This window comes from Cydia splendana, chromosome 15, assembly GCF_910591565.1.
Source record: "Cydia splendana chromosome 15, ilCydSple1.2, whole genome shotgun sequence".
NCBI classification, from domain to species: Eukaryota; Metazoa; Arthropoda; class Insecta; order Lepidoptera; family Tortricidae; genus Cydia; species Cydia splendana.
The window spans coordinates 17,815,202-17,873,868 of NC_085974.1; the positions used below are offsets into that span (position 1 = coordinate 17,815,202).

General features: G+C 36.9%; 4 protein-coding genes across 4 annotated transcripts in view; all 4 read right to left on the reverse strand.

The window, feature by feature from the left end:
• The window catches only part of LOC134797769 (uncharacterized), a 2,153-nt gene extending 884 nt beyond the window's left edge, over positions 1–1,269 (reverse strand). The window contains exons 1-2 of the mRNA XM_063770132.1: positions 1,046–1,269; positions 402–583 (exon numbers count right to left, since the gene is read on the reverse strand). Of these exons, the coding sequence (XP_063626202.1) occupies positions 402–583 (182 nt within the window). The 5' untranslated portion in view covers positions 1,046–1,269. The remainder of the gene's footprint in view (positions 1–401; positions 584–1,045) is intronic.
• A 25,939-nt stretch (positions 1,270–27,208) lies between these two features.
• On the reverse strand, positions 27,209–39,717 carry LOC134797734 (uncharacterized). The gene is made up of 6 exons (XM_063770089.1): positions 39,324–39,717; positions 38,039–38,151; positions 33,440–33,545; positions 30,229–32,854; positions 29,800–29,943; positions 27,209–29,324 (listed from the first exon to the last, which is right to left on the reverse strand). The coding sequence occupies exons 2-6, from the start codon at positions 38,133–38,135 to the stop codon at positions 29,097–29,099; spliced, it is 3,201 nt and encodes a 1,066-aa protein (XP_063626159.1). The 5' UTR covers positions 38,136–38,151; positions 39,324–39,717; the 3' UTR covers positions 27,209–29,096.
• A 2,471-nt stretch (positions 39,718–42,188) lies between these two features.
• On the reverse strand, positions 42,189–44,353 carry LOC134797304 (uncharacterized). The gene is made up of 3 exons (XM_063769530.1): positions 44,179–44,353; positions 42,713–42,933; positions 42,189–42,410 (listed from the first exon to the last, which is right to left on the reverse strand). Exons 1-3 carry the CDS (start codon positions 44,228–44,230, stop codon positions 42,258–42,260), a joined length of 426 nt encoding a protein of 141 aa, XP_063625600.1. The 5' UTR covers positions 44,231–44,353; the 3' UTR covers positions 42,189–42,257.
• Positions 44,354–46,128: 1,775 nt separating this feature from the next.
• LOC134797780 (uncharacterized) lies at positions 46,129–58,314 on the reverse strand. The gene is made up of 3 exons (XM_063770149.1): positions 58,157–58,314; positions 49,744–49,949; positions 46,129–46,375 (listed from the first exon to the last, which is right to left on the reverse strand). Exons 1-3 carry the CDS (start codon positions 58,209–58,211, stop codon positions 46,238–46,240), a joined length of 399 nt encoding a protein of 132 aa, XP_063626219.1. The 5' UTR covers positions 58,212–58,314; the 3' UTR covers positions 46,129–46,237.
• Between the last annotated feature and the right edge of the window lie 353 nt (positions 58,315–58,667).

Genomic DNA, 58,667 nt, shown 5'->3' on the forward strand with positions numbered 1-58,667 from the left:
TTTTCCTAGTAGGTAGTTACCAGTGGTAAAAGGTGGGAATAAAAAAACAAGTGGTTACCACTGGTAACAACTTGGTGGTAAGCAGTGGAAATAACCCGATAAATTCAAATAAACCTAGTAGATTTTAGGGCGGAAACAAATGGTAATATTGGGAATAACTCGTTGATACAGACAGTTTGGTTAGGTAAGATTCGTAGGTATATTTTTAATTCGTAACATACATACCTATTATACCTAAACTTGTTAAAATTCTTAAAAAACCAACAGTCCAGACATTAAAGTGAAGCGTTATACAACTAACATCAGAAGACTCTTTAGAGGTTTTGTCTTTAAATAGAGAACTATCTTTTTCTACAGTAAAACATTGGCCTATAAGTAGTTGCCTATAGTATGGTACTTACTTGCCGCCATTACTCGACCACTGCGTCGAAAAGCCGCCACAGTTCAAGCCATCATCATCATAGTTGGCCGGCGTTGGGAACCCTAGTCGCCAGGCTGACGCTCTCGAAGGAGGCTGCGTCACTCTCCCGTGACCCAGCACGAGGGATGCAGATGCGAGCAGGAGGATGTAGTGGCTGATCATCTGTTAAATGGAAACTTCATGCATAACATCGTCCACACGGTTACTGACAATTTGTATTATTTTTAATAGCCTATATTGTGTCCCACTGCTGGGCAAAGGCCTCCCCTGTCTTCCGCCACTCGTCACGGCTTTGCGCATTCGTAAATTATATAAATTATATTTATTGCAAAATAAGGTCACCAATTATGTGAGCTAAGTAAAGCAATAGGTACATTTATAGTCTTCGTTTTAAATATATATTCTTAATTTTTTTAATATGTATTTAAAAAACAATAAACAAACACTAATGAGGATTTGAGCTAAACTGATGAAGTTTGACTAGTTCCTTAAGTAGCTAGGTTTTTTTTGTTAATTTATTCAACTCAAAAATAACAATACGACATAGGTATAAATATTATGCATATTTAGTTGGTCTTTATTATTTTCTAACGAGTGACTTAAAATAAATAAACATTAACCTACCTTATTTTATCTTGCAGTGTCTAAACGAACAGAAGATGGACCAAAAAACAATTTAAAAAGTTAATTAGGCAATAGAGCCAAACAGCTTTTTTCACGGCACCGTTCAAAATCGGAAGAAGCGTTCAGAAATGAAAGTGATGACTGATGCGATTTCCCGCCAATTTATATAGAAGCGTATCTTTTGATCGTTATCTGACAAACATAAATACTTGGTGTTGTAAAGATATGAAACGAATCACAACAATTAACAGCGTTTCTGTGTTTGACTTCCTAATCAGATAAGTGACCTAGTTTTAATTCGCGATATATGGATTCTGGGCCTTGGGCTTAGTGTGCCAGAAAAAAAATTAACTGTTGTTACTTTATTTTTTTTAATACGCCGCTTTTTTACTCAAATAAAGGGTTGGTCTAAATTAAGTGTTTTTATACTCATCATCATCATCTCAGCCATAAGACGTCCACTGCTGAACATAGGCCTCTCCCTTGGACCTCCATTCGTATATACCGGTTGAAAGCGACCCGCATAAAGCATCCCATTTTTATACTACTGGTTTATAAATTTGAACTTGCTTAACTATTTATTGACCGAGCGAAGCGAATGTCTCATTTCCTCTTGGGCAAAAATGCTTTTGTATGTCCGGACTCCGGATTACGGTAAAGTAGGTGCCAAGCTACAGTGCGACATGAAAGAGAAGAAGTTAAATATAATGGACCTAAACAATTTCCATACACAATTGTTGCAATGTTTAAGCATTTTACGTCAAAAATGTGACAGTTACGAAGAAAATGGCGCACTCATTTATTTTCTACTATTTTATATCGCACTGTACTGCGTTATAGCTATAGAATGATTATTGCATTGCATTGTTTTGATATCATCACTTTCATATTTTCAAGTATTTACTTAAAGGAATGTCTGCGAGGGAAATCCTCGCAAAACACATGTTTACCTATAAATACTTGTCTTTAAGTGGCTTAGGCATTTCGTTTTACGAATGTGGCAATAACCGGAAAATAGAGCATTTATTTTTAACAAATGGGTTTTTGACCTTATGACGTTAATGTTGGACTTACATGAATACATGATGCGTCAGATTAGGTTAGGACAAAGCTGTGTTTTAGGTAGGTATGTAGTGTAGGTACATAGCCTTCCTTTTTTAAACGTTTATACCTACCTACCTAAGGTTTATAGGCATTAATATTGATGAAGAATGGTATTTCTGCATTTGTATTTTTTCGTGGCCCAGCACACGTGATGGTAAGCTGCATAATTGCTTTATGGCGGCATCTCGTAAAATCAGGCACATCATGAAATTCCTTGACATATCGTGAATCGTGAAAATCTATGTCACGTTCAAAACTAAATCGTTCGTGAGTCGACGTCGTTTTCTGAACAGCTGCCCTTCAGGCATCTGAAGCAACTTAATGAACCTATTCTACTTATCTATTGGTTTAATATGACTATTGTCGAAACATTACACAGAACTTTACGATCTGCCTGATTTTACGATTGGTCGACGACATAAATATGTATCATCGATACGAATTCAGCCTACAGACGTTCACCAATCTATAAACACTTTCCCCGAGGATCTCCAAATGGATGATTTACCTTACTTGTTTGACATTATTTTATTTCTTGTCTTAAGTAAATAAAACAAGCCCTTGAAATAAGACATTTTAAATTTTAACTGTAATAAGATAATTTCTTCCACTTGCGAAAATAGGAAGCGCCTTGAATTTTATTTCCCATTTGACAATATTATGCTTGAAAGATAAACATCCGAGAGTTTTTTCGTATGTTGCGGACGTGTTTTTCATGTGCATTATGTATAAGTATACTTTTTGTGATATACTATATTTTTGTTACTTATATATTTTGTGTGGCTTTATACTTTCTCATATCAAATACATATATTTTACTACAAAATTTGAAATTTTCACATAATTGAATTAAAAGTAAATCATTTCCACTATTTCTACTTCCGATTATGTACATACATAAGACATATTTTATAAATAAAATTTATGATGACTACTGTAACCCAATCCTGAGCATACTCTTTTAAAGATTCATTTGGGAAACTAAACTACTGCGACAAGTTTTTGGAAAGTGAAATTTGGAATTGTATACCGGTCGCTAGCCGAGCAAATAGAAAAAAAAAACCTAGATATACTCGTAATACCGCATCACAGCGTTTTAAGGCCGAGCAGTACGACAACTCCTTTGCGTGTAGTGCTTGATGCTAGTGCAAACCTGCAAACGTCTCACTCAATGACATACAGCTAACGGGTAAGTTTTATTTATTTTATTAGTTTTAATTTATTTAGTTTATATATATATATATATATATATATATATATATATATATATATATGTATATATATATATATGTATATATATATATATATATATATATATATATATATATATATATATATATATATATATATATATATATACTTAATTTTAATAATAGTTTATAAGTTTTGTTATTGAATAAATCAGTAGTCACAATTACTGAAGTCGGTTAAATAAACAAATATAAACTGAGCAAAAGATTTATTAATACATATAAAGTGCTACATGCCGTGAGTTCCATTCCGAGGTACAGTCACCTGCAATAATATGTTACACAACGAAGGCCGCAAAAATATCTGACACGATCCTATTTGTAGAGCGATAAGAGCGTGTCACATATTTTTGCTGCCTTCGAATAGTAACATATTATTGCAGGTGACTGTACCTATTACTTGTTTATTACTTTCAATTGCGGTTAAATAATTTTTAAAGTCTTTTTCGTATTTAGTAGTATTTTTTTTGTTGTATGTTGTAGGCTTTTTGCGAGTTTTAGAATAACCATTATGAAGGTGTACTGCTATCGTTATGCCAAGTTACGTTTATTATAATACAATTTCCTAAATATAAAAAGAATGTATGTATGTATTCGGAAACCGAGGTTCGATTGGTTTATTTTCTGAAATGTTTTCCGACCTCTGGCCTAAAATATTGTCAGCCCTGATTACATTGCTCTATTGGTCACAGATTAGTAGACCTAATAACCTACGCCTGTTTATAATTTGTGGTCACAAATTGAATTTGACACAGTTGCATCAGCAGTATCTTGTAAAAAATATTGGTATATTTCTAGACCATCGGTGCTGAAAATAAATGTTTAACTGACTTTTTCACAGGTGGGTCAGGGATGTTTTATTCATTTTTCATTAATAGACACACACTAAAATATAGGAATGTTATATGGTTATAGCGCATAATCCCTTGGTATGTAAGTCTATGACTTTGCATAGCATGTGAAAACATCACATCGTCAAAGTTGCAAAGAAATTAAATGTTCTAGAGACTCAAGTTTCTAAAGAGTTATTAAATATAAGAAATTTTACATCGAAAAGTGACTATAATAACGGAGCCGATTTCATAATATGAGGATTCTAGTATTAACTAATACATTGAATCTTTAAAGAAGGTATATGGACTGCAATAGAATTATTTTATTACGAAATCAAATCTTGGAACACATATTGTAACATGCATAATAAGAATGATTGGAAATAATACAAGACAATGGGTTATAAAGACATAATAAAGATAAATAAAGAGATTTCGAGTGCATGGTTTATTCCGGTTATCTTTAGGGCTATGACATATATGGCTAGATTACCAGGTCAATAAATGTGTGACGGTGAAAATAAATTGCCGTTTCCCAAGGTCCTTAAGGAATCCCGCGCTCCTCTACCGGCTCTACCCCACGGCCTGAGTGTCTCTACGCCAAAAGCTACGAGCTCGTATTTGGCGCCGAGACAGCTGTACCTATTTGTACTATTTGTAGGCTTTAAACCGCTCTCGGGGATCCGTCGCTGTCCCGGCATTTCTGCTGGTCGCTTGGCTTGAATGTAGGACGCTGCCAACGTGTCGGCGCGGGTAGTGTCCCACACCAGCTAATTTAAGAACGGTATTGGAGTATTGTAAAATTAATACCGCTTTACGCGTTAATAGTTGAATGTCCTATATGTCCTTTTTGTTTTCGACGTGTTTAATGATAGATACCTACTTACTGCAATTGGTTTTAACATAATTAACAAATTAGTGGCTCCGTGAGCTAGACCTCATAAACCTCTATTAAAGCGGCATTTTGAAACCTGAATCGACAAAAATCGGTTAAGAAATGTGACCTGTAGGAGAACATCCGGACCTACGATAGAATTTTAGCCAAAACTAAACGCATAACTCCGTTAAGCTGTTAATAGGTAATTAGGACTAGGGAATGCGGTACCGGTACTGTTCCCAGAACCGGGACTGACATATCCAGTACTGGGAAAGAACCGGGATTTCCCGGTACTTCGATACTTTTCGGTACTGAGTATTTACTGTTGTATTTTTTGTTAAAAGATGAATTACTTAAGTAAAACAGAAAATTAAGAATCAATTTTATGTAGTTCAGTTTGAATAAGTGTTTAAACACTGCCTAGAAAATAACGAAATGGCACTAGCAAAAAGTGTGAAGTTTTCTTACTTTCTCCAATAATTTTCGTACACTTTGTAATGCACAAGATCTATAAGAAAACAATATTAGGACCTATTTATTGAAAGATAGACCCTACTTATTGTATGTAAATGTTGTATTAGTTGAAAGATACATCTAATACAACATTTACATTAACATTTTCAACACAGGCTTTAACATTTTCATGTCGTAAGTTCAAAAAGGGTCAAGCCTGACTGTACACAACACAATAGGTATGAACTCATGTTCAAACCCCGTTATCAATGTTGAAATTCATTGAAAGTGAGGGAAGGTATCGAGCGTAGGAAAACCCGTTACCATTTTTCCTTTAATATTAAAATGTGTCATTTGGAATTTTAGTTCACTAGACCGATCTTATCAGCAATATCATTCGATTACCTACATATTAGCATTATTACACAATTTTAATTGATTGTAGGTATAATTCTTATCACTGAGTGCAATCAAGTGAAATCATGAAAGATACTACCTATATAATCATTTAACTTAAAGCGATATAGTCCTAATGAATTATAGTACTAATAATAAAGTGACACATATTCTTATTCATCGCTTATCGAAAAAATCGCGGTTTTTCATTGAAATGGAGAAGGAATAATCCAATGATTATCAATACAAGGAAAATAATAGAGTTGTTTGTAAACAAATCAATGACCACGCGATGATATATTATTAGATATTTGGTAGATCGTTTTCCCAAATGCATATATTTTCCTTGCAGCAAATTTTCCTTTTGACATTATACATATTACCATAGGTACCTGGTATAATTTATTACATACAATAGTATTATGGGTACCTAATAACAGTAGCTTATTTCCGAAAATTTACTCGAAGTCTTCATAGGTATTCATGCTAGAGTTAGACCAAGATAAGTGTGCAACGATTTTGATAGCACACGAAATCCAAGTGTTATTTACACGTCATAATTTCATAGAACTTTGACGTTTAAAATAACACTTGCACTGCGTGTGCTATCAATATCCTTGCAGACTTATTTTGGCCTAACCCTAGCCGGTCTGATCAAATGCTTCGTTGTAGCGTGAAAGTAATATACGCCGTGTATTGTCTTGATGTTATCTAATAATTGTAGGTAGCTTGGTTTTAAAATTGACTACTCTGGCCAAAGAGTAAAGTAAGTATGACTCTGGCCATCGGTAACGTAGTACTGTACATATATATGAATACCATAATTCCAGTTAAACGCCATAATTACTTTAGTTAGGCTTTATCATCAAACGTTGAAATAAAAAGTAGAAACAACAACAACAAACAAATTGTATGATTTAAAAAACAGGTATAATTTAAAAATAAGTATTTGTGTACAAACTGTAGAAAATTGATAAGACCACCGATTTGTTTATTTGCAATACCCATACTTTATCCAATAAGGTCACCCTGTAGTGGCTGTAGTAGATATCAGGGGGGGGACACTTCAAATGTAGTTAACGTCAGTAAAGATGCAGGCGACTTCTATATCTTGCTTCTGACAAAATTAGTTGACTTCCGATTACACAAACTACTTCACCAGATGTCACTATAAAATGTATATAATTTTAGTGGCATTAATATTTAAATTAAAATAAGTACGAATTCATATTTGTAATTATTATAATTTTCTATAAATTTTGAAAAAAAATAAGAATTTTGTTATAAATTGATTTAATTATGCTGTTTTTTTATGCTGGCAACACTTGCATATCCGCCAAGACATGCATTTTTTTTGCTGTCACTGGAAGAGGGTAAATTTGAAATATTTTAGTGATGGTTCAGCCATTTCCTTCATTACGGTTCTGAAAGAAATTAGATTATAGCCCGAATTAAAACACATGCCCTGTTATGAAAACCTCGAAAGTGCGTTGAGTTGTACCTCTGTGTTGGTCCGCCTCGTCGTTGAGCATTCGATGTGTGCTGTGTTATTTTGTGCGATATGGACGCTATTTTACAGTAAATTTATTTTGTGGTAGGTACCTAAGTACTAGTAACTTTTGATAAGGCAGGCCACTATCGATAAATCTGCTACAATGCTTAGACTATGTGCTGCTGTAAAAACACTGGTAAGTTCATTTTCACGAATTATGGTACCTAATACATACAAGTTCAAGTTCTTTATTTGCATTCATGTTGTACATATAGGTATTAAATAACAAATGAGTTGTTTCAAACATGAGCCCTACAAGGGCATAGCAATTACTGAATCTAACCTATACCTAATACAAATAAAAATGAACAATTACTTATTAGAATACATCTTAAAACTTATCATTTAAATATTATTAATTAACTATAAAATAAACTATAAGAATCTTCTCATATCTATGCATATGTATAGTTTAAAATCCCATATCTAGATACTCCAGATTTGGTATAAAAATATGTGTCATACCTACTTATTTTAACATTATCTTACATGTATCAGGCAAACATAATACAAGGAGAGTGAATTTATTTTTTCAGGAACAATAACCCATCGCTTTCCAAATCCTGACAAGTATCCAGAAGAATTCAAATCTTGGGTCACACTTGTTGGTGGCAAGTTGGAATAGTCTTCGGATTATGAGTACCATAAGAAGAGGATCATTTGTGATAAACATTTCAAGAATGCAGACAAAAACCGTAACCACCCGTTAAATAGATTAGCAATGCCTTCACTCACCCCATAAGGTAAGTACCCCTATTAACGACCCCATTAAAATTGGCATTCATTACCGCGGTATGTATAAAATAGCGTTTAATAAAAAAGCTTATTAACTTTCTTTGAATCTAAGAACACAGAAATAAAGCTTTATCTTTTGACTGTTGAATAAGTATAACACTAGTACGAAAACATCACGCAAAAAAGTCGAAAATCGTAAACTAGCGCATCAGGAGCGCAAGATTTGGTTGCTCCATACTAACACGCAACACCTCAAGTAAGCAAACGCGTATTATATTTAGTGATTAGCGTAATAATGGTAAATATTCTGAAAAGACTAAGACTTGAGATTGATTCTTAGTTATTATCTTTATGATTCCCAAATACTTTATTTGCGATATTTGCTCGCCAATAGGAAAAAAATAGGAAATTAAAAACATCGGTGTTAGGTTCCATTTTCTTTGTGTGACACCTAATTTCGAGGTATATCTCGGTAATAACGGAAACGGTATTTTAGATTCGAGCGATGTTATATTTATATATAAATGCACATTTCCTTGACTTTAAATGTTATTGAAATATTTAGCCACCTACGAGGTATGAAATCTATGCAAGAACTCTTAATATTTATTACAATTTTAGACACCTTCTCAGACGTTTTCTTAGAAACCCTTATATGAGAAACTTGTTTAAGTATTGATATAAAAACAAAAGTATGGTTATAAAGTTTATTTTAACCATTGTTTTGTAATATTTGGATTCACCCATATTGATCGTATTAAAAAAATACAAGATAACTATTTATTTTTACTAGTCGTAAATGAGTTTTAAAATTATTTGAATTGAACCGTTTAACGATGGTTAGAAAAGACATCACTCGGTAATAAGCTGTATGAGAACCTAATACAGACCCACCCAAAACTTTCATGGCTTTGATATTAATAGATTCTTAAAATACCTAATACTTTTCATAGTCTTTTGTATACCAGGTACATAATAAGGATTCTTAAAATTCAAGGGCCGAAGACAGGCCCGAGAATTTTCAGACCTAATTATGTACCGTTGCACACAATATTTTTTCTAAGGCAGCAAACATAAAATGATATATAAAGACAAAGTAAATATTGGGTTTTAGATCTTTGCCTAGAAGATAGCATTTTTTTTAAATACAACACATGGCTATTGTGATATTTGTTTTCATAAATACCCTATAAAATAGACACACAAACATACAACATTAACATTAACATTAACTTACACAGATCTTGTATATGTATTGTGTAGAATATAATTCTGATAGCTTGAACGTTTTGGCGCAATTTGCCCTCCACGTCCGGTTGAAATAATTAAGTATCTATTTATTTAACGTAGGTAGGTAATAAATTAAACAAGAATTTCGACAGCATTACACTTGCTCATAAAGGGTAACCCACGATGTTTTTAGCGTTAAAGGAACCAACTATTTTCACTTTATATTCATTAATTAAGTCTTATAATATGAAAAGCGTAGGTATTAAATATACATTTTTTTATCCATTATTGTCAAATAAATAATATTTATCATAATTATGGAACTAAAAATGCGACGGGTTATCCACCCTCGTAAAAAGGAACCCATATCCGCGGTATTTGGGTAACAGTGTTCCAATACCACGGTAATAGGCGATTTCCACATTTTGGTTTTAATAATTATTTTTTCCTTTATAATTTTCTAAAACAAGGCCAGAAACTAAAATAATATAAACTTTAATTAACAAACTAACATAAAAAAATATGTCTTGGTCCATACACCGCCGGTTTATGCTTAATTTTTGGCTTTTTTTGAAAAACTTGCTTAACCCCCTCGTTAATAGGGGTACTTACCTTACAACCATTTCCAGTCGCCGTTACGACGCGGTGTAGACACATCTTGTGTCGACACCGTCTGTTTCGGTCACAATTCCAGTCGCAGAGTCGTCGCCGTGTCGACACAGTTACCAGAAATGGGGAAGGGTCGACACATGACACAAAGTGACATAAAGTGTGGTCGCCGTGTGCACACATTGTTACGAGTTTGCGACTACTTTATGCCAAAATCATTCATTCATTCGTTCATTTTGTTCCTGTCAAATGGAAACTGTCAGATGGAAAAATAGTTAAATAAAAATAAGTGACATTAATACGCCATCTCTAAAACGGATTACAAGACGTAATCACGTAATTATATATTGTTTGCATTTATATTACAATAGGACTTAAATTATTATGGGGAATTAAACTGCTCGAGTGATTTGATAAACTAAGTGTAATATAATCAACGCGCCACCACATTGTTTTAGTTTAGCCGGAAATGAAATTGTTTACTTCTCAGTGCCTGTGTTCACAACTATATTATTTGAAGCATTTTTAGTACTTCGATGCGTATACTATACTTAAATAACAGAAATAACGCTTTACATACTACGAAACTTGTTAATTATGATGTATAAATATGGTTTAAGGCTGAGAAATATTGCAGTCACAAAGTAGTCGCAATGTTTCGACTTTGTGTCGACTCTGTGTTGACACATGACACGCGCTGTCAAAAGTAATAACAAAGTTACAGATGGTATGTTACTGGATTTGCAAAATGGCTCCTTGTGTTGATTTGTTTTCAGATATTCTCAAAGTGTAAAAATCCCGTGGTCAGAGATGGGCATTAATCGATTAACTGTTTATTCGACTAATTAATGGAATAAAAAAAGTTAATTCTCAAATTTTAATCGTGATTAGTTTAGTCGACACTTACTGACTAACATAGATTGAAATTGAATTAATCTGAATATTAATCGAATAAATTATCGATTAAATCTCGATTGAAAGTTGACAGGGGGCCATTTTTGTACGTAAAAATAATAGAAATGTCTTGCATGCAGATGGTAGCAAAACACTTTGTCATAAAAGTCGAGATGGGTGTCGATTTATAGGTTTTAGGGAGTGCCGATTTCGAAAATAATGACCATTTTGGAATCCGAAATGGCGGCCATGCACTGTGTCATAAAAGTCGTCATGGATGTCGTTTTATACGTTATATGGGGCCCCAATTTTGAAAATGATGACCATTTTGGAATCCAAAATGGCGGCCATGCACTATGCCATAAAAGTGGTCATGGGTGTCGTTTTATAGGTTTTAGGGGGCCCTGATTTCGAAAATGATGACCATTTTGGAATCCAAAATGGCGGCCATGCAGTATGTCATAAAAGTCGTCATGGCTGCCGTTTTATAGGTTTTAGGGAGCGCAGATTTCGAAAATAATAACTATTTTGGAATCCAAGGTGGCCGCCATGCACTATGTTAAAAGGCGTCATGGATGTCGTTTTATTGGTCACGGTCATCAATTTCGAAATCTGCACACCTGTTTCAAATAAGGTATCGGTAGATGCATCCTAGTAAGTCAACAACATCTATATCTACTATTGAAATGTACTTTTGATAGTACTTATGTAGTAGTACGAAATGTAATCTGAAAGGAATCAAGTAATATATATTCCTGTACCTAATGAAGAATCGACATTGATTTCTATTACTAGTAATTGTAGTATTCGAAAAATTGATTCCTGATTCCTCAAATGGAATTGTACTTAGTAATTCGGTATTGTTAGATTACAAAGTAATCTAGGAATCGGTAATCAGATTACAAAGTAATTTCAAGTAATCGTAGAATCAGGAATCAATTACGAAATGCCCATCTCAGACTAAGTAGCACTGCATTCAATTGATCTGTTTGGCGAACCGCGAGTTCACAGTTCGGGGCGAACTACTATATGTATAGGTTTTAGGGTGTGCAGAATTCGAAAATGATGACCATTTTGGAAACCAAGATGTCTACCGTACACTTTGTCATAAAAGTCGTCATGGATCTCGATTTATAGGTATTAGGGAGTGGAGAATTCGAAAATTATGACCGTTTTAGAATCTAAGGTGTCTGCCGTGTACGTTGGTCATGGTCATCATTTTCGAATTCTACTCTTCCTAACACCTATAAATCAACATCCATGACGGCTTATATGACAAAGTGCACGGCAGACATCTTGGAATCCAAAATGGTCATCATTTTCGAATTTTGCACTCCCTAAAACCTATAAAACGATATCCATGACGACTTTTATGACAAAGTGCACGGCAGTTATCTTGGATTCCAAACTGGTCATCATTTTCGAATCGGCACTTCCTAAAACTATAAAACGATATTCATGACGTCTTTTATGACAAAATATGTAGCCGCCATCTTGGATTATAAAATGATCATCGTTTTCGAATTCTGCAGTCCCTAAAACCTATAAATCGACATCCGTGACGACGCAAGTTATCTTTATTTTCAGATCTAACAAATTGCTACAGAATACAAAGGACAAAAAAGAAGTAATAAAACAAGCAAAAATACAGATGATTCCTCGACGCAATTGGGTGATTCTTAAATTGTGTCCAGATTTTTTTGTCATAAAAGTTTTTATTTTTCACATATTACTCTCACAAGTTCCGTGACATTTCGACCTTGTAATTTTTTATGTAAATGTTTTTATTTATCTATGAGGATCTCACTAGAATAATATAATCAAGGTATGTTTATATTTGATGATTGAAATAGTAACGCAAAAAAAATATATATTTGTGTCTTATATTCCTGCCGAAGACTTTTATTTTACCTTTTCCTTCTACACAAGTTTAGCCAAGTAATAAGTATTAAGGGCTCTCAATTTTATTTTGACTTCTACAACAGTAAAGCTACGAGGTCATGTTTGGTATCGTTTTCGTATAAATTCGCAGTACCAAATTTAGTTAAGGTACGACATTGACACCATTCCGAAGTATATTAAAATACTTTCTTTTAAACTCCTCTTCACGCTTAAACTGCTGAACAGTTTTAATTTAAATTTGGTACACATATATTTTGAGTCCCGAGACAGGACATTATAAGATATCTCAAAAATCATCCTTTAAAGGTGTGAAATGAGGTGTAGGGGGGAATTCAGAATTGACTTCTTGAAGTTAATACTGTTTAAGTTTAGGTTTGAAGTCATGTTTTTTTATCATTTTTAACTAAATCAAAGATGTAGACCATCCCAAATTTCATATAAATCGGTTCAGCGGTTATTGATTTCTCGTACAAATTTCCACGCCACTTTTCACACCTTCAAAAGATGATTTTGGTTATAACTTATAAGATCTATCCCAGGGGTCACCAATTAGTTTCTTCATGGGTCCGATTTTTTTAAATAATGTGACCATCGCGGTCCGTTTCTACTTGAGTTTATTAAATATGTATTAAAATTATATAGGTCGGCGGTCCGCATCCGGACCGCGGTCCGCCATTTGGTAACCCCTGATCTATCCTATGTCCTGTTCCGGGACGCAAACTATTTCTATACCAAAATTCAACGAAATCGGTTCAGCGGTTAAGCGTCAAGAGGAGTTTCAAAAAAACCGGCCAAGTGCGAGTCAGACTCGCGTATTAAGGGTTCCGTACATTAAGTCCGAATCGCGCTTGACTGCACATTTCTAATAGGTTTTCCTGTCATCTATAGGTAAACAACTATTTTTTGTATTCAGACGGACATACATACAGACGCACGAGTGATCCTATACGGGTTCCGTTTTTTCCTTTTGTGGTACGGAACCCTAAAAAGATTTTTTTTATTTTGTGGAATGGTGTCAATGTGATACCTTAAATGGATTCAGCACCCCAGATTTATACGAAAACGATACCAAACACGGCCTAGCACCTTCACTGATATAGATATATCAAGATAAAATTGAGAGCCCTAAATAAACTTTCAAGAGCGGATATCTCAAAAACTATTCAACATATCGAAAAAATTGACTGAATAAACTTGTAACAAATTAAATTAACTTTCATTTTGTATAAGTGGCCATGTCGCTGAGATGCATAGTTTCCGAGATATAATCGAAAAACCGGAAAATGGGACCTTCAAAGCCCCCTCTCTCCCCCCCGCTCAAGGGCTACGGCCGGGGACTTTTGATATGTTCACCTCCTAACTTGTCAAACCGAGTTACGGAGTCAAAAATTGTGTTCCGAGCATTTCCCTCTACAACTTTTGGAGCATTCGTTGCCTGACCTAAGTAGCTTATTGCATTTCTTTAAAAACTTTTCTGTATAAGGTTAACGGGTGTTGGGTGTTTATATGGTTTCGGTCGATTATTATCATTTGCATTGCCCATGATGACTTACTAGAATTACGAGCACACGAGACACTAATAGTAGTTTGACAAACCTTGGTTTTCAAGAGGTATTTTATATTGACATTTGCTGTCACAAATTTGCTGTCAGATTTAGTCGCAAACCGCACGCAAAGTGCACACAAATGTGTCGACACCTTGTTACGGAAAAGTGTAGACACGGCGACGACACTTTGTTTCGAAACAATTCTAGACACATTGTGTGGACTCTGTTACGACACATCTGACATTTAGTTACCACTTTGATGATTCTGCGACTGGAATGGTTATATGGGACTTCACTGCATTTACCTGGTATGAATCTATAAGATTATCTTTCAGAATTAGTTATACGTATGTAGGAAAAACCAGTCTAACTCTTTATAACGATGTTTTTAGGGTTCCGTACCTCAAAATAAATAAATAAATCAACATGAACATAATAAATAATACATTATTAACCAAATTCTATAATTTTAAATTATAAATTTAACTACACAAATAAAAACATATAAAATATTTCATCTAAACGTTAGCGGTAAGAAGGTCTACTCAAACACGCGTAGTTATTTTTTTTATTGTTATGGAGGCAAAGTTGGAAAGTTTTCATTCATTCTGTATTTCTGTTTTATTGGATTTATGGTGCGTTGTTGATTTTTTTACTTTAATATGAGTTCCGACGAAATAATGAAATTAATATTAATTGTAATCGTAGGAGTTGGAATTGGGAGCGTAAGCAGAATTGATTTTAAATAACTTGCTACCTCTGCCGCCAAGTCAAAGACGAAGTATGTATATGGTTGCTTATGGCAATTTTATTATTTGAGAAACTAAGGAAAGTGGCTTACAGTTTCTTAGAAAGTTTTGTGGCATATTTTAAAGAAATGAAAGTAACTATACAAAATCGTCAACACTGGAAATTATACTTATTTACTCCATGCATAAAGCAACTATGTATGTGAAACATGATATGAACATGAAAGACTATGTAAACTTATGTGACAAAAACGACAGTCAGACGGATACAAGGCGAACAAATCAAAGATACATGAAAATATACGGGTAGTAAAAATACACGACTCGTGTAAAACATACCCGTGATAAAGATATAGGTACGTGTTAGTTATATTTTAGGTGTAGTTTACTTTTAGTTTTTTCTATAAATAAAACTTGGGTTTCGTGGATTTTTTATTTTATTTATTTCATTGCATGTTTGAGAAAAGCACTAAGTATACATACCTCGGCGTGAAAAGGGATTGTCGGCCTCAGGCCTATCCGTCTTCTATAGCGGTTTCCGGATCTGAACTATCTCTTCGACCGTCCCATAAGGCATAGTACTAATAGTATGCATAATTTTTATAGGGATATTTAGAGAAAAGAAGCCATTACTTGCAATGTACTGCTGACAGAAATAAGGTCAACGTAGCTAATTCTGTCATATGAACTATTCCGTCCATTAACGCACCAGCCAACCTCTCTACCTTTTTACAGAACAAAGGCATGTTGACAACTTGGAAATTTCGCATGCTACTCAGCCAAACATTAATGAACAAGCCTCTACCTCAAACTTACAACAAGTTTCTAATGAAGCACCACAGCAGGCTGCATTACCAACCAATACGGGTAATCTATATATTTTATATTATATTTTTAGGGTTCCGTATCCAAATGGCAAAAAACGGAACCCTTATAGGTTCGTCCTGTCTGTCTGTCTGTCCGTCTGTCCGTCTGTCCGTCTGTCCGTCTGTCCGTCTGTCCGTCTGTCCGTCCGTCCGTCCGTCCGTCCGTATGTCACAGCCACTTTTGAAATTTGCACACCAGGTTAGATTTATAAACTGTACAAGAGATAAGAAGCGATTTTGGAAATTCAACCCCTAAGGGGGTTAAAAAGGGATGAAAGTTTGTATGGGGTTCAAGTTTTATTTTATGCTAGCAATTTCAAACTTCGTAAAAAGATATATTATTAAAATACAAGAAAATTAATTTCGGCATTTTGGGAAATTCATCCCCTAAGGTGATGAAAAAAGGGGTTGAAAGTTTGTTTGTTTGTATTTGTTGTTTGTAAGCGATAATTTCCCTTACCGAACAGGCTACCACCGTCTTTTTGTTAATCGCCACAGTTTCTCTTTTTCTAACGTTATTTATATAAAAAATTGATTTTTTCAGATGTTTTTGAAATGCCTCAAGCCGCCTTCTTTCTGCAGTTTCAGAGTGTCAGTACACCAACAGAAAGCAATTCCGCAGGTAGGTTTTTGCTTAAATAATACCATAGAGAAATATAGTAAGACAAAGAGTGGTCACTCCATACATCAGTTTTGGTAACAAAAATATTAGTATTTTCATAGTCGGCATCTAGCATCGAGTAGCGGAATTATCAGTACCGCTACTCGATACTAAATGTCTCTCAAGTGCCGACCAACAAAATTTTTATTGAACAACAATTTACAACTAATATTAGAAGCGGAAGGGGTTCAAAATAGAGTTCCGGTTAATCAGTTTATAATATTAGCTGAAAATTGTTGAGCATTAGACTTTACGGTCGCCGCTACATCTATCGTCAAGTAGCAGTACTGATAATTCCGCTACTCGATGCTAGATGTCGACTATGAAAATACTAATATTTTTGGTACTAAAACTGATGTATGGAGTGAGCACTCTTGTCTTACTATATTTGTCTATGATAATACGTACTTACCTAAAATTTGTTTAATTGCTTGTAAAGGTACATGTTTTTTTTGGAAAATTAAGCAATTAAAATATGGAATGTGAAGGAGAGTATTCTAGCAGTTGCCTTCTATTTCATTCTCATAGAAATTTTACTTAATGTCATGGTTTCATGAGTGACAGACTACCTCATCCCAAACACATAATAGCGACTGGAGGGCAGCATGAGGCGCACCCAGCTCTATGCGGGCAGAGACATTATCCACAGCCATAGCCTCAGAGTACGAGCAGATTTCATCAAATTCGATTCAGTTATTTCCGGTTTAGCCGTACCTTACTCAACACTGTACCACAGAATAACTATTACAAGCTTTTATTTAGTTTCACCTGACCGTTGTCTGTCTGTCTGTCTGTCTGTCTGTGTGTAATAAAATCTTGCAAGTTAAATTTGATCCACTTCCCGGTTTCCGATTGAGCTGAAATTTTGCATGCATGTATAAATCGGATGACAATGCAATATATATGGTACCATCGAGCTGATCTGATGATGGAGACAGGAGGTGGCCATAGGAACTCTGTGATGAAACAACGTAACCTAATTGTGGAACTGTAGGAACTGTGTTAGGGGTTTTTAGAATTGTCTCGATGAGTATTAGTTGTCTGTCGTAAGAAAAGTACAGTCAGCGATAAAAGCTTAGTACCAAAAAAGAGATTTTTGCCAAAAACTTATTTAGTAGGTATCCTTTTTTATCTGAAATAAAAGCTATCCTTTGTCCTTCCTCGGTACCTACTCAGAAAACTATCTTTATTGGTACCAAATTTCATAAAAATCATTTTAAGATAGAAGAGGTAATGAGGGTATCGTCTTGGGTCGTCCCATTCGTTTTTCGTCAAGTTCTTAAATTAGCCCTATTCTGCTTTGGTCACTCATTCTACATTGAAAGCCACCGACGATTGTGACGAATGTAGATTGGGTGACGAAAGCATAATAGGACTAATTTAATAACTTGATGAAAAACGAATGGGACGACCCAAGACCATACCCTCATTACCTCTTCAATCTTAAACTGATTTTTAATAAACACAATAAACATACAATAAACATATAAATAGTACAATAGGGAATATTAGGCAAAGCTCTGCGTAGGTGGCACCACTAGCACATACAGTAAACAAACTACGTCAATCACATGGCCTACCGCGAAACACGACAATCGAAAGTTCGGTTTTTGCCTCTCTATCACTCTTGCTAATTCGATCGATGGAGAGGCAGATAAAGAAATCCCGATTTTCACGTTTCGCGGTAGGCCACCTGTAAGCAAACCACCTTGGTGCATCAATGTCAGAGTGAAAACTTGTCAAAAAACTGTTTAAGGCCTAGTATGTATAAGTTACTCTATGGCAGTGGTTCCTAACCTGGGGGTATTTACCCCCGTGGGGGTAAACCTGTTATTTTGCGGGGGTAATAAGCTGACCTAATATCAGGTTCCCTAGTTAGTCATAGGGGTGACCGAACTGAAAAGGTTAGGAACCACTGCTCTATGGTTTACTAAACAAATTAATGCTGCTCTTTGGCGGCAGAACATGGCAGTAATAGTCTCTATTGTAACAGTGCGGTTTGTTATTTTAACCATGCTTCCAAATTCACACATTCAGTTTTGTTTTTCAGATGGGCTGAAAACAAAATCATCTAGCACCAGCTTAGAAGAATCAATCTCACTGCGTACAAAAATCAAGCGGCTACGTACGGAGATATTAAGGTTACAGAAAAAATCTAAGTCATTTGCAGCGAGGCTGGCAAATGCCGAAGACCTCACAACCAATCCTGCATTCCAGGATATTGTAAATAACATGACAAAACCAGCGCGACTATTTATGCAGATGCAGCAGCAAGCGAAAAAAACACCAAAAGGACGACGCTTCACTGTTGAAGAAAAGGTGCTATCATTAACCGTATACAAAAAGAGTCCGAAATGCTATGCATTACTTCATAAATATTTTACGTTGCCATCTACAAAAGCTATGAAGCGCTTATCTGGGCCAGATAAAACTTAGACCGGGGATAAACCCTATAATTTTCAAAAAAAATAAGGAAACTGTTGCGAAGCAAAACCTATCTGACAGATTATGCAGCCTCATGTTCGACGAGATGTCTTTAAAACCGCAGGTTTCTTATAATGCGCAAAAGGATAGAATGGAAGTCTTTGCTTGCAACCGTGACAAGGCGTTTGCGGACCACGCCTTAGTATTTATGGTAAAAGTAATGAAACATAATTTTAAGCAACCGATTGCCTACTATTTTACGACAGGTTTGCAGAAAAAGGAATTAAAAAAAAAAATATTGTGGATGTTATCAAACACGCACAAAAATCCGGTCTCATAATCGTGAACACTGTTTGTGATCAGAGCCAAGTAAATGTTGGAGCCATCAGGGAACTAGTAAATGACACAAAAAAAGAAAATAAACAGCTAGGTACAGAAGGAGTCACCATATGAACACTTTAAAATAAATGGCAAAAACATTATCCATATTTATGACACTCCCCATTTAATGAAGGGACTCAGGAATAATTTACTTTCCAAGGACATGCGCTACGTCACAAACGGGCAAGAGAAAATAGTGATGTGGCAATATTATGAAATGTTATATGCCTCCGACCTAACATATAGAGAACTACGGCTAGTGGACAAGTTGACCGAAGAGCATGTTAATCGACAAAAAAAATCAAAAAATGCGAGTCATATTAGCGACCCAATTATTTAGCCACAGCGTAGCTGCATGTAGCCGCTGAACACCTATCGGCCAGTGGCGATCTGCCTCAGGATTGTCGTCAGTTAATTGACATTACTTTGATGCTCGACGACCTATTCGACAGCTTGAATGGAAATACCATAAGCATTCCTAACGGAAAAAAATACATAGGATGCGTGAAGCGGAATTCGCCACATCATAAACTATGACAAGGCTGTAAAACAATTTTAAAGACAGTAACATTTATAAAAAAAACAAGAAATGAGTGGGAATAAAATGCGAAAATTCGAACAGACCGTCCCATCTGTTATTAATTTTATTAAAACTATAGAAGGTGTAGAAAGAATATGGACAGTTTTGTCGGAAAAGTTCGGTTTTGACATTTTATTAACCCGACACTTAAATCAGGATCCCTTAGAAATCTTTTTCGGGAACATTCGCAGCTATGGGGCAAGAAACAACGCACCTAATACTACGGCGTTTGAAGCCGCCTTTAAAGCGCTTTTATTAAACAATTATAACTCGCTCCATTCCAAAAATGCGAACTGATTATCCTTTTAAATGTTTTATACATAAAGATAAACTGACCCAGTATTTCACAAACACTACAATAAATACAACTGTACAGTTGGTGCAGATCAGTTAATCGCATATTATGTGGTAAAATAAATTATAATGATGACGAAGACGAAACTAAACGTGCAGCACAATCATATTACAACAAACATAAACATTACAAAAATAAATAAATAAATTGAGTTGGCACTGGTATAACGCATATTTTTAGGCTCTATTAGGTATTCGTAGTAAATTGTCTTATTAACATGTATTTTCTTGTGTGTGAATGCTTTTTCACCACACGCTTTCTTTTCTATTATTTACCAAAAATTGTACTTTCCTAGCGATAATGTGGTGTAAAATATGTATTACTCTAGGCAACAAAGTTTGCTGGCTTCTCGTGACTCTGCAACGCTCAAGATTCCACTTTTTAAATCTCTCTATACACTAGTAATTTTGGAATATTTCGCATGTTTTGACCTCGATATAAGCACGAGAGGTAAACAACAAGTTTGCTTCTTTACGAGTACACTTATTCTATTGTCTCTGTTACTATTTTCCCTACACTTATTGTATTACTTACGCTATCAACAAAATGAAAGTAATAAACATATTTACTTTAATATTCTGTTTTTTTTCTATTCCATTATTGATAACATTAACGTTTTCCACATAATGTTACGTCTTATCTTATCTTATTGTTTTCGGGGGCCCTTGCGGATACGCTTCGACCCATAGGGATACAATGTTAGGTCTACTTGGGCGGTTTACAAGTACATTTTTTGTTTGACTTCTTGTAAACAATTACAGTTATTTGTTACAAGAAACCAATCAAAAAATGGACTTGTAAACCGACCAAGTAGACCTAATATTATGTGGGACGAAAGTACACATATGGATGCATATGTAGTTGTACACGCACACATACATACTTAGTTTCGGAGGAGAATCAGAGATGGCGCTTTCAAATGAGTTTCCATAAAATGCTTCAAGAGGGCTCTCTTTACCTATATTACTTACTTTACTCTTTGGTAGATATGTTCATGATTCATGACACCTTGAATTGACTATTCTCATCTCAGCCATAAGACGTCCACTACTGAACATAGGCCTCCATCCATACATAACATAGGAATATAGGAATTGACTATTCTAGCTTCTTAAATTTGCGGGAAAAATTCAAAATAAAATCTATCCGCCTTGATTCCAGAGATAAGGAAATATTTACTTACCTTATCTTCGCGAGTAATTATCCTTCCGATTTTTGTTTACCTACATCTTTTTCCAAGACTGATTACATCTTAGATAATTACTTAAATGATAAATCACTATTTCCTCAAATATAAATTAAAACGCACTTTGCTAACTGCCGTTATCTTTAAAACTTTATTCTCTGTTGCTGAAATAACTACAAAACGCGTTCCTTGTTAAAAAATATAATTAATAAACACAAATTTGAATTTTGAAACGTAAAAACAAAGTCTACTTTAACTTTAAATAGGTAGTTTAATATCCGCACTTTGAAAAGAAAAGTTAATGTTCAATAGAATTGGATTTTTTTTAGCACTAACAAAACGCAGAAACCTCCCGCCAACCCATATTTCCCGCGCGGATCTATGATTTTTTTTTTTAAGATAACGATGCGCTAGCTTCCAGCTAGTCAGCCAGCGCTCGCGACGGACCGACTGCTCTGGGCTATTCCATTATTCTGTTTAGAAGCCTTTCTATTAGATCAATAGACTTTCTCCGAATCGATGTCCGTGTGCGAAATATTATTAAGTCGTTGCGGATGAAAGAGCAGGGGGCCTACCGCGAAAACCGGGCATCTTTCTCTGTCACTCTTATTACGTCTTAATTGGAGTAAAAGTGAAAGATGCCCGCAATTTGCGGATTTCGATTTTCGCGGTAGTAGGCCAGTGTTGGTGATGGTGACAGAGGTCATTGGTTATTCCATATTTCCCTCATCTTGCAATTCACTCAGTTACTCTAAGGTTAGCTGGAAGAGATCAGTAAAAAGGCTAAGTTCGCCTGAGTCTACATATTATATGATTGTGTTGTAATATACCTACGTATATTATATGTACTCGTACTGTACGTATATAATATTGTAATATCTGGGAGACAGAGCTTTGCTCGGAAAACATATAAAACCTCAAAAATGTTGGTGTGTGTGTGACATTTTTGTATCATCACTACACCTTATAAAACAAAGTCCCCGCCGCGTCTGTCTGTTTGTATGTTCGCGATGCGATGCGATGATGATGTTGTATGCGATAAACTCAAAAACTACTGAACGGTTTTCACCTATCAATAGAGGGATTCTTGAGGGAGGTTTAGGTGTATAATTTGTTAAGCTTTACCTGTGGGAAGCCGGGGCGGGTCGCTAGTGTAGGTATAAAACAAATGTGGAGTCTTTTCAAAAGGGCTTATTTCTCTATGAAGTTATGAACACCATAGTCCACCAGTGACAGCGTGATAAAACGGTGTCCGTCACTTTCTATCCCACGGTGTTAAAAAGTGACAGTTATTTTATCACGTGGATAAAGATGGATAAAGTCATCCATAATACGCTGGCAGGACACCATACAAAAATAAGCTCTTTTGAAAAGACTCTCCTCAAATGTCAGTTCAATGAAAGATTAAAGAGATAGGTACACGATCTACCCGCTGTTGTTTTTGGCTACAAATATAATGACCACCTAAAAATACTTTGGTACCCTAAATAAAAAAATCATGCTTACCAAAAAAAATTACTGAACACCAAAAAAATTTACCTAAAAATACAAAAGTACCACCGTTTTAATTACGACTGCAGTACAATTTGTATTCAAAATTCAAATACCAAATATATTGAATGATCACCAAAAATCATTAATGATCACCAAATCTTGAAGACCAAATTAATGCGATATTTTCACCTAAATAAACCACTATGATTACCAAAAAATGTATACATATTACCAAATAAAGTAAACTGATGCCAAAATTACTAGCCCCTCCCGCTCAACCCCCGTACCCCGCACCGCATACCTACCTAACCTAACCTACTTTTCTAGTAGCATTTCGTTATGCTACTAGAAAAGTAGTAACTAAATGCTACTAGAAAAGTAACCTACTTTTCTAGTAGCATTTCGTTATGCTACTAGAAAAGTAGGTTAAACTGCTATCAGTTAAGTGGGTTAGGTTAGGTTAGCACTGCGACCCTTACAGAAACGAAATGGTACTAGAAATGTAGGTTAGGTTAGGTTTGAACTGCGACCTTTACAGAAACGAAATGCTACTATAAAAGTGGGTTAGGTTAGGTTAGAACTGCGATCCTCACAGAACCGAAATGCTACTAGAAAAGTGGGTTAGGTTAGGTTTCAACTGCGACCCATACAGAAACGAAATGCTACTAGAAAAGTTATGGGTTAGGTTCGATTTGAACTGCGACCCATACAGAAACGAAATGCTACTAGAAAAGTGGGTTAGGTTTGAACTGCGACCCTTACAGAAACGAAATGCTGCTACAAAAGTGGGTTAGGTTAGGTTTGAACTGCGACTGTTACAGAAATAACATGCTACTAGAAAAAGGTGACGAAATGGATTAATTAATTTAATAGGATAACGATAGACGAAAGATAAAGATATTAAATATTTGCACATTTTTAATTAAAATGTGGATACAATTTTGGTGGTCATTTACTATTTTTGGGTTTACAATGATTATTTTGGAGTAATTTGCTTTAATAGGATAGCAAGATTACAATGATTATTTTGGTGTCATTTTCTTTAATAGAATAGCAAGATGTAAAAATTTGGTTATCATTTCACATTAAAATGGGGTTTGAAATTTGGTAATCAGTTACTATTTTTGGGTTAGTAATGATTAGTTTGGTGTCAATTCCTTTAATAGGATAGTAAAATGTAATAAAATAGGTAATCATTTCACCTTAAAATGGTGTTATAATTTTGGTGATCATTTATTATTTTAGGGTGGTAAAATATATTTTTTTTGGTATTAAATTTTACTAAATCTGGTGATCAGTTAAATAGCAGCCGTTGTTTTTTGCGTATTCTATGATTGGTAATTGATCGATGAAAAAATATATTAATATTAATAATATTCTATAGATGGAAAATTCTATAAATGGAATTTAATGGAATTTATCTAATTGAATAATTGACAGTACCTATCCTGATATAATAATTAAACTGATTATTTAATTCATTTGAATGTTACATAATAACTGTAACCTACGTAATGCCTAATAAACTTGTAATACATTGTTGTTGTTGACATGTAATATTTATTTTATTTATTTATTTATACAAGGAATTCCAACAGCTATGAATGATACATTGGACTTTTTAGATAGCATTACAGAGCCAATTAGAGGAACTCGCAAATAGAAATAACTATAACATATATTATTATACTCTTTAGTACTAGCGGTTGACCAAAATCAGCTGCAAATGGTGTTAAAGGTATGAAAATCGGCACGATTAATCTTTAGGCCATTTGAATCAATTTGACCCGAAGCACCAAAAAAAAAACGGAAAGGAGTTATGACGTCATCTATTTTTTGTATGGGATAAAAAAAAATTTTGTTTATAAACCTATCGTGTGTGGTATTAAATGAAAAGGCATTTTGAGCCGGTTCTAAAAATATATCACATTATTATATTTCCGTCACTTGCATTCAATTAAAATAAAAATAATTTTCAAAACATACCAAGTTTGGGATCCTCCAGATACGAAACCGTTGAATTATTTTTTGTAAAATATACCTCAAGTAATACCCAATATCCTCATATCTAACCCCAAGAAATTAATTTCGAAAATATTTAGTTTTAGTATTTTTTTATTATTATAAATTGTGATCTATCAATTTATCAATGAAACGGCCTCCTAGCCTAGTCGATAGTGACCCTGCCTATGAAGCAGGAGGTCCCAGGTTCGAATCCTGGTAAGGGCATTTATTTGTGTGTTCATCATCATCATCACACAAATAAATGCCCTTACCAGGGCTTGTATATATATGTATATTATATATATCGTCGTTATATGGGAACCATGATGATGATGAACGCACAAATAAATGCCGTTACCAGGATTCGAACCTGGGACCTCCTCCTTCATAGGCAGGGTCACTATCGACTAGGCTAGGAGGCCGTTTCATCGATAGATTGATAGATCACAATTTGTAATAATAAAAAATAAAAATAAAAATACTAAAACTAAATATTTTCGAAATTAATTTCTTGGGGTTAGATATGAGGATATTGGGTATTACTTGAGGTATATTTTACAAAAAATAATGCAACGGTTTCGTATCTGGAGGAGCCCAAACTTGGTATGTTTTGAAAATTATTTTAATTTTAATTCAATGCAAGTGACGGAAATATAATAATGTGATATATTTGTAGAACCGGCTTAAAATTCCCTTTCATTTAATACCACACACGATAGGTTTCTGAACAAAAATTTTTTTTTTCCATACAAAAAAAAGATGACGTCATAACTCCTTGACCGTTTGTTTTTTTTTTGGTGCTACGGGTCAAATTGATTCCAATGGCCTAAAGATTATTCGTGCTGATTTTCATACCTTTAACACCATTTGCAGCTGATTCCCGAATTTCAGGGTGTACCGCTATCGCTACTTTGACTATGACTATGATCGTGCGTACTGCGTAGACCGACACGCACTCGGCTCGTATCTGAGGGCCTACCGCGAACCACGTTCGAAGTGTTGCGTCCCTGTCACATTTACGTACAAATTTACAAGTGCGACAGAGAGGCAAAACGTCTGATACGCAACTGTCATCTGTCTGTCATCACATTCACAAGTAGACCATAGACGCAACAAGCTTCGCGTTGTTTGTTCTGCAACATCATCTTCGTTTAACGGTTATTTTAAAAATCGAGAGCGTGACAACCGCCGACCCTTAAACGCCTTAAAGGATGCCTCACGCTAGACCGGGGCGGGCTCGGGCTGAGGCGTCCGACATGTCATTTTCTGACGGCTGATCGGTGATCACGTGGTGCTTTCCATAGAAAACGAAGCGCCGGAAGCTCCGGTCCGGCCCCGGCCTGGTCTAGCGTGAGTCATCCTTTAGTTCGTGTTGAATTCAGTAATGTTATTTCTTGTTTTAGTAATAAATAGATTTGGGAAACTGATTGGACAATAATGAATAAATTATCAATAGAATCTGATGACAGTGATGACCACGGTAATAAGTACCTACCTAAGCCTTTCGCTGTCACGTCAATGAAGTAATAAAGTGGATAACCAATGGGATAACCCGTAAGTATATCAAGTCGTGGCGTGTGGGGCACGAAATATACTGACTTTATATCAAGTCAATGGCGCAAAACACATTTACATGTCGAATTTGAGATGACTCAAATCAAATCATTTGGTTCTCTACATCTACATCTTGATATGAAGCGCATTCCAGACGGGGACAATTTTTCGCCAATCTGATTAAATTATCTGATCAAGTCAGGCCGTGCGAACGCAAACGTCAAATTCGACCGCCGATTATGACCGATATTACCGATAAAAGGGGGTGCGGACGCAAGAATACCAATTTGTGACGTGTAGTATTCGCGTATAGGGGCATTTTTTTACGCTCAAATATCACCATAAATCTAAAATTGGTGAAAGTGGCCAATTGGCATTTGCGTCCTCAGTGCACCTGATTTGATCGGACGATTTAATCAGATTGGCAAAAAATTGTTCACGTCTGGACAGGCCTTCAAGCCATAACATAGCGTCACATTTTGCTTAGTTTACGGGTTTCCGGTTCGCAGATTGAATAAAATAATGTATAACCAAAATTACTTGTTTATTACCATAGGTGTCCCTTGCCATAATTTTAGGTACATAAGTTAAATAATAAATAAAATCACAACTTAATGAATACTTAAAATTAACTGGATCGTCACCCATAGTCCAATTTCAAATTTGGAATTTATGAAAGCAGCCAAAGTTGAAGCCAAAAATCGTCAATTTGACATCACTATACTTAGTCTATGGCAGGTAAAATGGACTCTAAAAATGTTGATAAAATACTTTAACAATGAAAAATGGAACTTGTCTACGCTGCTTACAGCAAACTTTGTCAGTAATCATATAATACACAAGTTAGTCATAATTTAAAAGCGTTTTCGCCTTCAAGATCTTATCTAAACATTATGTAAGTTGATTAAATTACTCTCGTGACAAGCTTCTTGTGAAAATGTACAGACAAAAAAAAATAATAAGTACTGGTAGAACGAATTGTCTGACTAACCATAGTCGTCACTAAAACGCGCGTAATTCAAATTTGGGTAAAAAAATTTACCGCACAAATGTTTTAGTGACGGATACGATGGGACAGACTTTAAAATTGAGTTATCTAGTTCTAGGTTTCTGTTGATAATAGCTAGGTAGTAGGTACTGTTATATTTTTATTTTAACGTAAATGTGCTCACTTTTTAAAGCTTTCCTGTGAAATTTTAGGGCTATCTACTATATACACGCAAGGAATTCGTACAACTAGGAAACTATCGTGAAAACGATTCAAATTCATCATCAACTTTTACCTAATAATATACATCACAGATAGACTGGTATAAAAAATACTAATATCTATAGGTAGGTGGTTTAGAACCCCAAGATTACGATTATGTTTATGTCTGACGTAATGCTCGCACTTATATACTTGCTAGTAAGGGAATGCTATATGTCAGACTTAAACACGATCATGCTAGATATCCTGGTTAGCGCTGACTTTAACATTCGTTCCTTTTCAGTGACTTCAAAGAGTTACGGAGTCGGTAAAAGACTAATACATCGTTAATATTCTGTATCGTGGTTGGTTTGGAAGTTTAGGGATAAATATTACTAGCTTTCTTCAACAAATATAACGTCAAAATAACATTGTCTGTCAAAAGAATATATTACAAAATTAACAATTATGTCATGAACTTTACAAGGAACTTTAAAAGAAGAAATTTGCAAATTACTGACGGCTAATCTATTCAGAAATGAAAAATTTTCCCGCAAATTTCTTTGCAACACGAATTTGCTGATCAGAAAGTAGGTAATTTAACAGTATTGGACTAATTATAACAAATAATGGAGAAACGTAACAACACAAGCAAGTAGAAAACTAAAATACAAAGTAAGAGAAGGAAAACAAGAGTTCTAGTTTTGCCCCGAAGGGAATAAAGTTCGTTCGAAAAACTTACACATTACAATTATATTCTTACCATAAGCTCAGATTACTTCACTGACATTTACAATAAACAAATCTCTATTTATAATGACTAGATGCATCTTATGTTCAAACTAATCATCCACATCTGATATGGAGTAGGTAGGGGGCATGTAAATAAAAATAAATAAATAGCTAGGTAAAACAAACGATTTATACAAAAATTTGTTTGCAATAAAATATGAAATTCTGCTACGCGAAATCAAAGTTAGCAAAACTAAAACTAACTAGGGTCGGGTGGGTTAAATATAAGGTACGGGTAAAAATAATGCAAAGTTTAACAATCACAAACTTATTATATTTCATTCCTATTCCATTTAAAAAGAAGCCTTGTGTAGACTTCTTTTTAAATGAAAAATGACATACCTAGGAATAAAATAGAATAAGTTATTGAGTTTAAAAACTTTGTCTTATTTATACCCGTGTCTTATATTTACTCCACCTGACACTTTAAAAGCTTACTTCTTGTCATCGCTAGTTTTCGAGTCAGTTTTCTTATTTGCGTCCGTTTTATTCTCTGCACTTTTAGCGTCTTCTTTCTCTTCCTTTTTACTGCCGTCTACTTCTGTGTTTTCTTGAGTCTTGGACTTATTGTCCCATTTGTTCTGAAATTCTTCGTTCAGCAACTTTTCAAATTCTGCTGCCGTCTTGTTTAGATTCTTCTTCATAGCGGCATCTGGGTAAGACTGGAAAATCGTGAAGATATTTAACAACTCTCCAGTGTTTTTAACTTTTTAACCGCCGTAGACTGATATATTAAGACATAAAAAATCGGGCTAATAAATTAGACAAAACTTCGTGTAACTTCGTACCGGCGGCGACACAAGCACGCTCGATGAAACATTCCATAGCGGTTAAAAGGTTAATAAACATAAATAAAGATAACTAATTTTTGGGTTTATTTCATTGCTGTTGTGCTAATTGCCGCCTCTTCTATAGGTATTCTTTACTTAGAATATTCAAGGATTGAAACTGCTGAATTCGGAAATAGCACAAAAACTTCAATGAAGTACCTACATATTTACAAAAATGGATCGTATCTTTAATTTTTGTGACAAATTGTCAGTAATACTATATAGTTGTAGTTGAAACTACTATTAATATAAATAAAACTAAATGTGTTTTCATATAGGTAGTTAAGATATGTAGAATGCAAGTTACCTTTAGGTAGAGACGAACGTTGTTGAAAATACGCCGGAAGTCCTGAACCACTTGCTCATGTTCCGTGTAAGATGAATTTTTGAGCTTCGTGGAGATATCGTGCAGGCACATCGGATACTTCACTATTTCATAGAATCTGGGGGCCTGAAAATTATTCATGTGTGAGAATTACGAGTAAATAAACACATTTACAAATTTTCCTAGGTTACAATAATTTTGAAATAAATAATTGAAAATAGTAAAGGCGTCTAATTACTGTGCAGTTTACTGTACTGTGATGTACTGTTCTAAAATCGGAAGATACGCGTCTGTAAGAGCGTCAATCCAGGCTGTCTTGAATTTGAGCAATTACGGCAGACAAAGCGGGACGTGGGTTCATAGATGGCATTATACAAATTGTTCCTAAGGGTACATTTTCAGAAAACTTACCACTTTTATGTCCATATCATGCTGGATGAATGCGGCCTCGTTCAGTTGAGCTAGGTTCCCAAGCAAAGCCTCAAACTTTTTGACAGTAGCCGCGGGCAATGGCTTCTTCTTCTTGGGGTGGTACCACATTCCGGACGCAGCCACCTTGGTTTTAGGTGGTTTCTTTTGGTTCTCGCCTCTAACATAGTTTCCAGTCTGATCATAATTTAAGCGAGTTTCTTTCGACTCTTGTTTCTTTTCCGGAATAGAAACCTCGTCGGATTCAAGAGATTTTGGCTCTGAATCAAGACACTTGCTAGAATCGTTGCTCAGAACTGACTGGTCTTGGTTTGCTGAAGAATTCTCCCACAAACTGTGCGCGTCCTTCGAAATGAAGTTGTGAGGGCCCATCCTAGCGGCCCAGGTGTCATTGTTTTCCATTGTAAATTTCACTTGTTTTAAATCATCGGAGAGATCATCGTTAGCACTCAATCCTAAAGCATCGTACAACCTCGCAGTATCCGACTTGGAACCTTCATGGATGAAGTCTACAAGCTTGGGAGCCGATTGTTTAGCTGCTTCCCAGGCGCGATCAGACGTCATCATAGTAAGAATTTCTAAAGATTCGGCGTTTCTAATATCCAGACCAGACATCGCGGGTCTCGACATCAGCTTGTGCTCGTCTGTCGACATATCGTCACCTCGCCTCGTCATCAGGCACGGCCAAGCCTCGAGGTTGTACTTTGGTTGTGGTGCCAACGTCACAGGTGGAAAGGGTACCTTCATCTTTAAAGCCATCTCCTCCACTAAAGGGTTGTCAAACACTGCTTCTTGACTCGATCCTTGCATAAACGGTGACGTCGGATCCGCTGGCTTTATAGGCACTTTGTAACTTCCGGGTTTCATATAAACTTTCGACATTTCGTGATACTCATCATTTTCAGGATCAATGAATTGCACGGGGCCAGAGATATTATTTGGAATCGTCACAACGTTCGACGGAACCTGAACGTTGTGCGAGTGATGAGTTATAAAATCGCTAGGTTCTTTTTGGACCATCTGACCCCACGCCGCAAAAAAATCGGCCTCTTCCTTTGTGTCGCCGCAGCTGTTGTTTTTCTGAACGTACCGACCTCGCATCTCAACAGAGGGCGCTATGTTTGGTATTAAAGTTTTCTCGACATGACTTAAAGGTATCATTTTCGCTTTTAGTTCCATGTCTCGACGTTGCATCTGATCGAACAACATGCCGCTCATGATTGGCTGACCAGGAGCTTTACCGAGCTCTGCATCCATTTTGTGCTTCATTTGGTTGTATAATTCTCTTTGCTCAGCATGGCACATGTTTTCTAAAGCTCTGAAATCAGGCATGTTGGTAATAGTCCAAGACTGGCGAGGTTTTGCTTCCCGAAAGTTGCAAGGGTCGCACTTGTACGGGCCTTTTAGATATGCATCCATATCACCCTGTTCATTTAGAGGATAAAAGTTATGAGAGCTCGGGGGTGGCACAACAGGGAATTTCTTGAAGGCAACTCCAGCTCTGACCGGCCACGGACCTTCGTTGAAAGTCTGAGAGGGTGAATGATTTTGGTTCTGCACCCATGGCGGTTGGACGGCATTGAACGGTTGAGGAGAGGCGTTGACGGGTCTTGAGGTACTAACGTGGGGTTTCACTGTTTGAAACTTACTCTGGTTCTGATGGCGCGGAGCCGCAGAGTTTGTGGCGTAGTAATTGTGAGTAAAACTCTTTTGCTCCATAGTAAAACCGTGATCTAGACACTTGTAGGTCTTATAAATATGCGTCAACATCTCTTTGGTAACCGCCTGCCATTGTACAAAACATTCACGGATATTAGGGCTATAATATTTGTTTTCAATTCTAGAAAATGTATCGTGTTTCTCACTTAGAAGTTCTTTAACGCCTTTCCAGCCGTCTAGAATTCTGACGAAAGAGAATATAAAGTTTTTGATGACCCACGGTATGCCCTGTGAGTGTAAGTTGGCCACGGCACTATCCGGCTTCTGTACATTGGATCTAGTTTTTGCACAAATAGAATGTATATTTTTGAAGCAAGGTCTGTTATGATGTGCAATGGCTATATTTTCAGCATCAGTGCAAGCTTCAATAGCAAGTTGGACAATCTGGTTTGGGATCTGATCGTGAATTACGATCTTGTCTAGAGCGGTAAGAAGGACGTCGGATGATCCGGAAGGTTTGTTCTTGTCCTCGTCTTGAAATGATTTTTGATTATTTGCATCGGCTCTTGCGTTAGAGTCAGGCATGTTGCATAGTTCTGACACCATTCGTTCGCCTTCGACGAAAAAATCGAGGCTCGAGGTGGATTCAGATGTCAGGTTTCTATCTTTGTTCTTATGTCGGTCCGTCTCGGTGCTACTGTCCTTATACCTTTCATGGTACCGCGGATCGGCGCTGTAAACTTGTCTTTTATCTTGGCTCTTGACAATTTTTTTTCTAGCGCCCGTTCCTATGGGTTCTTGGTACGAGAGAGACCAAGTGCTGTGTGAGCGTCTATCTGTGTTAGAATTACGGTCCATCTTGTAGTTGGTCGTAGATGGATCGAAGACTAAACCCACCAGTGGGGAGTTGGGAGGCGAGCTGAAAGTTGGAGCCGACGGGTTGTTGTATCTGCAAAGATTATGCGCATTAGAATAAGCTTAAAGAGCGCGCGTGAACTGTAGAAAGTAGCACGAGTTCCCCCTTTATATTGGCTCGAAGTATTAATGTAAATTTTCAGTTTCCAACTTACGAGGGTTACTAGATGGCACACCGTTTGAGTAACCGTAAGTATACTGTAGAGGGCAGCACCTGCTTATTGGCGTGAACTGTCAATATCGATTCTTAAGTTTTCGATTTAGGCTAAATGGTATCACTCTCCAATGCGCACGTATTTTCTTCTATTGTCTAATCGAACGAGCAAACGAAGCATAGCAAAGTTCTTACATTTTACTTGAAACACACGGCTGGCTAGGAGCACGTCCCTGCATTTAGATGTTTTTAAACTAAACCATCAGAGGATAGTTTGATAGGCAATAACTCAAGTACTAAATTTGTACTAATTTAAATGAAATTGGGTAAATGTATTGTTGAGGGCATTCGATTATGAGCAGGCTCGATCAAGGGGTCATGGACAGGGCCGTCTTAAACTATGCTAATAATTTAATTTTTCAGTGCGAGGCGAACTGCTAGTTATAATAGTATGAGACAATTAACCTCTGATTTTGGTACTGCTGCTCAGCCGCCGTAGCTTCGTAGATGCCGGTCGCCACTCGGCAGTACGTCGCCATGTTCGAATCAGACATGTCTTTGTTGGAGCATCCTGAAAAATCAGAAATCAGAAACATTTTGGCAAGGTTCCATTCATCAACCACAAAATTTCACAGATTAGGTACATAACTAATGTTTTCAGAGGTGAATAAGTATGTTATTTTTCTTTTTTAATATATATAAAAGCGTTTTTGGTATGTTGGATACGAAATAATTGAGGTCTTTAACTAACAGGTCCCGTAGCCGTAGCTAACATGACAATTGTTTATCGAGAAACTCCAAATATTAACCCTTTGTGTCACAAATTTTTATTAATTATACAATTTTTAGTAATAAAAGCGTGCAGTAGTGTATGGCTTATGATGCCTAAAATAAGGGAAAACACTTTTTAGTCAATTTTGAAGGGGATGTATGTAAATAGGTGGTTGGTATAGATGACCACCAGGACGAAAATAGTTAAACTAGAATATACATATTTGCAAGGACAGACTTTAGCTAAAAGGATTAAAGTTGGTTCATAGTGAAACATAGGTACTTATTCATTTATTTTCATCTATTATTCATTTATTTTCATTATTCATTTATTTTCAGTTGTCCCTATATCGTTACCCTGTATACCATAACAGTACAATTTTAATATAAAATGGCTATTGATACATATAGCCGATGGATACCTACGACCAGCAAAATTTCAAACAGAAGTACCTACCTAATACTTTCAGAGTACCTAATTGATGTAAAGAACCCGCTCGTAGAAAACGAACAATATGAGGCGCCACGCTAAACTCGAAAGTCGGCGAGTTTAGTAAATTTCCTGGCTATACGATTTCCTTTAAGCTGGTGTACCCAATCTTATCTGCAACAAGTCGTCTCACGCAAAGGCTCTACTCGTGAACGTGGATACGATATGCCATTGTTGAATACTTTCGGCATATTACGCATATGCCTATGCATGGTTGCGGTATGGGGTAGTCTTATGGGGGAATAGCACAGACGTCGAAGATCTATTTATAGCACAAAAAAAATGCCTACGCGTTATAGCTAACATCCGACAACCAGAAAGCTGCCGACCACACTTTATTAACCTAAAGCTTCTAACCTTACCATGTATTTACATACTGGAGGTTGGACTATTTGTAAGAAAAAACACATATCCAACTTCCAGTATGTTAAAAGCGCGCGTCGAAATAGACAACTAGTTCTCCCTGAACCTAAATTAACTATGTATAAAAACGGGCCCCATTACCAGTCGATAAAAATATATAATAAAATCCCAGATTCTATTAAAGACGTTGAAACTTATAATATGTTTCGAAATAAACTGAAATCGTGGTTAATTGATAAATCATTTTATTCTTATCAAGAATTTATGGCATCTGACAATAGTGATAACGACTGAGAATTATTAATTTTACTAAAACCAATAACTTTGTCTCAATGTAATGGAATGATTAAATGAAGTATTATTATAAATGAATTAACATAATTATTATTATAAATAAATTGACATTATTATTATTATAAAAGAATTGACATTATTAGTGGTATTGTATCGCTTAGTGTTAGTATGACTCACGACAGCTTAAATTCGATTATTAATATTTGACATCATTGCATTATAGATTTAGATTTAGATTTAGATTTAGATATTTATTCTCATAATATTAAATTACATTATAAATTATGCTAGACTAATCTACACGAATTTATATTATGATCGTCATTCATATTTACATAATATTATTTAATACATACAAATTAAAAAATGTCTTGCAATAATTAATCTTATGTCAACAATTTATCCATTCATGTCAAAACAAAATACGGTAATAACTTAGTACGAGTATCTCTTAATGATCGTCATGTTCTAAATAAAATACTAGGTACATATTACAATATACATAAATCAATAACTGAGAACATGTCAAATTTATACGATTCAATTTTCAATTTAAAATGTCAGGGTCATATACTCATTTACAGAATAAAGTGGATTATCCAATAAAAGGACTCTCAGTTGACGTTCAAATGTTTTGTCAGATGTTTCCGTTCGTAATTCAGCGGGTAGACGCTCGTAGTATGTCGGGCCGATTACTCGCGGGTTTTTGCATGAAAGTGCCATGCGTCGCGGGACTGTTCTGAGTCTCCCCGTGGATCTGATTATTTTGCCCGTGACCTCAACACGTTTAAACAGTGGCAAGTTTTTTCTAACGAACATCAATACTTCGAATATGTATAGTGAGTAGTGCGACATTATTCGATTTTGCTTAAATAGTTCCTTACAAGGGTGCCTGGGTTTAACTCCTGCCAGTAACCGTATCGCACGTTTCTGGAGTATTAGTACGCGATTTGCATCCGTGGAATTGCCCCAAATAACCGTACCATATGACATCAAGGAGTGAAAATGCGAGAAATATACGGCCTTCAGTGACTTCCTAGATATCAATGGTTGTAGTTTTTTTATAGCAAAAATAGCACTACTCAACCTATTACATAGCCCGTCAACATGGCACTTCCAATGCAGATTTGAGTCAAGTGTAAAACCTAGAAATTTGGTCTCATTACATATAGGCATAGGCCCGTCAGCAATACACGGTGGCACTTCAGCGTTACGTCCTGAAAAAATCATAACATGTGATTTGGCCATATTTAAGAGCAGGCCGTTAGAGGAAAGCCACGTTTGCAGTTGGTCACTTGCTTCGTGAATATATAAACTGAATATATAAGTGAATATATAAACAAGTATAGCATTTAAATTCGTATTGATTATTATTAGTGTTAATTAGATTCCTTAATTATTATTTACTGTGATGAAACTAACTAGATATTAAGCAATACATAATATGTTTTATAAGGTAACTTTAAGTATGTATTTAGCTATTAAGGTTAACTTGCCATACCCTATTCAGGGTCCATGCTGTTCAATTCAATTTAAAATACCATGGAATGCAATAAATAAATGAAATGAAATGAAATGAATACAATTACTTACCTAATATAATATCTGACCGTTCGTATAATGAATTTCATAAAATGAAATGTAATAAAAACCGGCCAAGTGCGAGTCGGACTCGTGCACGAAGGGTTCCGTACCATTAATCAAAAAACGGCATAAAAATCACGTTTGTTGTATGGGAGCCCCACTTTAATGTCTAGATTTATTCACAATGGTATACTCTTGGGTCGTCCCATTCGTTTTTTGTCAAATTCTTAAATTAGTCCCATTCTGCTTTCGTCACCCATTCTACATTCGTCAAGTTCATCGGTGGTCTTTTTCATATTTATTTGGTTGTTTGCCTTTTTCTTATTTCGGCTTATTCCGGTATTCGTCATCATCTTCTTTGGGCATGTTCAATGTTAGTCAATTTCTTTTTTTAGTCTCATTCGTTATTCGTCCTATCTTGTCCTACGTCTTTGGACTTTCGTATTTTTCTTATTTAGGCTCTTTTGAAATTTGGACACATTCTCTATTTGTCCCGTTAAATATTCGTCCCGTTCGATATTCGTGCTATTCGATATTCGTCCCATTCACTATTTGTCTCGTTTTTTGTTTTGATTCCATAAACAATAATCCTTATACTTAAATATTAATTAAATGTATCCTAAACAATACACATGTAGGGGAGATTATTCCAAAACGGGGACACGGGGCTTACTCCGTCGTGCCGTGCCTGGTCTTAAACCAGGGCACAGTAGTATGGCTACTTAGATAGTTTCAGACTGATTAAAGCTTTGGTAACTGCTGTCAACCTTCTTCAGGGCGACTTCTATGACACTCACGGGAGGGAAGGGATGATGAAATTGATAACCACACTGGGAAAAAGACAATCAACAAATATGGCCAAAGATGACAAAGACTACCAGCGAAAATGACGAATGAAGAATATGACAGAATACAGAATAAGACAAATTAAGAACTTGTCAATAACCGAATGGGACCAACAACGAACGTGTCGATGAAAAAATGACGAATAATGAATAAGACTGAAAACGAGATAGACTAACATCGAACATGCCCAAACAAGATAATGACGAATACTGGAATGGGTCGGAATAAGAAAAAGGCAAACAACAAATATGACCAAAGATGATAAAGCCCACCGACGAACGTGACGAATGTAGAATGGGTGACGAAAGCAGAATAGGACTAATTTAAGAACTTGGCAAAAAACGAATGGGACGACCCTAGACGATACCTTCACAATCACGTCTACTTACATGTACGTTTATTCCGCGAGAGAATAATCGATCGCAAGTAGTTTTCTTGGTGTGAGTATAGAGCAATTCGTAAATTATATCAAACGATATAAGACCTCATATTGCTTTTCGGTGAAGGAAAACATCGTGAGGAAACCGGACTAACTAGTTTCTCTTCTGGGTTGGAAGGTCAGATGGCAGTCGCTTTTGTAAAAACGCCAACGCCTACGCCTATTCTCGGGATTAGTTGCCAAGCGGACCCCAGGCTCCCAAGATACGTGGCGAAATTCCGGGATAACGCGAGCAAGGAGAAGTATATTAAGACCTTATAATGGTGACGAGACTTACCATAGCTGCCTTTCTGCATCACGGAGTGATGAAAATCTTGGTGTCCGCGCTCACCCTCTCGGTGGTCAGTCTTGTTCGACCCACCATACTCTTGCATTGGGGATCACAGGTTACTGAAATAATCGTAAATTGAATCATTAAAGATTCTTAAAAAACCGGCCTAATGCGAGCCGGACTCGCGCACGAATGGTTCTGTACCATTACGCAAAAAAAACGGCATAAAAATCACGTTTGTTTGTATGGAAGACCCACTTTTTTTTGTATTTGTTGTTATAGCGGCAACAGAACTCTGTGAATATTTCAACAGTCTAGCTATCAGGGTTCATGAGATAGGTACTGCCTGGTGACAGACAGACGGACGGACAGACGGACTGTGGAGTAATAGGGTCCCGTTTTTACCCTTAGGGTACGGAAAGTATTACGCCTGTTCTACAGTTTTACTTTATAAACTGGTGGCAATATTTTTTAACATTGCCAATTATGTGAGAATTAGGTTAATAGCCTAAATTGAAGCATTTCCGAATAAAAAAAATTTCTATTAGTAAAATATTACACATTTCAATCATAATTAATAATATAATTATCATAATCATTTTAATAATGATTTATAGCGAATACGGTATGGTATTATGGTATTTATGGTAGGTATAAGGATACATTGATAGTAAGGCGAATGTCGGCAACCTGCAGATCAGCCGGATATTACTTCATAAAATATTGGAAAACACGACAACAATGTTTTAAGATATTACCGGTTGGTAGCCTAGAGTAAATAATCTCAAGTAAGTACCTAATTTATGTTTAAATTTGCGGTTTTACGATAGGTAATTCAGCAATTGGATAACACCAATAGAACGCCATTTTAATCATTACGTAGGTACCTACCATTTGGAAAAGACACTACTACATATTACCTACATAAACCACAATCACTTAGACATTGAACAAAACCTAACATTTTTTGCCTAAAATAAATAAAATTTCCGTTTCCTTTTGCTATAAAAATTAATGATTTAATTATTTTAGTTTATAGTACCTATATCTTTTCCTGGGATATGACATAAGACCAGTTGCTATGCAGAATCGAGTTGGTGTCCGCTGAAAAAATTGCATCTAATTTTCGGCGATTTTTCATACCATTTACCAATACATGTGCAGATTCTACTGTGCTTTTTACATATTGTAATAACATTATGTAAAAAGCACAGTAGATATTTCTTTAAATATACTTAGATATATTTTTATGGAGGATGCTAAATAAAAGCATATTTTATCAGGTACTTACCGTATCAATAAGCTGTGGTCCTTTCACGGGATTTCTTCGCAAATCAGAACATATTTAAAAAATCCACTTATCATTTACCTACGGCTGTCAATCGGCAGTCATAAATTTTATTTTATTCTTACGTATTAACCAATGATTGATATGATCGGTGGCGGTGTCTGAGTTTCTTATTTCCTAGGTATATATTTTATATATTTTTGTGTAGATCGTTTCTAATCATGATCGTTTCACTATAAGATGAGCACTGAATGACTCGGCGACCATATGATTTCATTTTCATTTGTTTCTTGACGGTTTGTCAATCGAGTTTTATGCTTTTTTGTTGCATTCGACCTCTATGTAGGATGTAATCCATAGAAATGAAGACAAGAAACTCCTTCCGGTTTCTATTTCGTGTTGTTTCTGTATTTATAATCTGTCAAGCCATTCCCGTCAGTAGAAAACAGCGGCGAATTAAAAAATTTAGGCGCGAAGGGTAATCGTCCCATAGAAAATTTGAATTTCGCGCCTTTTTCTACTGACAAACTTGTTTAACCGGCTATACTCAATTTTTAACCTCCGACGCAAAAAGAGGGAAGTTATATTATATGTTTGACGCCAATGTCTGTCTGTCTGTCTGTCTGTGGCATCGTAGCTCTCCAACGGATAGGTCGATTTCAATGCGTTTTTTTACGTGAAAGCGAGTTAATCTTGCGGTGGTTCTTAGCTACGATTCATAGAAATCGATCCAGCGGTTTGAAGAGTATCAGTTTTTTTCCAAAATGATGTAAGGCATTTTTGGCATAAAATGGATTTGGTTGGCATATAGCGTAGGGCGTTTAAAAAAAATAGTTATAAAAAATAGTTATTAAAAATAGTGTTTAATAATTATATGTAACTGTGTCTAATTGACATTTCTAATTACTTAGTTTATTTTTCAATTTATTACTTACATGTATATGTTAATGTAGATTAGTTAAGAATAATTCATGTTGTATTTTTTTTTATATGTGGGTAATATAGTCATTCTAGTTATGTAAGCCATGTTCAAAAGGGGCTGTCCATAAATTACGTCATCGATTTTTGACGATTTTTGACCCCCCCCCCCCTATAATCATCCAAAAGTCATGCTTCAAAAGCCCCCATTTCCTCCTACTTCATGCTACCGTCATCCGATGTCCAGACCCCCCCCCCCCTAATTTGAAATGACGTAATTTATGAATAGCCCCAAAGCAAAATAAACTGCACGAAATACTTAGATATGTTACCATCCCGCTCCGCGATTATTGCGCCACTTAAGGTCCTAGCAGTAGGGAGACACTTCTGACTTCGGGCAAACTCGGCTCCGTTCGGCTCAGCATTGCTCCGAGCAATTACTACGGTTGACACAACTTGATGTCCCTTAGCGTGCACGACAAGTGCACGACCACAGAATCGCCACAGATAAGATAATTACTTGATATTGACAACCCTGAATAGTCGAAAGGGATAGAGTCAGACCAAGAATAGTCTGCTGCGGATTTGATAGCCCTCGCAGTGCAAGTGTTATTTTACACGTCAAACTTCTATGAAATTATGACGTATAAATGACACTTGCACTGCGTGGGCTATCAAATCCGCTGCAAACTTTTAATGGACCGACTCTAGTGCCATTAGTTAGAAAGGGATATCATGATTCGACCCTGAATTGCTGTCAAACTTCGGTTTTGTAGGAAGTGTCCTTTCTGTACGGTAGTACTCTTAATTATTCGGGGGTCCTAGCTAAATTGGTTGTTCAATATTACGCTATAGAATTTCCAATTTAGCAAGAACCCTAAACGGCATAACAATCCCGTGCGGTGACTGTACATGTAGTTAGTAAAGTAAAACAAGAATCGTAAATAATGTCCTTTATTATTTGATTAAAAAAGCTTGTAAACAACAACTAATAAGAAAAACATTTAGCAGTGTTTGGTCAAAAGCAAGAGATTTAGGGATATTTCTAATATTTACAGTACCCAATGTCTTTAAAAGCTTTGCAATATTTGTTTTCTACGGAACACATTTTTTTACCGAACTGTCATCTGACTCATCTGCTAACGTATAACAAATAGAAATAACATATTAAATTAAAGCCAAATATTGATTTCTCTACCACCTCATAAAGTATAAATAATAACCCATATAAGTATCATAAAAATTAAAATTAAAAACTAAAGTTAAAAACTAAAATTAAAACTAAGCCTAAAAATAAAACTATAAATAGAAAATTTGCCCCAAATCGCCGTCTATTGGCAGCGTGCCCAGAAGGCTGGCAGCATTGCCACGTTGTATGGCAATGCTGATCCGCTGCGCTAGATATGACCCAGCCCTCTGGTCAGTATCATAAATAAATTAGTCATTCGTGAATTCGAATAAATACATTGATAACTTATTTTATAGAGCGTCTGGCCTGGCCAAGTCTCGTGTTCAAATTCTTTGCAAAAATATTTATACATATTAAATTAAATATATGAAATGATAGAGCGAGCGCTATCATTTCATATATTTACTTTAATATAAACATTTTGGGCAATTGGCCCGCTTTGCTACATTATGTAGCCTAAGCAGGGTGCGTACGTGCGTAGCCAAGATGCCAATCGTTGAAGCCCCATAGCGAACGAAACGCAACTGTCTCTGTCGCACTAATATGGAAGAGTGATAGAGAGTACCGTATTCTCCATTCACTCGGTAGCGAACTATTGGCATCTTGGCTACGCACCACGCTCAAGCGAGAGATAGACTACATTTTCATTATTTCGCGGGCCATAGGTATACTAATTATTTCGAAGGACCGGCGGCGGGCCAGATGTAGTATTTTTCGCGGCCGTAGCTGGCCCGCGGGTTGTACTTTGCCCACCACTGGCTTATAAAGTCCAAGCACGAGTTCCGTGCATTTTTTAGATGGGGCAGAGGTTGCTGAGTATTTTATTAAAGTCATTGGCAGGCGAGCTTGAGTATCATCATGAGAGACGAGGCGAGTGCGAGGACGGTAATAGAGGTGACGTCGTTGGACCCGTTGCAGAGGTCCTTGGTGCAGGAGCAGACCTCCTGCCTGCCGCCGTAGCCGGAGCGGTGGTAGCAGGCACCCTGGAAATAATGCTCTCGTAAAAGAAAATTACAGACATAAAACCTATGCTGTCGCAGTTACACCCACAAAAAATCCAACTCACCTACATACATTAAAAATGGTCTCAAAACAGGTCACAACTTATATACCTGAACTACTTCCAGTGCATTTTTATGACACAGCGTTTGCGTCACAAACTCTCTCTTGTACCATGCACTATCCTTATATCTGGTCTTGTCCCACCCGCAACTCCTTATGTATAGGGATGTGTCTTGTATGATCTTGTGACGCAATTCATGCGTCATCTCTTACCACAACTCACCTTATATTTGGTCTCATCCCACCCACAGCTCCTAATAACCCTGCTAGCCGGTAATTGCCCATTAACAGCTACATCCACATGTTGTATAATCTTACGACACAGCGTATGCGTCACGCCGCGGTCGTGCTCCGAACAGTTGCGCTTGAGGTTCTCTGGGAGGACGTTTTGGAGGCATTGGGAGTTGGTGGCGCTGTTACATTCGTAGCACATTATTGGGGAACCTGAAAAAGTTTTTTCACACTAAGCAGTGAGAACATACCTAGAGGGACAGAGATAATAGAACCCAAGTATATCGAACTTGTATGTTGAAATGACATTTGACTATAAAGATCACTTGAATGACATTTTGTCTCACTCAGTGAGCAAAATGCGATTTTGCTCACTCATTTTGTCTCACTCAGTGAGCAAAATCGCATTTTGCTCACTGTTTTTAAGAAGCAAAGTACCCTTGTTCGAGCTGCTGAGGTGAAAAGAACATTCTTCGGATCAGACTTTACTCAAACCGCAACGACGAACTTTCTCTTCATAAAACCCCGGCTTCGCACGGGTAAACAAATTATACATCTAAATCTAAACCTTCCTCAAGGATCACTCTATTGATAGGTAAAAACCGCGTGAAAATCCGTTTAGTAGGTTTTGAGTTTATCGCAAACATACAAACACACGACCGATCTGGACTAGTGGGTAGACACCCTGCCTGTGAAGCCACCGGCCAGACCATGTCCTGGGTTCGAATCCCGGTAAGGGCATTTATTTGTGCGATGATCACAAATATTTGTTCCTGAGTCATGGGTGTTTTCTATGTATATAAGTATGTATTTATCTATATAGGTATGTGCATCGTCGCCTAGCAGCTATAGTACAAGCTTTGCTTAGTTAGGGCCTAGGTCGATCTGTGTAAGATGTCCCCTCATATTTATTTATTCTTTAGGGATTGATTCCGAAAGGGACATAATGTGTGTTAGAGGATCTACACAAACAGACAGACGCAGCGGGGGACTTTGTTTTATAAGGTGTAGTGGTGATAGTGATGGATGGATGGTGATACACGCACGCACTATAGCTAGGGGAGACCGAGGTGAGTTGTGACAGAGGAGAGTTGTGACATCGTCGATTTTTTTGAATATATTAACTAGAAACTAGCTCGCAACTTGAACTAACAAACGCGCGCTATTGCGACCTAGTTTCTAGTTAATAGATTCCAAAAAATCGATGATGTCACAACTCTCCTCTGTCACAACTCACCTCGATCGTCACCCTACGATAGCGCAGCCGATAGCCGATCGTCACCGTCGACGAAATTCAGATTGTTGGAATATCAGCACGCCCATGGGAATTATTTTAAGTAATTGCAAACAAGTACATATGGAAAATATTTAAACTTATAATCTCTTTTAGGTGCCATTATCTTGATATATAATAATTTTGATTTTATAGTTCAGTGTGTATATAAATATCCCACTTACCAAATTCAAATAATCCGCAAAACACCACTAATCCAAACGCGAAGTACCTCATTTTGCTAATTATCCAAAAAATGGACTTAAAAATACAGACGCCAGACTAGTGCTAACCTACTTATTGGACTAAAGCTAAAGCTTAGATGCGCAAGAGTCGACGGGGCAATGCGCGCGCATTACGCGGTTGTCACACTGATTCACCGCAGGCACCCTGGTGTGTGACCAAGACAGCGCTATGCACGTGTATAGCGATGTCCCGCTTGTACACCGATGATCCCCAACCAATGTGAAATACGCCTTAAGAGGATGTCGCTCATTTGGCACAGGAAACACATTATTTAGTATTTTAGTCTGCTTGGGACCTAAAGATTTGGGTCTTCATGATAGGATGATAGGCTAAAATAGAACAAATGGGTGCTCAAATGGGATCAAGTGTATATGATAGATAAATTGGTAGTGGTTGTGATGAGAGGGGCAGATTATCTAGAAATAGATTTGTAATATAAGCTTGCAAAAGGAGATTAAAGTTTTAGGCAGACGATACAAACATATTATGAAAACTACCAGTCATATTATAAATATTTATCAGTATGTAAATCAGAGCGTTTTAGGCGATTACTTCTCGCCGCTATATCGTTTTATCAAAGGGAGGTAATAAGAAACACCGATATGAAAAACTAATAAATATAATAGCAAAACACAAACACAACAAATAATCTATGGCACAATAAACTTTACAGTGTCGGCGTTTAACAGAATGACAGTTACAGTGACATTATCATCAATTATCATCGTTTACCATCTATGTACAGCTCGCTAACTAACTTAACATATAACTTACATAACGAACACATAGAATGAGAACATTGAGAGCCACCCCACACTAGCGTCTCCTGCTGGCTTAGCAAGGTTGTAGTTATCACGCAATATGGTGATAATTATGTTGATAAAACGACAGTTATCATCGATTTTATAATCCATACTATGGTTACAGACGGTATATGGAGTTATCCACATTTGACAGCGGTAAATGACAGAAGACAATTTGAGCGTCGGCGACTAGTCAACTCTACGGCTGCTGCTCGACGCAACGTTGGCGCAACTGCGCAGCGCCGCCATTTTCTATAGCGCTGACTAGACGCCGACGCTCAAAAGACGCTAGTGTGGGGCCCTGAGAACCATTCAAATAAGTTACGTAATCTATTTAAACATCTAATAATACCTATTATCATTTACAATGCTAACGCGGCGGGATCTCTTGGTAACAGTTTTAAAACGTGTAGTTAAGTGTCAATTGAATATGTTAGCAACTATTAGAGCATTGCCGTTTTCAATTTGGCCACTAAAGATTGCCGATTATGATCAAAAAAGTTCGAAAACATGGCTTATATGGCCCGAATTTTATTTAGTTGTCGAATTTTTAGTCAGTTTTCGATAAAATTTGCGCAATTTCACCATATGTCCTAAAAATCTACCACTGAGTTATGAAATAGTATTGGGACAAAAAAATATTTACGGCGAGGGCGTACGTTGAATCCTGAACGAAGCGAACGTTTCTATAATTTAATCCTAAGCGTAGCGAGGGATTCTAAAATAGAATCCTAAGCGTAGTGAGGGATTCAAGCGTTAACGCCCAAAGTGGAAATAATTTTGCTACCATGTGACACATACTGCTTTTCACATTTTCGTAACTCCAGGAACGATACGATGTATGTATAATTTTTTTCGGGACATGTTATGATGTCATATTTATCGCACCCAGAAAGAAGAGCTCTACCAAATGAAAAATCGGCTCATGTAGGATTTCTAACAAAATATAACACTAATATGGACAATTAACAGCTTTTGTGCAAAAGTAATGGTAAGGAATGGTTTTATTCCTTACACAGGTTAATAGAAAATGGATATCATTGTATTCATTGTATATGTCCACAGGAGAGTCGTGAACCTAGTAGCTGGCTGTGTATGACCTTTAATTTTTAGTCAGCATCCATCAAAATACTCATCATTTTTAATCGACTAGACTACCTATCGAGCATTCCCTACTCTAATGAACCTTATAGACCTAGAACCTGAGGACCGCGGCGGTGAGCAGCATGAGCAGTGTAGCGGCCACGGGGGCTGTGGCCGAGTTGCAGCCATCTTCGAGGCAGGAGCAGACTTCTTGGCGGCCGCCGAAGCCGGAGCGCTGGTAGCAACGTCCCTGTTGAAAAAAAAACATGTTACATATAATCTTTTGGACTAAAGGCTTCTTCTAGAAGAGGAGTCTAGGAGGCGCAGACAAGGATGCAATGGTTACACGGTCTTGTAAATTGTCTTTCGCATCTAAAATTCCGATAGTGTTAAAGATTGCCATCTTCATTTAGCCCCGTGTACATGTACAATTTATGCTACAGATTGAGATATGCTACTTTGCCCTATTTTTAAAGTGTCAAGCCAAAACTTATAAAATTCAAAAAATAGCTTTGGTTAGTGACATTAGTTTTTAATCCAATGGGATGCTCTTTGAACTTCTTAATAAATTTAAAGAAGGAGATGTCACCAAACGGGCGAATGCTGAAAAAACACCATTCATATATCTCGACCTTTGCAGTCACGAAAATTTTCTCCATTTGCCATTGACGATTTCCACGAAAAGCTGTCCACACATAGAAAACACAGCGGTAACAGACATTCCCGATTTCCTTCACTTTGAGCCCTAGCTCTACTGTAATAGAGTCCACATTGCATCTAAATGTTTTCAGCGGTTTTGCCGTTGTTATTACGTAGTACAGTTCGTTAATTGTTTGGACAGCGTAGACAGAGTGCTCGTTTGCATCGATCCACTTCGGCGAAGGCGGTTTCGGCTATTTACTGGACTAATTGAACTTCGTAATTGAAAATAAGGGTCAATGAAATTTATTTATTTATTTACGGAATGTTACGAAGGAAGATTTTTTTTCATTTTCACGGTAGCGATGAGGATAACTCTCTGTCGTAACGAAACATGAATCATGATTGATACAAAACGTATGAAGCCCTAACGCGAAAAACGCAAAGTCAATTTTATTTTATCTGTTTCTCTCGCCAGAGCGATAGAGAGGCAGATAAAGAAATTTCGATTTTCTTTGGTGTACGAGCGGAAAAGTGCACATTATTCTGCAAAACTAAGCAAGCATAAATATATGAATACGCTGCTGCCCAGGAGCCTATAAGAAGGCCCTCAATACCTTCTTTTTATTTTGACAAATAAAAAATACATTTTCCATGGCAAGTTTTCATTTGAGTGCGGCTAGAGTTTATGACTTATGACTTTCAAATAAGATAAACATTAGTAAATGTTTTGATGTTACGAATTTATTTATCTCCGATTTATAACAGCGCGCAGCGAAGTCTAAAACAGCTTTAAAACTGGAGCAAAATCGATACCAGATAATAGCGAGATCATCTTCTACGACTTTAATAAAATTAATTAAGATTACATACAATATATATACAGTGGTACTACTAAACGAAATTAATAACTAGCTTAAATCTAAAATAGGCCCTTGAGGCATTGTACCAAGGATGCTGGCGGCATTTCCTCGCTGTATCGCAATGCTGATACGTTGTGCGAGGTAGCCGCCAGCTCTTCGGTCACCAGTTACGTCAACCAGACGCTTCGCGATTTCTGCGAACAACTTATGCGCGCTGGGACCCCATGGACCTAGAGTTTCAACACCAAATGGTACAAAATGGTACTCTCTACCGAGGCTCTTATATTTGTTACGTTTTAGAATTTCGGCGCTTTCCGCCGCTCCGCCCGCTTTTACAGTAGTCCGTTGGAGGTGGGACGGTGCCAGTGTGTCTACGCAGGTAGCATCCCACACCAACATCCATCCCAAGCTCCAAGGAACTAAGGACACTCCATCGGGCCTCTTGCCATCATCTCTGATAATGCCAGTCGGCTCAAGAAGAGCAGGCACATTGATGGTGGCAAGAGACCGACGGACTATGTCACTAAGCGACGCATTAAGATTTATGATCCATTGAATCTCCTGGATTAGCACTTTAAAAAGTAATTTCCCAAGTCTGGCGTAGATTGGTCGCTCGTCGTGACCGCTACTCACTGCATGCACTGTTAGTGCTTGAAAATGGAGACCTAGACTCTCCGAAACATGTCGCGCGAGCGACTAAAAATATATACGTGAATGAAACCGTAAAATTAGCTTAAAATTGGTAGAGACTCTACATAAGGTAACCATACTATTGCTCGACATGCTAATGCCCAATGAAACCTTGCTGTCACCTCTATTGACAATGACTTAAGTTTCAAGATGACATGTACTTGGACCGCGTCAAACACCTTTACCTTATATTGGACTTTACCTCTTATTGGTCGTATTGTACACTATTCCGAAAATAAATTCAAGGCATGAAGTGACCAAGTGACACATATTTGAACACAAAACACAGATGTATGTGTTTTATTCAATTATGTATCATGTGACGCAAGCTCCTTCTTTTTCAGCGGCTACATCGGACTATTATAGTGCTTGTTCGATATTTCATCTCCTTAGCAACAAAATTGTTGGATATCGTACCGAAACTAAACCCAGTTTAAAACGAGAATGCAGGCCAAGACCAGTTGAGCCATAAACTTATGGGGCTGTCCATAAATTACGTCATCGATTTTTGACGATTTATGACCCCCCCCCCCTATAATCATCCAAAAATCATGCTTCAAATGACCCCATTTCCTCCTACTTCATGCTACCGTCATCCGATGTCCAGACCCCCCCCCCCTAATTTGAAATGACGTAATTTATGAATAGCCCCTATGTATGTATTTGTAATAATATTATTTGACCTCTCTCTGGGTTTAGGATGAACTCTTAGTAAAGTTGACGAAATATAAAGTGAGCCGATCTCGTTCAAACTTGTTCGAGAGATCGGCTCACTTTATATTTCGTCAACCTTACTTTGAAGTGGTTTCCTAACCTTCAGGCGTATTCTGATTGTAATAACAGGTCATGAATTTGATCTAGATTTGTCCTAGCTATACACGATATTGTCTTTCGGTGGTGGTTTGTGTCACATGTGTGTGTGTGCTGTGAATTCAGTAGCTTCCAGGGGACTCTTTAGGAGATCCTTTAAGCTGCCCTTCCATTGAGGAGAAGATGAGAGATGTGCGGAAATCAACCATTAGCATTAGTTGTAATCCACATCTCTTCTCCGCTCCGCTGGATTACAACCAATGATATTAGTTAATTCCCGCATGTCTCCTCCCATCTTCGCTCATCTCCACCTCAGTGACGGGGACTTGGACCTACTGTATCTTGATAATCATTATACTAACTTGCAGTTACTCTCACCCTAGCTACAGTTTAGACTGTCCTTCGTTGAATGTTTATATTATTCTTGAATGTGATGAAAGTGGTGATGATTTTCATCAGAAATACTAACCTTGTAGTTGCTCTCATCCCAGCCGCACACTCGGATGACCCTGCTGTCCGGCGGCATGCCGTTCATCTCGAACTCCACGATCTGCGAGATCTTCCGGCACATGGTGTCCTTGGAGGTGCACTCCTTGCGAAGGGAGTCGATACTAACCTTGTAGTTGCTCTCATCCCAGCCGCACCCTCGGATGACCCTGCTGTCCGGCGGCATGCCGTTCATCTCGAACTCCACGATCTGCGAGATCTTCCGGCACATGGTGTCCTTGGAGGTGCACTCCTTGCGAAGGGAGTCGGGCAGCTTGTCCATGAGGCAGCGGGAATCGTTGTGGCTGTTGCATTGGTAGCACACGATGGCTGAGCCTGGAAGATATTATAGGTTAGGGCTTGTGCACAAATCACGCGAGGTTCGAGGGGGGGTGGGGGTCACGAAAAAATCACGACAGATCACGTTGGGGGGGGGGGGGGGGGGTATAAAAAGTAGCCGAAAAACATAGGCGTACCCGGCCTCCAGCGATGTGTTTTTCGGTTAACATAATAGCCTCAACAGCGACTATAGCAAGCCATGACGGTGATAATAGACATTTATAGTAATCTCGTGATGATAACGTGACAAGGTGATGACAAGTTATCACATAGAGTTGACCAAGAAAAAAATTATTCGGAGGTGGCGGATAATTTTGACGCGTTGTTTCATCTACTACTATTGATGCAAACTGTACGAGGCTGTACGAAGTGATTTTGAACATCTCACTCTCTAGCTAACCCTGGGCCTTATTTGAGTTGTACAACTGTCAGATTTCGCATCAAAACAACTCTGGATTTAATCGCGTTATGTTGATTCTATCAAGTTTTGATTCGATCAACTGTGGATAATATCATTAGGTGCAGTCGAGTGCATAAATATGTATACATACACCTTAACCCATGGCAATATAAAGGTGAAAAAAAATGTATAAATATTTATGCACTCGACTGTACCACCAAAACTCAGCTCTGAACTCGGGGTGGTTCGGTTCGGGTTGGTTGTCACCTAACTGTGGATTGCTAATGTCAAATTTTGACAGCTGCACGTATTCGACAACTCATTTCCCCGCATTAACCGCATCAACGAGTCTTCCGGTTCGAGCGCCATCTTGATGGCACGCGTCGGGATCAATTGCTTTGTTTTTTGCTCATTAATATTGTTTAAAGTGTAATATCGATAGCCTATTATACAGTAAACTAATGTGGTAGTGTGCAGTGAATGGAGAATTTATCTTGAAGCACGTTTAACCATCATTTTGGAGTCAACGGCCGGTTGTCCACGTGTTTCTTGTAAAGCCCGCTATCGCTTTACAAGAGCTAAATCACCGTACACTGTCTTGTACTAACCGTACAATTTCAATCGTTTTACCCTGCTACTACGACCCTGACACTGGCGAAATAGCCCCAATGGGCTGAAGCCATAATTTTAAAAGAATGAGTGAACCGCATCAACGAGATCAACTTGATACGTCAGTTATCCCTGTTGCTGACTGTACTAACATAGCTTAATATTTATTTTCAGTTTCAAGTAGATGGTAGATACAATAAAAAGAAAAAAATAACTAACTTATCTATAAAATAAAACTAAATTAAAACTAAAAACTAATACTAAATAAAATTAAAATACGTCTAAGAAATTGGGCCCCTTTGGCATTTCCCCGCTGTATTGCGATGCTAATACGTTGTGCGAGAAAGTTGCCAGCTCTTCGGTCACCAGTGAAGTCGGTTAATCTTTTTGATATCTATTTACATAGCTTAGTAATTCCGTTCAAATATTGAATTCGTGACCTTTTCAAGATGGCCATTACGCATCGAACGCGTCAAAACGAATTTGGGTCCAAAAATAGCTTGAGTGTTTCAGGTAAAAGTACTGAAGTTACGTAAACGAATACAAAGCCAGGAAAATGGACTTTAAGGTTAAGGCTTTTGGTTTGTAATCGTATGTCAGATAACCGCTTGGTTTTAGTCAGATATTTTCCAATATTAATGGAAAGCGTCCCTTTTATTGAGTTCTTGAGTGGTTTCAATTTCATAAAATATGCGGACGATTCAATACTTAAATTAGCGTTCGTATTCCTACACGTTATGGTGTACCTAGTAGATTCTATAATTTACTAGGTACACCATAACAAGAAGTGGTCTTAGAAAGAATGATTTAATAAATTTGACAAATTATTACATACAAATATAATTAATCAAGATAAACTAACGACAAAACCTTTACGAATTAAAACTTACTCACTTATATACATGTATTATACATTTATATACCTATAGTATAGACATTAGACCAGTGGTTCTTAAAGATTGACTGGGCTCCGACCCAACTAACAAAAACTGCCAAAATCGGGACCCACCTCTTGACCGTCTTAAATAGGGAGCATGAAATATTATTAGTTATTAATATCATGACGAATAACTACCGGAGATATATCCTGAGTACGGTCGACATTTGTCGAGCATGCCGCCGTCCCGGAGAGTCACTCAGGCATATTATCTCCGGTTGTTCTCATCTTGCTAACGGCGAGTACTTGCACAGACATAATCTCGTAGCCAGAATTATTCACCAGCAGCTTGCCCCCCTATACGGCCTTGTGGACCGTGAAGTGCCGTACTACAAGTACTCACCTGCACCAGTTCTCGAAAATGGTCGTGCCACGCTCTATTGGGATCGATCTATCATCACTGACAGGACTTATTGTAGCCAATGAGCCTGACATCGTGCTGATAGATCGACCGCAGCGCCGGGCCGTGCTCGTCGACGTCACCATCCCCCATGATAAGAATCTCGTGAAGGCCGAGAAGGACAAGTCCAGTAAGTACCTAGACTTGGCTCCCGAGATAACCGCCATGTGGGATGTTGACTCGACGATCATTGTTCCTATAGTCGTGTCAGCGAACGGTCTCATAGCGAAGAGTCTCGACCAACACCTAGAGAGACTCTCGCTAGGTGGTTGGATCAAGGGTCAGATGCAGAAGGCGGTAATTTTGGATACGGCGCGTATAGTACGCCGATTCCTCACTCTGCGGCCCTGACCACCGGCAGCTTGGGCCCTGCCCCGTTGCCGGCGGAACCCTAGGTTAGGTTTTTTATAACGTGTTTAATATGTATTTTTTATTGTTTTTTATATGCTTTTGTATTTTACTTTTATATTCATGTTATAAACAACCTAACTTAAGATCAAAAATAAACTAGTGGCTCTGTGAGCTGTAGACCTCGCGAGCTGAGCTTAAAACTGAGTAAATGTATGGCTTCGTTGTTTAGAAGAATTTAGAGAATCTAATTTGACAATTAAAACCTTAACTATCGAACCTGCTTACAAAATTCGGGAATTGGTTTAGAAATGCGACCAGTAGAGTAGAACAGATGGACATACGAAACAATTTTTGGCTAACAGGCCAATTCAAACGTACACTGATATCAGAATGACGTCTAACTGATGTCATTTAGTTATCGTGCATTTCGCTGGTTCTTGTCCGTACATGTATTGGCGCAAGCGAGACGCACGATGACTACTAAATAACATGATAAAAATATCATTCCGATGTCAGTGTACGGTCGGTGCCCCAACTTAAGTATCCACGTCGCCATACTAATTGTATAGAAAAGTGGATAGAGTTAGACCAAGAAAAGTCTGCAAAGCACACACGCAGTGCCAATGTTATTTGTGCCAGTGTCAAAATCTCTGCAGACTTTTCTTGGTCTAACTCTACTTATGTTAGGGAACCAACATTACCTTTTAATTAGCCTGTAAACTGCAACTGAGAAGCTTCGTGCGCGTTTGGTTTGCCAGTCTTTTCAGTCTTTGTTCCTCCTCGAGTCGCAATAGAAGGAGTTTCATGCTTTTAATTTTAGTCGAGTAAGAATTTAAATATCTAACTAATCTAAATTCTAAAGAGAATAGATTGTATAGGGGACGTGCATGAACTATAGGGGGCAGCACAGGAGCCGTCAGATCTTTGGCGCGAAGCGTAGATGTGTAGTTTATGATTCCGATGTAGCCCACAAGATGGCAGAACCTACTATGCACAAGAAAACGTACCTACGAGAATGGTTGATGGTAGCACTTGCTTTGGCAATGTACATGTGCACATATGTTTCCGATTCAAGCCACAAGATGGCAGGCCCTCCAACGCGCACGGTCCCTATAGGGGGCGTGCGTGAACTATAGGGGGCGGCATAGGAGCCGTCAGATTTTTGGCGTGAGGCGTAAATGTGACGTTTATGCTTCCGATGTAGCCCACAAGATGACAGAACCTATACTATGCATAAGGAAACGTACCTACAAGAACGGTAGATGGTAGAACTTGCTTTGGCAATGTACATGTTTCCGATTCAGACCACAAGATGGCAGACCCTCCAACGCGCACGGTCCCTATAGTAGAGGGTTATTGTCGTACTAAATTTTGTAGTCACTGTAAATCAGTGCTGTAAATTTACTGCCATCTTTCGATACAGGATTAAAATGAAAATGAATAAAAAATATCAATAAATGTATATATGTATGGATAAATGTTTTTATTTTATTTTTAGAACGCCATATGATTTCGAGCCATGTTCTTTTACTGATATGAGTAAAAATTGTTAAATATAAAATGGTGTCGCCATCTAGACGAGCATAGAGGCCAAAGGTATGGCGCCGTATATTCAAGAATCAAATTTTCTTTAAAGCGCAAAAAGCCATAATCTCTTGCAAAAATTAAACGAATACGCTTAGCCCGCGCTTTTCAAAATAAAATAATAAAATAAAAAACAACAATTGATACGAAATTTAAGTATAAAAATATACAAAAAGTTGTGTAGCAGCATACAATTACTGGGGATGGAACCAGGGACCTCCCGATGCAAACAAAAAAAGCGAACGTTTGCAAACTGCGCCATGATAGTTCTTACTAAAGCTGACGAAATTTAGCTACTCATTCTCAAGTAAAAACGAAATATCTAAATACCGCCAAAACCAGCGATACAAATTTTCTGAATTTTTGGACATTTAATCTATAAACATATATCAAAAAGAAAAAACTCTTATGATATCGATACGATTATTTGTTTAAGCGCTAGGTATCACGACTCCGCCATTTTTTTAAATTTCCAAAAACCGGATTGACAAAAAAATTTTATTTAGTCATAGAATCTGGTCACAAAATTTCATGAGAATCAGTTAAGAATTGCGACCTGTAGAGGAGAACATCCGGAAATACAAAACTAAATATCTAAATACCGCCTAAACCAGCGATAATTTTTTTCTGCATTTTTTGCTATTAACTCTGTAAACATGTCTCAAAAAGAAAAAACTCTTATGATATCGATACGACTATTTGTGTAGGCGACAGGTATCACGACTCCGCCATTTTAAAAAAATTCCAAAAACCAGATTGACAAAAAAATTTTATTTAGTCATAGAATCTGGTCACAAAATTTCATGAGAATCGGTTAAGAATTGCGACCTGTAGAGGAGAACATCCGGAAATACAAAACTAAATATCTAAATACCGCCTAAACCAGCGATAATTTTTTTCTGCATTTTTTGCTATTAACTCTGTAAACATGTCTCAAAAAGAAAAAACTCTTATGATATCGATACGACTATTTGTTTAGGCGACAGGTATCACGACTCCGCCATTTTTAAAAATTTCCAAAAACCGGATTGACAAAAAAAATTTATTTAGTCATAGAATCTGGTCACAAAATTTCATGAGAATCAGTTAAGAATTGCGACCTGTAGAGGAGAACATCCGGACATACGAAAGCAAATTGCTCGAGTCAAAACGTAGACCTTCGCTACGCTTCGGTCAATAAAGGAGATATAACTAATAATATTTAATAGGGAGCATGAAATATTATTAGTACCTAGATGTAGTGTAGGGACGCCTGGCCGGAAGCAGGCGGGCTGTCGACCTAAGGTAAACGTACTGATGCTCGACGCGGTCCCACAGTACATGTCATCTTAAAACTTAAGTCATTGTCAATAGAGGTGACAGCAGGGTGTCATGTATTCGGCATTAGCATGTCGAGCACTAGTACGTTTACCTTATCGGTTGTTAAACCGATCGGTCAGCACGTCCTCTTATGTTTCATTTGCCCATTCAAATTTTCTGACGGGATATAATTTAGGTATGGTGACCGCGTCATCTTCTCTCATTTTATGGAATAATTTAATTATTTATTTAATAATTTAAATTAGGGTTATGTGTAATATAAATGCAAAGATGTGTTATAGGTATACATATGATTTATTTCAGGGAACTGAGGTGAGTGAGGGCCCACAGCAAAAATCGAAAATCTAAATTTCGTTATCTGATCTGTCTCTCTATCGCTCGGTAATCCGAAAATAAAAGAGAGGCTGATACCTAACGAATTGTCCATTTCCATTTCGTTATGTAGACCATCATATGGCACCTTTCATAGAAACATAAACTTATGTACCTACTTAATATACTGCATACCTACTACTCCCACACATAACTACTGTCCTTTTGTTATAGTGTACGAAATAGCTTCGTACTGTATGAAGACAATCAAGTAATGAAAGAGGCGTGCCATACAAATAACTACACATCAACGGGCAATGTACAACAGTCAATAAATGCTTCGCAACCAATACTGTTTATGTTTAGTCTATTTTGAGATTCGCACGCTTATAAAATTTAGTTCTGGTTCTGACCGACATATGTTTTACTAGGTTTACTGTTAGAGATGCCCCCAATAGTGAATTTGGCCGAATACCGAATACCGAATATTCGGCATGACATGCGAACATTTTGAGTCACAATTATTATGAAAACTGTTAGCCAACAAAGCACAACGTTTGCTAAGATTTATATTTTTATGTTGAACAGAATTAATGAATGTAGTTAGAGGCAATCAAATCACTCATGATAAAAATAAAATATTTTGTAATCAACAAATCCTCAAAAACGTGCCTTGGTATTTAACTATTTTCTAAGAATACATTTTAAATATTAAATATACTTACCTAGTTTTTGGTTATTTTTTTTTTGTAATTTTTCTTTTTAGGTAGGTACAACAGATATTCGGTATTCGGCCGAATAGTAGGCAACATTCGGCGGAATACCGAATATTCGGCAAAGTGGCCGAATAGGCCGAATACCGAATAGTTGGCGAATATTCGTGGCATCTCTATTTACTGTGTTCTTGATATTGGGATTTGTAGAAGATGTAATAAGTTTTTAATAAATGGGAAAAGTATTTGGAATTTTCTGGATAATCTCACAGGCGAATATATAGGGTAAATCGTCAATTACTGGCCACCGGCTAATACTATCCTACCACCCTAAATTAAAAATGAATTTGGCTCACCTATAAACAGAAGTATGAGGTTTCAATAACTGGCCATGCACCCTTCAATAACTAGCCACCTTATACTAAAATGAATTATATTTATAGGTGAATAGAATTCATTTTTAGTATAAGGTGGCCAGTTACTAAACACTAAACAGTGGCCAGTAATTGACGAATTACCCTACTCCCTTGAAAATTTTAAAATGTGAAATGAAAATATTGATGTGAAGTGTAACAACGTGAAGTGAAAAATAAAAAATGTGAAGTGTAACAATATTCAGAAATATTTATATTTCACGATAGATGATTGAGACTATGCGACTGATAGGTATTCAAATTGTAAAATATTCAGGGCCGTCTTAAACTATGCTGGGGCCCCTGGGCACATAAGAATTTGGGGCCCTTTTGAAAAGTAAAGAAAGCTAATTAAACTATTTTTTTTCTACTATGATCTATCTATATATCTATTTATTATAGGTAATCAAATATACTGTTACTGTCTGTCCTTCAGGGCCCCCTGAGGATGGTGGCCCTGGGCACGGGCCCCGTGTGCCCTTATGGAAAAGACGGTATTGAAAATATTTAAACACTCTTTCTATTCATTCAATTACTTATCATAAAAAAACATCTACAAATCCAAAAACATTTCGAAAATACCCCTAAAGTTTCTTAAAGAGTTACATGAAATCTGTTTTAGAGATAATACTTATTCCTTAGTGAATGCATAATCATACATTTGCCTGGTAAGCACGTAAAAATACATGACAAGATCTTATATGTAGAGCCGTTAAGAACTCTATGTTGTAACTTCGTTTGACAAGATATTATATGGTTAGCAACTGTACCTATTCGTAGGTACAGTCAGCAGATAAAGAAGCTTTCATTGCATGTTGTATATTGGAATTCAAAAACATTTAAATATTCCGGATTAGACACAACTTGTAACGTAAGTAACATTTTACGTTATCACAATTCATTATTTCCCTGCTTATAGAAATGCCATTTAAAACATTTAATGTAGGTAAGTACCTACATTTTAAAGTTCCTAAGTATATTTGAAATGAGCACAAGTCATAAAAACAAAAAAAAATGGCGGGAAAATTGAAACACGATGAGGAAAAGCGGCTACTTTTCAACTGAAGAATTTCCTTCCCATCCCAAACTAAGGGTAGCAAAGCACCAACGTCTCTCAACGTAAATTACCAAATGAAGTCACTTAACTAATTTAAATTCAACAAACCTTGATGTAGCAAACTGCACAATACCGCCAAAAAGCACAGCGTTAGAGCCGCCATATTGAAAAAAGCAGAAAGTTCCGGTTGGCTCCGGTAGCGTGCCAAACGAACGGTGAGCGAGGTGCGACTGCGGGCTGTGTGGTACAAACCACCGCGTAGAGGTTATATCCACGTCCTAAATAAGGTGGTTATTCAATTGGAGTAATTCTACAAATTGACGGTAACACGTGAATACCGATTTGTGGGTAATCGGTTTTGAATTCCTACAGGAGTGGTTAAGGCGTGTCCATCAGTCAGTCCTTGCTTTTATTGCATTTCAATGACGCTGCATGAGTTAAGTGTACCTACTCTGTGCTTTAACTCGCAGAATGCACTTTGCCGGAAGGTAATAAGGGCGATAATCGTAAAACTGTAATGGTAAAATCCTTAGGTAAGGGTCGAATATATCAGAATATCTATATTTCCAAAAGATTTTTGTGAAGGAATAACTGGAATAATTTTTTTTTGCTTCACACA

Bases quoted from the DNA above. Each gene is read 5' to 3' on its own strand.
- LOC134797780 (XM_063770149.1), bottom strand. From the start codon at position 58,211: ATGGCGGCTCTAACGCTGTGCTTTTTGGCGGTATTGTGCAGTTTGCTA. The intron at 49,950-58,156 runs GTTTGTTGAATT...AATATCTTCCAG, and splicing joins GTGCAGTTTGCTACATCAAG to GCTCAGCCATCGTGTGCTAC. The intron at 46,376-49,743 runs GTTAGTATCGAC...TTTTTTCAACAG, and splicing joins GGGATGAGAGCAACTACAAG to GGACGTTGCTACCAGCGCTC.
- LOC134797734 (XM_063770089.1), bottom strand. From the start codon at position 38,135: ATGCAAGAGTATGGTGGGTCGAACAAGACTGACCACCGAGAGGGTGAG. The intron at 29,944-30,228 runs GTAAGTTTTCTG...AATAATTTTCAG, and splicing joins ATGATATGGACATAAAAGTG to GCCCCCAGATTCTATGAAAT. The intron at 29,325-29,799 runs GTAACTTGCATT...ACGATTTTCCAG, and splicing joins ACGTTCGTCTCTACCTAAAG to TCTTACCCAGATGCCGCTAT.
- LOC134797304 (XM_063769530.1), bottom strand. From the start codon at position 44,230: ATGAGGTACTTCGCGTTTGGATTAGTGGTGTTTTGCGGATTATTTGAA. The intron at 42,934-44,178 runs GTAAGTGGGATA...AAACTTTTTCAG, and splicing joins TTGCGGATTATTTGAATTTG to GTTCCCCAATAATGTGCTAC. The intron at 42,411-42,712 runs GTGAGTTGTGGT...CATTATTTCCAG, and splicing joins GGGATGAGACCAAATATAAG to GGTGCCTGCTACCACCGCTC.